General features: G+C 37.6%; 1 protein-coding gene across 2 annotated transcripts; it reads right to left on the reverse strand.

Moving 5' to 3' along the window:
* Positions 1-1,987: 1,987 nt before the first annotated feature.
* Positions 1,988-27,490, reverse strand: sh3bp4 (SH3-domain binding protein 4). 2 transcript variants are annotated; one of them, XM_067409039.1, is made up of 5 exons: positions 27,366-27,490; positions 24,344-24,519; positions 21,910-24,260; positions 13,214-13,402; positions 1,988-5,153 (listed from the first exon to the last, which is right to left on the reverse strand). In XM_067409039.1, the coding sequence occupies exons 2-5, from the start codon at positions 24,462-24,464 to the stop codon at positions 4,929-4,931; spliced, it is 2,886 nt and encodes a 961-aa protein (XP_067265140.1). In that variant the 5' UTR covers positions 24,465-24,519; positions 27,366-27,490; the 3' UTR covers positions 1,988-4,928. The 2 variants fall into 2 exon arrangements, with proteins under 2 accessions (XP_067265140.1, XP_067265141.1); XM_067409040.1 differs by having other exon boundaries at positions 24,344-24,556; positions 27,366-27,476.
* Positions 27,491-60,074: the final 32,584 nt, after the last annotated feature.

Here is a 60,074-nt window from a genome sequence, read left to right on the forward strand (position 1 = left end):
TCAGTGGGCACAGTGAGAAAATGAACTTAGAATGATGTTACACTCCGACTGCAACAACTTTTGTCACACAAAGCCATCATAGGACTTGACAAATACAGAACAGTTTAACATTAAACCATTAACCTTTACAAATGTGCCTATTCAAGCCACAAACAGATTCTCTTTGGAGGACAGAAATGAAAAACATTATTTTCAGCATGTCAGAGAGGTTAATGTATAATAGGCTATAATTTATATCAGTATCCACTCAGAATGTGCACAGTAAATGTGTAACCAAATCTACTGTGACATGTTGTGATCTAGTACAAGGCATAACCAAAATATGCAAACTGGATACAGAGACGCAACAGCTTGCTATGACAACAATCCTAGTCAAATGCGTGGATGCTAACATAGTTTCCACATATAAAGAAATATATAATTTATTACAATTTAATTTTATGCATTTAGACTTTAACCCCTTCAGACCTGGCGTCCATTGGAATGGACATCACATGGATTTTGGTTTAGACCAATAAGATTTTATGTTTTTATAATATAAGTACTGCCTGGTCACTGATTAGTCCCTGATCCACCAATCACAATTAAAGAATGACCCAGAACTTAATCTGATTGGGCTTCAGGTATCACCAAAGACAGGCATTACTAACCAACTAGACAGGAGGAGGAGCAACTCCTTTTTTATCTTTTACATGAAGATCTATGTTCATGGCATCATCAACTTGCACCTATTATAATCTTTATACTATCAAGTGATAATATTCAGTTAATCTGAAAATCTTTCAGAGCTGAAGAACACAGGATTTTTTTGAAGTTTGATGTCCATCACAATGGACATTGGGTCTTAATCAAAAAAATTGTTTTCTTTTTTTTTCTGATTTTGCAAAACCTTTGTCTTCTATGTTGTGATCATAAGCTGTCATTCAGTTTTTTTTTTATTAGTTTTAGTGAAAAACAGCATAGCAAATGTGAAATGTGTGCACACACTGCAACACACACACACAAAAATCACACAAACACACACAAAATCACACACACACGTGCACACATGCGCGCACACACACACACACACACACACACACTGATGCGCTGATGCTATATGCACACAATCATGTGTCAAAAACAGCAAGTACACACAACACACCAACAAACACACACAAACATTATACACACATATTCCAATTCACCCATTGCAAACAACAAAAATAATAAAACAAGTTTTTTGAGAATTCATCTTATCATCTTACATTTTCTCTACATTCGTATTGCATTGCTCTTTGTTACAGTATGTGTTATTTTCAAAATATTCAATGCTATGGTTCACATATTGTGTTTGAACTCTAGCTCATAAGAACTGAATGGTTAAAATATGACAATTTTTTTGTTGCTTGAGCCCTGATGTCCATTGTAGTGGACATGAAAAAAATCTAATAAAAAAATGAGTTTGCACAAATACTTTTTTTTAGACTCATTTATGCATTAAAGATGAGCAAATATCAAGTGGATACAATTTTTTTGCTCAGTGGGACATAATTCAGGTCTGAAGGGGTTAAATGAACAAAGTGCCCCCCCCCCCCTTTTTTTACATTGATAAAATAATTAATAAAACCATGTGCTGTTTGGTATGACAGCACAAACCAAACATTGGTTTATACAGAGGCTGCATGAATAATTAATAATCTGCTACTTTGTATATTTGGCAGTAACTAGCCTATACATTGACATCAATATCAAACAAAAATCACTGATCATTTTGTCAGAGAACTTTTGTAGTGCATTCTCATTAGAGACACCACAAACAATGCGGGACAATTTACTTGTATACATTTCTTTGTTCTGCTGAAGGAAGATATTTGGAAGAATGTTTTTAACCAAGAAGATCTCGCCTCCAATTGACTACCATAGTATTTTTTCCCTACTATGGTAGTCAAGGGGAGGCGAGATCTTCTTGGCTACAAACATTCTTCCAAATATCTTTCTTTGTGTACAGCAGAACAAAGAAATTTATACATGTTTGAAACTACTTAAGGGGGAAAAATGATGACAGAATTTTCATTTTTGGGTGAACCCCTTTAATTCGTACGCACCTTTACGCGGGATACTGTAACGCAAGCACAGGCAAAAAAGTTTCGACTTCCGCTGCACACCAAAGTTTAAACTCTGTGAGCTGTGAATTTAAGCTTGAGCGGAATAAATGAAATTACATTACAATTGGAATACAACGGACAGTCTCCAGAAAGAAACCTTTAAGATTAATTTCGTTGATCAGTTAATTAACAAAAGGAAAACACGCTGAAGTAAAGTAGGCTAACAACAATAAAATGGTCAAAGGTATCGTTCTCACCTCCAGCGCACCAATGGCGAGCAGGCCTTTTTATTTGTCAGTTGATGATCAAAAGCTTTTTTATATATGTGCTGATGTGAGTATTTGAGTTTATATTATATATACTTTCCCTTAAAACATTGGCCTACTTAAAATTAAAGTAGGTCTTCATGAACATTAGACACTTAGAAATAGGCAGTTTAGCAATACAATGTAGCTGACATAACACAACAACACATAAAAACAAAACAGAATAATTGTTAGGGCTGCTCGATTATGGCGAAAATCATAATCATCATTTTTTTGGACAATATCGAAATCATGATTATTTAACATGATTATTGGTGGGTGATATGATCAAAATCTTATTTCACAATATGAGTCATTTTAAATATCAGTGAAGTTTCACAAATTTCGATTCTTAACGAATGTAAGAAAAAGGTCATCAATACAATTACACGAGACAAACAGTCAGCATATTATAAGAACAAAGAACCTAATCACAAACGAAATGGAAATACAACAGAATGAAAATACAACTTAAATAAACAGTGTTTTACATTTTTCAGGAAGATATAGTCTACCAACAGTGGTATTCAGATAAGTAGGCCTGATATCCTACAACAAAAAATTGAATAGTCACATGTAAAATAACACTGCATTTAACACTGCAAAGGCTTACTTTACACATTAAAAATAGATTAATCCTTATTAAAGCTACTTAAGTTATTCAGTCAAGATCAGTGAGTGATTTGCCTTTATCATTTGTTGTTTGATTATCATAAATGACTGCAGCAGGTAACTGTCACTTTAAGAGCTAATGCACGGATCCAATATACTGTTACACACGCGTTTTCTTTCTTAACTGTGCACATTTACTTAAGACATAACCCACTGTGTTTACCTAAATACTCTAAATAGGCATTTTGACATTTTTGTGTGTACGCATTTAGGTGCGTATCCGAAGTCATTTGCTTATCCGCGTTCGGCTTTGACTCGGAGCGCATTCACACAGAAAGCCACCAGGGGGAACAGTGTTTCTTTTGTGTGAAGGAAAGAATGGTGCGCTGGCTGCAATGTGGCAATAATCATTTTACCTTAATTATCTTGTTTTCATAATCATTGGAATCCAAAAATAAAAAAAAATCAATTATGAAAAATCGCACAGCCCTATATTGCAGTATCAGTGAAAAAATGTACAAGTATGTAAACGTGTATCTTTTGTACAAAATTTACATCATGATAATGCGTCATGATAAAAGTATAAAATCACGATGATCTGCAATATGTAATAGAAACAAATCTGAACAATCATATCTTATTTTACATTTGGAGTTTTACATATCCATGAGATGAGGCCTTGAATTTGTATTAAAACATCAGAAATACACATTTGGTCCTTTGTACAATTTACTGTGCAAAACCAAGGCTAACAAAACTATTGTACAAACAAAAGGGTCTTTAAAGGGGACCTATTATGCTTTTTTTCATTTTATCTTTAGTGTGCAATATAAATGTTTGTGCATGTAAACAATGTGCAAAGTTACAAAGTCCATGCCAAAGGGAATTAATTGCTCCCACAGAAAAAACCTACCTGGAATGCCTCATTTGTAGTCCTGCTATTATTTCCGTGCTGTAACTACATCACCATGTAACAGGTTTGCGTAATGCCTAGCTGCTGGCTAATTTGACTCGCCCTTTTATAAGGCCAGGAGGAGTTTATCACTTCTTTTCACTGCGTGAGAGGGGAAAACATCATTACATGGACTTACAGCTTACAGTGTTTATAATGAATTTTTAACGTTACATTTGTCACACATGCTCCAAGCGGTAGACCAATACAGCAGATTGGGGCCGGTTGAACAATCAGAGCAGACTAGGCAGATTTTAAAGAAACTAAAACTAAAACTAAAACAAAGCATTCAGACAGAGTGTGAAAACCATAACTGAATTTTTTTTTGAACATTTAGGCCCCGTTTACACTAGGGTGTTTTCATTTTAAATCACACAAATATTGATATGGTTACCCCAACGTTTTAGACCCTCGAAAAACGGAGACTTTCGAAAACGCCGCAGAGCCCGTTTTAGTTTGAAAACGCCAGGGTTGCGTTTCAGTGTAAACAGACCAAAACGGAGACGATGGCATGGCTGCCCCCGATCGCTCTGCATATCCTTTGACGACTGTGTAAACTATAACATGGAGACAGAATTGCAATCTTTCCAGGCATTGTTGTCATTTTTAGCAGCCATTGTGCAATTTAACTTTTTTAATTTAAATTTTTTTTTAATACTGCTGCTACCTACATGTGCAAGAGACAACTGTTTACACTTGTATGCACATACCCAGTGTGTATGAACCGTCATGTGACATTCGTTTTTGGTCATGTAGTGTAGACGGAGATCGTTTCTGAAACCCTTTGGAAACGCCAGTGTAGATGAGGATAGTTTTTAGTGTAAACGGGGCCTTAATCTTGTAAATTTATTCTATTAGACCCCCTAAACAAAATGATAAACCTGTAAATAAGCATAATAGGGGCACTTTAGGAATATAAATTGAAATCAGTTGTATCTGGGTCTTGTAAAAGTTAGCTGGTGTAGGCAGTCCTTATATGGCACAGTCATCTTGAGGGGAGGTGCTGAAGGCGGAGCTCCGAAGGAGATCCAGACAGTTTACAAGGATGAGGGAGCCAGTGATGTGTCTCCAGCGCTTGGTGATGGGGTTCTTCATTTTGTCCAATCCAGTGTGAAGTTCCTGAATCACATCCCTGTAACTGTCCCCAATCTGGGCTGCCCATGTGACCAGGAAGTCATAGGCAGGTTTCCACATGGCCTTAGTGAGAGGAGAAAAATTATTTGTCATATAAACCTGCATGCACATGACATTCAAGTGCCCTAAATTTAGTTCCCAGAAAAGGCTGTCTACCCGATCTGTCTCCATTAGAGTGAATGTGTGCAAATATTCTGAGCCAGTAAAACAAAGAGCAAGAGGAAGCTCATAATCTCATTAATTGTTGGTAGAACATTTAGGTTCCTCTTCTGAGCTGGATGCAAACACTGTAATCATGACCTGTATGTTTCCTGTAATCAGTGCTTAAAACCCAGTTTTAAACTTTACATATGTCAACTACTCCGTCACACAAATTTTAATTATTTATCCATTTGATATAATTTAGAGGATTCAACATTCTATACTTCAGATATACTTTTTTTTTTTTTTTTTTTACATAACTTTGTGTTTCATAATCTATGTCTTTGTTTTGTTTGCACAGTTGTCAACTTTTTTCAAACCTGATCTCATGAGAAAATTACAAGGTGGTGATTTGGTATGAATTTAGTTTGATTTGTATGAAAACATAAGATTTTTAGGAAAAAAACACAGCAAGCATGAAGGCCCTAAGCACACCCCGTCAGTGGGGTGTAAACACAGACTGTATAAAAAAACATATGAATAAGATCATAGGAATTAGCTATTAATTCTGCAAAATGTAAAACAGTCATGAACTGCCATTAGATTGTGTTGTTTTGTGGGAAATATGTACTCTCTGTACGAGAGTCTATCAGCACCAGCACAGAATAACAGAGCTTCCCCATTCCAAAATCATCATTAATGACTTGTCATTAATCAAATGCTCTTTAGCTGAATGAGGGGTATAGCTTTGTCTTTTAGTTGATAGTCAGCCAGTTTTAAAAGAATATTTCACTCAAAAAATGACTCCATATTGTTAGTGGGTTAAATTACTTTCTTTCTTCTGTGTAGTCTCAGTCATCATACACTTTCAATGCAAGAAAAAAATCCCCAAAACATCTTGTTGGGTACCACTGAAAAAATAAATTCATACAGGTTTGGAACAATGATAGTGAGTAAATAATGACAGAATGCTCAGGGGTCCGTTTCAGAAAGGAGTTTAAGTGAAAACTCTGAGAATGTTAACCCTGAAATGAGGGAAACTGGGTTTTCCGTTTCAGAATGGGAGGTATGTCAAACCCGAGAAAGCAGGGTCAAGCCCGTTTCTAAAAGAGAGGTAACTTATACTTAGAGTCAGTTACCATGGTAACTTACTCTGTGAACCTAACCTGGTCGGGAGCAGGTTTTCTTCGGTAAACACAGCGTTTCCTGCGGTCTCCTCCCCCTTTTTTAAAGTCCAAGTGATGTTTAAATAGTTTATTAGTTCATTCATTCACGCAGTATTTTTTTTCCTATTTCAAGGATAAATATCTAAAAATTCTTAAATCAAGATGGGTTTTCTATATAAGAAAATGATATGATATTTAGTCTTGTTTCCTGGGGGGATCTAAATTAAGTGCATTTTACTTAAGTAAAATGATCAATATCTGCCAGTGTGGTAATAAAAATAATCTTAATGCAAACGGAAAACAAGATTATTCGGAGTGTCTATTACTAAGTGCAAATTTACAGTAGCCCCGCCCACCACTGTCACACAAAACAATAGAAATGATTAATGGCTTCAGTGGTGTAGGCAGTAGCGTGTTGGGCTTGGAGAGCTAACTTGTGATGCGATTGACTGGGTTTGAATCTGACTTCTGCCGAACTCGCTCTTCTCCCTTTTCTCATCACTTATCAAATCAGAAAGGCATTTATTTTTAATAAAAATGAAAAAAATGTTCTAAAAGTGGAAGTAAATTGCCTAACGAGTGTTTAATAATGAATAAATAATAAAATAATAAATAATAAAATCATCTACACTCTGTTATTATTGCATTCTGTTAAAGTACAATAAACATGAGGTGCAAATATAATGTATCTGCCAGTATAAAATATAAATAGCATTTAATTACTATTTACACTTATTGCAAAGAACTGCTACTTTTAGTCTTTATAAATAGAAAATAATTTGTAAAATAAAAAAAAATAAACTTAATTATTATTATTTTCTTTTTTTGCATGTAGGATACCATGAAAATGAATATTAGTTGAATAACTTACCGTTCTGCCACTTTTCACCTTTGATATTTGTGGCGAGGGGGGCGTGGTTTAGCGGGGTCTGCGGCAGGAGGGAGTGTCTGGGGATGTGCGGTGATTGAACGGGTTGAATGTAAATCACGAACACCTGTTTCTCGTTCCAGTAACTGGCGTGGAGACAGGATAAAACGCCAGGAGAAGCAGGAGCGTGGGAGAGAGAGAGGGACTGCTGACAGTCGGACTAAGTGAGCTGAGCTCGTGTCGTGGAGTGAAGCCCATCCTTGGATGTGGAATTATTGAGTGTGCGTTGCACCGTCTTTTTGTTTATGTGTTGGATATTTTTCTCTGGTGAGAATAAAGACTGTCAGCAGCCCTAAAGCCGATTCCTGTCCTCTTCCTTCCCATTACACAAAGAACCTTCGTTACACTGGTGCCGAAACCCGGGAAGGAAGACGGAAGCCGCCGCCATGCAGGCATCCCCTGCCGCTGGAAAGCCGTTTGCGGACATCATTGCATCCCTCGCGGTCCTGCATCAAGAACAACATCGGGCCCTGATGGATCTTCGGAGTGACCAGGAACGCCGCTTCGAGGCGATCATCCAGGGCCAGCACGAGGACCGCGAGAGGTTCCGGAGCTGGATAGACCGGGAGGTTCCCACGGCGACCAGCGCGGCAGCTGCTGGCCCCTTCCAGCTGCCACTGCAGAAGATGGGCCCGCAAGATGACCCGGAGGCCTTCCTGGACCTGTTCGAAAAGGCTGCTGAGGTCTCAGGTTGGCCCCGGGACCAGTGGCCCATGCGGCTCGTCCCGCTGCTCTCGGGCGAGTCGCAGGTGGCAGCACAGCAGCTGCCCGTCCAGAACCTCCTGGTCTTCAACGACCTCAAGAGGGCCATCCTGCAGCGGGGCGGCCGCTCCCCGAGCAGCACCGTCAGCGCTTCCGGTCTCTGGAGCTGGGGGAGGCGGGCCGACCCTTCGTGTTGGCCCAACAGCTCCGGGACTCGTGCCGCAAATGGCTGATGGCCGACGGAGGCGACGCGGAGCAAATGATCGATCGCGTGGTGCTGGAACAGTTCACCACTCGGCTCCCAAAGAAGACCGCCGAGTGGGTCCAGTGCCACCGGCCCACGTCGCTGGATTCGGCCATCCAATTGGCGGAGGACCACTTGGTGGCGTGCCCAGGGGTCGGCGAATCCCTGCCATCTGTCTCTCTCTCTCCCTCTCTTCTTCCCCTCTCTCTCTCTAAACCTGTCCCTCTACCTAGGTCCCGTCCGCCCGGCCCGCCTCGTGTTCCGCCTCGAGGGCGGGGTGGAACGGATTCTCGGCAGTTCGTGGCGCCAAGAGCCCCGCCCAGGGGGGCGGGACTGGCCACCGCCGGGCTGGACCCCGCACCTGCTTCTCCCCTCTCTCCACGCCCATCATTCGGCCCGTTCTCCGCCACTGGAGCGGCGGGCAGGTCTGGGCCGGCCTGTTGGCGTTGCGGGGACCCGGATCACTTCATAGACCGGTGTCCAGTGATGGAGGTGGGGACATTGATCCGGGTCCCGGACGACCTGCAGGTCGCCCCCGGTCAGGCTGGTCAGTACCAGATACCAGTGAGTATCAAGGGGGGTACATATCAGGCTTTGGTGGACTCGGGTTGTAACCAAACCTCCGTGCATCAAAGCCTGATTTCATCCGGGGCATTGGATACAGGCCGCGTGGTTAAGGTACGGTGTGTGCACGGGGATATCGCGAGTTATCCGTTGGTGTCAGTCGGGATTCTATTTAGGGGTCAAAAGCATAGTGTGGAGGTGGCAGTTAATCCGCACCTCCGGCACCCGTTAATTTTGGGGACGAATTGGCCCGCTTTTAATAAATTATTGGGGCATTTATGCTCGGGTGCCTCTTGGAGTAAGTGTACGCGGGGAAGGGAAGTGTGAGTGCAGGCGGGGGAGACTGACCGGGGACCAGTGGTGACTGCCTCAGGGGAACCGAGCGGGATCGGGAGACTGATTCTCTCGGACCGTGATGATTTTCCCCTGGAGCAGTCTCACGATGACACGCTGAAAAATGCGTTTGAGAGGGTCAGTACGATTGACGGTCAGCCTCTCCAGCCTGGACGACCACTAACTTATCCCTATTTTGCGATTATTAAAGATAGGTTGTATCGAGTGACCCAAGACACTCAATCAAAGGAAGATACAACCCAGTTGTTAGTACCAAAGAGCCGCAGGGAAATGCTTTTCCATGCGGCTCACTCCAACCCAATGGCTGGACACTTAGGACAAACAGCGACACTAAATCGCCTCATGACCCGATTCTTTTGGCCGGGCATTCACGAGAACGTGCGCAGGTGGTGCGCGTCTTGTCGTGAATGTCAGCTGGTAAATCCTCCGGCCACTCCAAAAGCGCCTTTGCGCCCCCTTCCATTAATGCAGGTCCCCTTCGAACGAATTGGCATGGACCTCATCGGGCCATTAGAGCGATCAGCGAGAGGGCATCGTTTTGCATTGGTCATTGTGGATTATGCAACACGATATCCAGAAGCAGTGGCTCTCCGCAACATTTCCGCTAAGAGTGTTGCGGACGCCCTCTTCAGTTTAATCTCCCGAGTGGGGATTCCGAAAGAAATCCTCACTGATCAAGGCACGGCGTTTATGTCACGTACGCTACGCGAACTGTACGAATTGTTGGGCATTAAATCGATTCGAACCAGCGTCTTTCACCCACAAACGGACGGGCTGGTCGAACGTTTTAATCGCACGCTTAAATCCATGATTCGTAAGTTCGTTCAAGAAGACGCCAAAAATTGGGATAAATGGTTGGAACCCCTGTTGTTCGCTGTGCGAGAGGTCCCGCAAGCCTCCACGGGGTTTTCCCCCTTCGAGCTTCTCTTTGGGCGCCACCCCCGCGGGTTGTTGGATGTCCTAAGAGAATCTTGGGAGGACGGACCGTCTCAATCAAAAAATGAAATTCAGTATGTGCTGGACTTGAGAACAAAACTCCACACTTTGGGGCGGCTATCTATGGAGAATTTGTTACAAGCCCAGGACAGACAGTGCCGGTTGTATAACAGGGGAACTAATCTGCGTAAATTTGCACCGGGAGAGAAAGTGCTCGTATTACTCCCCACATCAAGCTCAAAATTACTGGCGAAGTGGCAAGGACCATTTGAGGTCACACGGCGAGTTGGTGATCTCGATTATGAAGTAATACGGTCCGATAGGAGAGGGGCACGTCAAATTTATCACCTCAACCTCCTGAAAAAGTGGAGTGAGGCGGAATCAGTGATGCTGGCGACGGTGATTAGCGGGGAGGATGATCTCGGGCCAGAGGCGAATGTAAAAAAACAATCCTTCGCTCTGGCCCCAGGGGGAGATCACCTTTCGCCCTCACAGCTCACTGATGTTTCCAAATTACAGGCTGAATTTGCCGACGTGTTCTCTCCCCTACCGGGCCGTACTGACCTCATTCAGCACCACATCGAGACAGAGCCGGGCGTGGTGATTCGCAGCCGGCCGTATAGGTTACCTGAACACAAAAAAAAAGTGGTTCAGGCAGAATTAGAGGCAATGCTTGAAATGGGGGTAATAGAGGAATCCAGCAGTAACTGGGCGAGCCCGATAGTTTTGGTCCCCAAAACAGACGGCTCAGTACGGTTCTGTGTGGATTATCGCAAGGTGAATGCAGTGTCGAAATTCGACGTGTATCCAATGCCGCGTGTGGACGAATTGCTTGACCGGCTCGGTACAGCTCGCTTTTATTCGACACTGGACTTAACAAAAGGGTATTGGCAGATCCCCTTGTCTCCATTATCCAAAGAAAAGACCGCTTTCACGACGCCGTTTGGATTACACCAATTCGTGACCCTTCCGTTCGGGCTGTTCGGGGCACCGGCTACCTTTCAGCGACTCATGGACAAGATCTTACGGCCCCATGCTGCGTATGCGGCTGCCTATCTGGATGACATTATTATTTTTAGTAATGATTGGCAGCGGCATATGCAGCATTTGAGGGCTGTCCTGAGATCGCTGAGAGGGGCTGGGCTCACGGCCAACCCGAAGAAGTGCGCAATTGGGCGCGTGGAAGTAAGGTATCTGGGCTTCCACTTGGGATATGGACAGGTGCGTCCCCAAATTGATAAGACAGCAGCGGTTGCAACCTGTCCGCGTCCCAAGACCAAAAAGGAGGTAAGACAGTTCCTCGGGCTGGCGGGATATTACAGAAGGTTTGTTCCTAATTATTCGGACCTCACCAGCCCGTTGACTGATCTGACTAAAAAGGATGCACCAGATACGGTCCAGTGGACGGAGCTGTGCCAGCAGGCCTTCACCCAGGTGAAGGCTGCTTTATGTGGCGGGCCGTTACTTCATTCCCCTGATTTCTCTCTCCCCTTTTTGTTGCAGACAGACGCGTCGGACAGAGGGCTGGGTGTGGTCCTGTCCCAGGAGATAGAGGGTGAGGAGCGGCCGGTGCTGTACATTAGCCGCAAGCTCTCTAAGAGAGAGGCTAAGTACAGCACCGTGGAGAAAGAGTGTTTAGCCATCAGGTGGGCCGTCCTCACCCTCCGCTATTATCTCCTGGGGCGGGAATTCACCCTCTGTTCGGACCATGCCCCTCTGCAGTGGCTCCACCGCATGAAGGACACCAACGCGCGGATCACTCGTTGGTATCTTGCTTTACAGCCTTTTAAATTCAAAGTGATCCACAGGCCGGGTGTTCAGATGGCTGTGGCCGACTTCCTCTCCAGAAATGGGGGGGGGGGGGTGGCGAGGGGGGCGTGGTTTAGCGGGGTCTGCGGCAGGAGGGAGTGTCTGGGGATGTGCGGTGATTGAACGGGTTGAATGTAAATCACGAACACCTGTTTCTCGTTCCAGTAACTGGCGTGGAGACAGGATAAAGCAAGAAGCAGGAGCGTGGGAGAGAGAGAGGGACTGCTGACAGTCGGACTAAGTGAGCTGTGCTCGTGTCGTGGAGTGAAGCCCGTCCTTGGATGTGGAATTATTGAGTGTGCGTTGCACCGTCTTTTTGTTTATGTGTTGGATATTTTTCTCTGGTGAGAATAAAGACTGTCAGCAGCCCTAAAGCCGATTCCTGTCCTCTTCCTTCCCATTACACAAAGAACCTTCGTTACAATATTATAACAGTGATAAGAATTAAACTTGCATTGACTCAGAAGAATGCGGATGTCATTTTGTCACGTTCTGTTGCCTTGGTGAATCGTAATATCGGAGCTCCACTGATCATGGCTTTTCATAGTCATGGTGCACGTGCTTAACTCAGAGGGTGCTTCTCAATTCTTATTTGTGCACCCTCGTTTCCTTTCCTCGCGTCTTAGCTCCACCCCTTCAGGATGCGAAGAAGGGAAACAAGGAAAAGAAGTAAGGATGGAGGAATTGAATCAAGTGAAATGATATATCTTCGCTCACTTTAGCGTCACTTCAAAGCGTCATCAGCTGCACTTGAGGGATCTACCCATATGTTGTTAAAGTTTGGTTATTTAAAAAAATATATTATAAATATTAATAAAGCAAGATGCCCCGTTGAAATATTTGAGATGTAAAATTTATTTAAACTTCATACATTAAAGCATACATTTAAATTATTGTGACAGATATAAAGGGGGAGGAGAATTTAAGCGTGCAAAGGATACACCTGTGTATCCTCGCTCATAACTCCTCGGGAAGCCTCCTCACTCCTCGTTCCTCGCGGTGCAGTTAAAGAATTGAGATGTCCTTCAAGATGGCTGAGCTTGATCGGTTTCCAGGTCATAGGATGGAGGAGCGAGGAAACAAGGAGGGATATTGAAAAGCACCCAGAGTCAACCTACTCAGAGTCGATTGAACTAACTCAATTCAGCTGAACTCAAGTTTCCCATTTCAGTGTAAGTCAACTCAGAGTTCAAGTTTTAACTAAGAGTTGGTTGAACCTCCTTATTGAAACGGGCCCCAGGTTTTTGAGCTTTCTGAGTTTGAACTTTTTGAGTTTTACCTCGCTGTCCAGTTGTCCCCTGCTGTCCCTGTGTGGAGATTCATATGCTTCCATCTGCTGCCGGGACACTTTAGCCAGTCTCTCAGCAAGCTCCCTCCAGCGTCCCGCCACCTCCACCGCTGTGGTCAACAGAACAAAGTCCATGACCAGTCGTGCCACCAGGCCCTGACAGTCCATCTTCAGAAGAGCCTGAATGACAGATACAGAAATGTATAAAATTTGATACCAAATTTTTTTTTTTTTTTAATATCTCTATTGGTAGATACTGGCTATATATTGTCTTACAATAAAAGATGCACCGATACTAAATTTCTCTGCCAATACCGATAGCCAGTTATTCAGAATGATGTCGGCTGATAAAGAGCCTGCTTTAACATCACTATTTCTAAACGATTAATGCGTTAAAATTCAACACAAGAGGGATTTCCTTCACACTATAAGTTACAGTCTGAACACATTTTTCCGCACCCTTTTGATTGACAAGATATATTCGGCCCTGATCATCGGCAGTTTTTAAACAATCGGCCAATGGTCAATAGTGATAATAATAGCTTTTATTGGCTGATACCGATTGATCGGTGCATCTCTACTTACAATGGATATTTAATTGTGCATTCTAATTTTTTTTCCCTTTAGGTAACTTTTGCAATTGTCTAACACTTGCTTAAAGTTATAATTTCATAACGGTGTTATAGGGATCACTCAAAAATGAATATTCTGTCACCCTCATGTTGTTTCAAACCTGTATGGTTTCTTTATTATGTAGAAAACAAAATAAGTTATTTTGAAGAACTGTTTTTATTTATACAGTTAAAGTCAGTGGGGTCCCAAACTACAAAATATATCCTTTTTTCATACTGGTTTGGAACAACATATGTGGTTTTTACATTTTAAAAGGAATATCCATACTGTACATTTTAATATTGTAAATTATCTTGTAACATTTAAAATGGTTTATTTTAGTTTTAATTACGAATTTTAACATTAACCATTTATTGGTTATTAGCTGTAACATAAAAATAATTATCGGTATATATCAGTATCGGACTGAATTTTAATACCAGTTACAATGCATTTACCGCATATGCTCAAAATATCATGCTTAAATAAGGTGTGAAGAATCCAAAATCCAAAATGATGACATTGAATCTATATGCAAATCTATATGCAAATATTTGACACAGTAAAAGCTTTTGAATCAAACTAAATTTTGTAGATTGTGTTGTTGTTATCTGCTTTCATAATCTCACACCATGTCTTCTGCTATTTTAAAAAATTGTTTTTTCCCTCTATGTTGTTGCCAAGTAAAGCCTGTTCTAAATAATTGACCTTCACCAAGAGTACACAGCAACACAAACTACAAAACTGAGATAGTGTTAGTGTTTTTCTAAGCACCGCCTCAGAAGATCTGGCCAATCAAGAGCTCAAGTCATCATTCAGGGTGCTTTGATAAATGTAGCGATATGCAGGAAGCGACGTGCAATGTTCCTGTGAGCACAATATAATGAGAGTGACTCCAGGCCCCTTGGACAAGGGAAATGTTAGGGAGGAATATCCGGTCGTTCTGTTGGCAAAGTATTCTTTCTTATTAACGTGACCTTCTCTTCTCCCTGAGAGTTTGTCATGACATTTAAAAAACTGAATAAGGACTTACATTCACCTTGCCTTGTGAATATATGACATTCACTGATCTACAAAATGTCTGAAACCGTTATCTGATGATGATGATGACATGTGACATCTATACTTTGTTAGTGCTTTATTTATACAACAAAGAAAAGAATCAGTCGTTCTACTAGTGTCATCAGTGAATGCAATTCAGCATTCGAATATGAATTTGTCAAAAGTGCAGGTGTTCTTCGTATATTCAAATATGTTCTCATGGACACACACAAAACAGCAGCAAGTGTTTTAAAGTTACACGCCCTGAACCCACTAATCTCTGATTTCAGTTCCATGGCTTGGAATGTTTGGAATGACAGGAAGTCTGCTCAGAGGGGGAGGAACACGGAGCTGATGCCCCAGAAGACATGTTTGGCTCCAAACAGAGCAATGAGATAGCAGGAGTCTTGGATGGTTTCCATCTTATCAAAGATGGTAGTTCTGCAAACAGACAGGAAGGTATGTTTTTTTGACTTTCGGTCAGTGCTAAAAGGGAGATACATTTATGTGATCGGTACAGTCTTCACTCCTCTCCTGTATACAACAAGCAGTGACTGCCACTCCCTGAATGCAAGTGAAATAGAAAGCGTATTGTGTGTGAATGTATCACACTGTGTACACACTGATTGTGTGCATTAGCCAAAGAAAGATAAGGCCTTTCATGTGCACCTGTTTCCTGAGGTGTCTCACCTCTGACCCCTGTCACTGATAGAAACTTATTAAAGTAAACCCTCCAGAGACACAGTATTAACAGAAAGCCAAACAAAATCTGCTGCCCAGGATTTTGACTGTCAGAGAATGTCAAGTGTGGAAAACGTAACTAGAAAAAAGAATGTCCAAATTTGTAATCATTTTAAAATCTATTGAGAAAATGGTCAAGGGTAAATTATTATTATAATGATTCCTAATCATTTCACTATGTTGCACACATATATATCAAAGCAAGTTTTTTTGTTTTGTTGTTTTGCTCTCTTCATTTCTTCCTTTAGACATCGCACTAAATTTCTCTTAATGTGCTGGAGAGTTCACAAAGACCCGCCCCCTTTAGTTACTGTTGCTACGTCCGACAAGCCATGCTGATCTCTTGCCACACATCATGTTCTCACGCAGTGAAAAATACATCACGGAGCAAAGAGGTCACTGACAACGCGTCGAAAACAGAGCAGGTTACTTTTGATATGAAACAAAGTCTCAAATTTCAAAATTTGTCATTTTTAAAGAAATGTAAACAATAAATACCGTTTTGTAGCTCTTTAATGTGTCGTGACAGATTGCTGTAGCGCCTCAGTTCAAGCGGCTCGTGAACCGATCATCTCTTCCTACTAGTTCATTTATAGCATCAAATAAACATGAATGAACATGAGAAGGAATGTTGTTTTAATCACGGAAAGACATCAGTACACCATTTTTCAAGTTAAAGTCCTCCGACATTAATCTGCTAACTCCTTTGTCGGACAGTATGGCGGATTCGGCGTTATGATTGGTTAGATCGCCTGTCAATCAAACTCCTGGCGAAGGGTCAATTCACACATAAAATAATAATAATAAAACAATAAAAAAAACAATTAATGGCAGACAGGAGGCTTATAAATTAAGGTTCATTAATTACTAAACATGTTTGTGACAAAATTAACAAGAGCAAATGTGCAAAAATGAAAAGTAAAAAATGCTTCATTCCTGTTTCCAGACTTTCCTCAGTACTCTGAGCCTTTTGTCTCCATGATTTATTTGTTTATTTTTGTTGTGGAGATTCTTTGTTACTAATAATACATTGATTCAAACTACCCACAACCCAGTGAACCTAGCTAATTTTGGCACTGAACAAGTTTATTTTTATATTAATGTTCTGGCAAATTTAAACAGTTATAAAGATGTATTGTTAATTTTACCTAAAATGTCTGTGGAAATACACACATTGAGAATTGCGTAGCATATTGGAGTGCTACACTTGCAGTAAATTCAAGCCAAAAAACTTGAATCTGTATACGTTCACTCCAATTAACAGGTATTGTTAGCGTCATGATATACCAGTTGACCTACTACAGGAATTTAATTATACTGTATATTACACACAAAGCGTGTCTGAGCAAATCAAGATATTTGATCAGTGCATAAATTCTTTAAATTCATAAAACATGACATGTGAATTAGTTAGCATGCTCGTACGTTTGCTTAGCTTTGATTTAACACTGCACATACACTAGACATCACTGCAGATTAAGACAGATGAGAACAAAATTTCTCTTTTGACTTCCTCTTCTTTAAAATCTGATTTTATGACACTATTCTTACTAAATATTTCCTCTTGCCTGTCTCTTTTGATTTATTTTTATATAAGCTGACCATTCTGTCTTCTTGTTTATGAACTATTGTCAGAAATTTCAGACTGTTTATACAGAACCACTCTTCTGCTCAAACAATAGGCTAAAGGAAATGGGTGGACACTGAGGAATCAAAGACTTAAAAAAAGTTCAGAGACATTTAAATGTTCTTCTGAAGCATGTCTGTAAATTCATCTGGTCACAAATAAAGCCCAGACTGGAGAACATGCAAGGAAATAGCATTACAACTAGAACTTTTACTGATTAAAATGGAATTGCAAAGTTCTGGAGTTGCAAAGCTGTTCAGTCAATTTATAGGCAACCAGAAAGACTAATTCACCACGGCTTCCCTTGGGAATTTTTAATGGGTTTCAAAATTCACATTTGACTGTGTCATTTATTTTGTAGAACAGGAAAGTCTCTTCATAAAATGTTAACCACAGACCTCATTTTATTTATAAATAAAAAAGCCCTAGAAATTCCAGAGGCAAATCCGTTGCTCTAAAATGCAAATTCTTCTCTATGCAGAATAGTAGTTTATTAAAATGTGCAGAGAATTACAGTTGCATGTGTGTTAGCAATCTCCTGGCAATAGATTTGTAGGTGTGGAGGGGTTGTGTAGTGTAGGGCGCCTTTCAGTCCATATTTGATGCTTCTGTGTAGATGTGAACAATAAGAAAGGAAACATCTGCACAACTAAGACTCTTCAACACGTTCACATCTTCCGGCATTTTCACTCACAGGTCTGTTGTCACGTTTTAGATGGTCACAGATGACCCTTCCAAAATGTAGTTTATGAAGAACATTTCTATGTGTCTGACATTCATTTAGGCAGCATCACTTCATATGAAGCTCTCAAATTGATTTTGTCAAAGTGACATGCTATATGACAATGTATGTTGCCAATATTGTAATTTTAATCTGACTACAAATGTGATGTTTTTAGCAGATGTTTCAGCTCATTGTTATTTCAGTTGAGCATAACTTAAGCATGTCATGCGCAGACTTTATATGATTTGTTGATATCAGATACTGAAGATATTCTTTTTAAGTCTTGTGCATTTCACATTTCATTTTCTTTTACAGTTGTTCATAATTTGAGAGTTTAAAACTATTTAAACTTTACTATTTTTTTTCCTGTTTTGCAAAATTATTGTTAGACGAATTGGTGTGTTTCTGACTCTACTTTCAAAATTGGATTGAGTGATTGTTAAATGGAATGTTAAAGGAAAAAGTGTGTAATTTCTGGTAGTGTTTACACTCTTCAGGAAGTCAACCTTTTGTATTTAACACACACAGTAGTAAAGACTTGTCAGAATAAGCATTGTAATCATTGTTGAGGCAAGGACACATATGTGAGAAACACAGCATTAAAGGATTAGTTCACTTTCAAATGAAAAATACCTCAAGCTTTACTCACCCTCAAGCCATCCTAGGTATATGACTTTCTTCTTTCTGATGAACACAATCTGAGATATTTTAATAAATATCCTGATGTATGCGAGCATTATAATGGCAGTGAGCAATACCAATGAGTATGAGCTGAAAAAAGTACTTCTATCCACATCCATCCATCATAAATGTAGTCCACACGGCTCCGGGGGGTTAATAAAGGCCTTCTGAAGCGAAGCGATGCATTTATGTAAAAAAGATATCCATATTTAACAAGTTATGAAGTAAAATATCTAGCTTCCGCCAGACCACCTTCCGTATTCAAGTTACGGAGTAAGTGTAAACTAGCGTTGCGTCAGTTGCACTTTTTCCGTAAGTTGAATAGGGAAGGCTTAGGACGTAGCCAATAAACTTTTTGAACTGCAAGAGTTTTACACTTTCTTCGTATGTTGAATACTGAAGGTGGTCTGGCAGAAGCTACATATTTTACTTCAGAACTGGTTAAACATGGATTTTTTTTACACAAACGCATCACTGCACTTCAGAAGGCCTTTATTAACCCCCCCGTAACCGTGTGGAGTGCGTTTATGATGGATGGATGTGGAATGAGGCACTTTCTTCAGTTCATACTCGTGACCCCTGTTCACTGCCATTATAAAGCTTGAATGTGTCAGGATATTTATTAAAGGTGCCCAAGAATGCTTTTTCACAAGATGTAATATAAGTCTAAGGTGTCCCCTGAATGTGTCTGTGAAGTTTCAGCTCAAAATACCCCATAGATTTTTTTTTATTAATTTTTTTAACTGCCTATTTTGGGGCATCATTAACTATACACTGATTTTGGCAGCGCGCCGCCCCTTTAATTCGCCTGCTCCCTGCCAGACAAGCTCTCGACTATATTACAGTGCATTTACAAAGTTCACACAGCTAATATAAACCTTAAATGGATCTTTACAAGATGTTTGTCATGCATGCTTTATGCATGCTTCGAATTATGTGAGTAAAGTATTTATTTTGATGTTTACGTTTGATTCTGTATGAGTTTGAGGCTATGCTCTGTGGCTAACGGCTAATGCTACACTGTTGGAGAGATTTATAAAGAATGAAGATCGGCTCTTGTCTCCTTGAATACAGTAAGAAACGATGGTAACTTTAACCACATTTAACAGTACATTAGCAACATGCTAACTAAACATTTAGAAAGTCAATTTACAAATATCACTAAAAATATCATGATATCATGGATCATGTCAGTTATTATTGCTCCATCTGCCATTTTTCGCTATTGTTCATGCTTGCTTACCTAGTCTGTTGATTCAGCTGTGCACATCTAGACGTTACTGGCTGCCCTTGTCTAATGCCTTTCATAATGTTGGGAACATGGGCTGGCATATGCAAATATTGGGGCGTACACCCAAACTGTTACAGTTGAGATTTGCCTGTTCTTCGGAGGTCTTTTAAACAAATGATATTTATATAAGAAGGAGGAAACAATGGAGTTTGAGACTCACTGTATGTCATTTCCATGTACTGAACTCTTGTTATTTGACTATGCCAAGATAAATTCAATTTTTCATTCAAGGGCACCTTTAATATATCTCTGATTGTGTTCATCAGTAAAAGAAAGTCACATACACCTATGATGGCTTGAGGGTGAGTAAAGCTTGGGGTAAATTTAATTTGAAAGTGAACTAATCCTTTAATGAGAAGGCCACTGGTGGACTGTTGTAGACAAGGCAAATGTCTTCTTATGCAGTTTTTTTTTATATTAATATAGTCTGTGATCCAAATTATTATGCAGTGAAAAGTGACATATCAGTAGGATTTTAGTACAATAAACATTTAGATTTAAGTTTTACAGAAAAGGTGTTTGTTTTATTTCTCATACACTTTAAAAAAAAATTCCATCAAAATAGGGCAGAATGTACTGTATTTGATGGAATTTTCCTTATTATTATTATTTTTTTTACAGGTATTTTACCTGTATTTTGAATTTTGAACATTGAACATTGTGTTTTAGGTTTAACGGAAATGTCCGTAAAATTATCGTCCTGGTAATTTTCTGCCAGTACATTATCCGGTTTTTTTTTTTTTACAGTGTAGCTTTTTAGATAATTGGTATCAATCTCAGACAGGTTTATAAAGTAGCTTGCCAGGTCTTCCCCATATTGCATGAGAACTGTGCCTTGCTTAATGATGTGGAAGAACATCAAGAAGACCTGGCAAACTACATAAACCTGTCTGAGACTGATTCCAGTTATCTAAAAAGCTACTGGAAATAAAACAAACACTTTCTTTGAAAAACTAAAATCTGAATGTTTGTTGCACTAAAATCCTGCTGATATGTCACTTGCACAACAATTTGGAACACAGTTTACAAAGCAGATTTTTATTTAAAAGTAGCTAAAATGCAACTTGATATTTCCTTAGGAAACATCCTGCTTCATGTTCCTGTTGACACACGTTTTCACATCAGACATGGTTTCACACATATTGACACAGTGGCACGAAGAGGTTGGGACAGGTGATAACCAGAGAAACCTGCATCTTAGCACATTCTCCATCATCGTAATATAGACAAATGAGATATATAATGTAAGGTTTTTCATTCAGTTTATTTAGAAATGGTTGCTAAATTGATCATATGTTGTTGGGTGGGTAACTGGTGGTATTCTGCAAATAAGGTGGTGCTTTAAAATGTTTAACAGCACTTGGTCTCTGCTTCAGAACCCCAAAAAACTCTCAAGTGTTTGTGACAACTGTGAGTAATATTATGAAATATTTATTTGACTGGCTCTGGTAAGAACTACAGAAATTATATATTATTCATAGTTTAATTAATACAAATCTCTTCATTTGCAAAACTGAAAAGTGTAGAATAAATCCTTCAATCACACCATAAAGGTCAATTGCATGCAGCTTCATCAAGTTTTTATAATTTTCAGTAATGGCATTATTCTATTTCAGGTTGTTTCATAGTTGACTTTCAGACTTTCGACTTAACATTCAAAAACCTTACTCTTCTCTTGATTCTCTTTGCAATTGCTAACCTTATAAATAATAAATGAATTAAAGTGTAAAGTAAAATTAAAATTATATTTTTTTATTTATTTTGAAAAAAATATTATAAAATTTTAATATTCACCATTTATCAGTTATTGGCCAGTATATGGGGGAAATTATCAGCTTGTCAGTTTCAAGAAGACCTCAAGTAAATAAAAAAAAAATGTTTTATACAATTAGTTTGTTTAGTTTCTATGAAGGCACTCTCAGTACACACTCAAGTTTAGCTGAAAGATCTATGTCCATGTCAACGCTTACCTTCATGAGTTCCTTCTGGAAAGACTTCCTCTCTTTGCCTTCAGCTGTGTTGCAGTCTTCCTTAAGCTTCTCAAGAACAGAAGCCACTTTTTCAGGCTCACTCTCTGGCTCTGTCCGACAGAAATGCGCCAGAGGCAGATTGACGTAGCCCAAAGCATCAGCAAACGCTCTCCAGCTCGCAACGTTCTCCATCAATGTCGTTCGCACTGATGCGTAGATGTACGTCAGGCACATGCAGGGCTTCAGGATCTGCTCTAAAAGGGCTGTAGTCATAAGATCGGGCCCTTTGAAATTAACAGGTTTCACTTTTCCCATGATTAGAATGTTTTTGGCATGCACCAAGCCAATTCTTCCATGGTAGTATCCAATGTACCACTCTTTAGTCCATAGATGTCCTTTAAATTTTATTTTTTCCTCACTCAAAAGAGCCATTACGTCACCTTTAAGATACTCTAGTAAATACAGGCTTTTGGACTGTCTTATAACAGTTTTCAGCAACTTAGCGAATTTCAGGTTTTTGACTAGTCTGTCTTGAAACACAGGGTACTTTGTGGTCGCAGCAAGAGGAGACAGCACAATTTTGTTCACTTCCTTTTTCTTTAGGAAGCGCCTTTGAACTGAGCTTCTTGTGCTTGTTTTTGGTAGTGGGGTTGGCGTCTGAACACAAAACTGGGCAAGGATACAGTCCTTATCATCCTTGACTTGAATTCGCAAAGTAAAATCTAAAATATCAGTAGAATCCCGTGCTGCAATCATGTAGATGAGACGGGCCACTTTGCCGAGTTTGATCTGAAAACCCCTCACGGTTCTTGCCTGTTCATTGGCTTTTACTTCAAAATTGGACATGTTTGAATACACGCCAACTTGAAGGTCTTGAGGTTTTGTTAGTACAAACTGATGCTTTCCCCAGAGCTGGAGGACGACAGGTGTAGTAGACTGTGAGTGCTTTTTTACGTCACTCACTAGCAACGTCTTCGGGGCGCAGTCGTGGCCAAAGATGGCCACAACTGTCTTGAAGGATGGGTGGATGTGTTTTGGCCCGTATACCCCAAGAGTGACCTTTTTTACGACATGTTCCCACACCGTGTTGTATGGGGCCACAGTTTGTGCTTGGGCAACCACAGAGACATACATGCAAGGTTCTAAATTGTCCAGAGTCACTTGAACTGTGTCTCCATACATGTATACATGTGGAATCGGGACGTATGGTCCTTCTTTCCAATCGCTTCTTACGCACACCACCTCTGCAGTTTTGCGGCTCTCTATCTTCACTACAACGGACACCTTCATCTCTAAAGTGACTGGGGTCTTGGTTTCCATGTTACTGAGTTTTACTTCTACCACTGGACTTACAGTAGTACATCTATCATTGTTGAGCTCCAATGGTGGATCCAGAAGGGCCTTCAGTGAAATCTGTTGAGTCTCACCTGGTGCAACATGGCCCTCAGGGATATGTATGCTGATACTGGTATTTGGTAGCTGCACGGCTCCGCCAGAACTGTCCAGATTGCACACAATGTTGGTCTCTATTGGCTGGGTTTGCCCCCAACCTGGATTTTGTCCAATGGAGTCCAGGTCGTGGCAGGATCGTGTAAATTTGCGGTGATTTAGCCATGCCGTTTTGAAATCATCTCTACTTTGAAAATGCTCAGGTTTAGGTGACTTCATGCCACCAAAAAAACTCAAGGAGCCTTGATTCCCATCAGACAAGGACTGCAGGACAGACAGTTCTGACATGCTGTAGCAGCGCTTGCTCCTAAAAAACGGATCATCTCGGCGAAGATTTCGACTCATTCCTGCGCCGGGACTGAAATTGTATGCGTCAAATAGCCCACTTTCAAAGCCATTAATATTAACAGTGCTGCTGGTGGTTGAGATGGGAAGTGAGGGGTTATCAAAACACAAAGCATTTGCTGAATTATGCTTGTTGTTTTGGTCAGAGGTGTCTTGCACCGTGCCATTTAGGAAAGGGTTAGTTGACATCCGTTTATTAACAAAAGGATTTTCATTTCTAGATTCTGTGCTTTTGGAGGACTCCTTCCACTCCCCTGAGATGTCCATTTCTTTCACTCCCTCAGAAGTGTCACCAAGGCTGTCAATCATACCGCTATCACTGAACGAGGAGTCTCGATAATTGATTGGGTGGACATAGGCTGCTGGGATGTATCCCATTTCTTTACTGTTGTGTGCATACCACCACTCTCCACCCGATGTGTCTATAACATAAAGACAGTCTCCCTTTGAGAACTTCAGAGTGGTAAAGTTGGACGGACAGTAATCCTTAATGGCAATCACTTCCCTAACTGCTCCAAATGAGGTAACATCCAGTCGTAAGGCACTAGGGGTAGGCGCTGTAAAAAAAAAAATGAAATTAATGAAATTAAAAATAAAGTTAACAGTACTTTGATTGTGAGGTGAGAATAAGAAAACAAACCTTTAACATCTGTAAGGGTTGCCTCTGACACTCCTTCACTGAGATCGATAAGTGCGCCCTCAGATCTACAGCGAGGGAGCACAGTGTTGTTGTTCGCTGAACGAATGCGGTGGGCAGCCATGGTGAGTATCGCTACTGAACTCCAACTCTTGTCTCAAGTTTTCCTTCACATGTTTCTGTTTCACATTGAGAGATCAAAATCTTCCATAATATCTGTATCAAAGCAATATAATGGCATTATGAATTTGCTTTTTTATTTCTCGTGAATATTTTCTTTAAGGAAATATAATTTTTTTTGACAGTCCTTTTCTAATTAAGAAATGCAATCAGAACAGATCAGAACAATTGATCTACAAGGAGAATTTAAAAATAAATAAATAAATACACAGTTAACTGTGATAACACATTTTTTTCTCAGTATTAATAATCACAGTAAGATTAGCCATTATAGAGCAAATCCTACAATTATTTTCTTATTAGTCTATCAGGCATGTATATAAGGCAAATTTCAGTTTCATTTCCTTGTTCCATTTATTATCCTAAACCTAAGAGAGCCCACATTTGCCACTACATGTCTTGAAGTGAGGCTAATAAGAGCAGAAATATTTCTTCTTGTCCAGACATGTCTACCTTTTTCGTGACATCCTTTTGAAAACAAACAGAGAATAAAAGGCCCTGGTCTCTATGAATGTTCACACAGTCAATTGCTTCTATAGCCTGAAATCAAAGGCACTACATTTCTTTCCTTTTTTTTTTTTTTACTATTATACTTGAAATGACTTATGTTGTCCAACGTTTGCTTCAAATATTGCGCAAAGTGACTGAATTATTCATAAATAAATAGAAGTTCCATCTGAGCTGCTTTAAGTGCCCAGTATGCAAGCTTAAGGATCAAACAACGCTTGCTTTTAGTAATCAAAACTAACATAGTGTTTGAGTGGAACTCGGCATCCTCTTAAGTCTGATCATGAACTATAAAGGCTCTCCAGCAATACACATCAGTGGTTTCCATGGCTACCACCTTGGGGAAGAAAGCACACACAGTGAAGCGCCTTTAGAGAAAATGCCCAGCTGTAGCCTACTGGGAATGTCTAACATTCATCAGTCTGACATATTATGAAACTACTAACTGTATTGCAGTCCAGCAGATTATCACTCCAACAAAGCGATCGCTATGTGTCTGGACTCAATATTTCAATATGTTTAAAACTAGAAGTTCTCCACAAAGCCTCACCTTTAGTAAAAGCAAATTCACTCAATGAGGGTTACAGTTTTATATACACTAAAACAGCAATGTTATATAGTAAGACAACACATAATATAAGCAGCAAATATAGCCTTAAGTACATTATCAGCAAATGGAGAGCAGTTGTGTTATGTTGCATATTATATGAGATATTACTACACATTTATCTGGTAAATGCTCATTTAGAATTTTTTTTTTTTTTTTGATTTGGGCAAATATTCCTGAAAATGGCATTATTAAATCATTGTTGTCTGACTTAAAATTGACTTCACTTGTCTTGATTAATTTGTGTATGTGTTTCACTGCAGGATCTGCTCTGTGAAACACTGTTTGGTTGTTCCACCTCGTTTCAGAAAAACAGAGGAAATGCCTGTGAAATAATGACGTGCTGCATTTCCCAAAACTTACTTGGTACAACTTTCACATTTTAGTGAAGCAACACCTTCAGGGTATAGGACGTACCAGTCTGGGACATGAACAAAAAAAAATCTCAGCGCTTGTTCAATTAAAGGGATAGTTCACCCAAAAATAAAAATTCTGTCATTAATTACTCAGTCTCATGTGGTTCCAAATCCGTAAGACATTCGTTCATCTTTGGAAAACAAATGAAGATCTTTTTGATGAAATCTTAGATTTTTTCTATTCCTTCATAGACTGCCTTTGCAACTGACACTTCAAAGTTCATAAAGAGATCGGGAAACTAATCCATATGAATCGAGTGGTTTATTCCAAATTGTCTGAAGAGACTTGATTACTTTTTATGATGAACAGATTTAATTTAGGCTTTTAATAACATATAATCCATAATATGGATTATATGTTATTAAAAGCCTAATCAGAGAACATGAACAGAAGCTCAACTGTAATTGAGTAATTGATGACAGAATTTTCATTTTAGGGTGAACCCTTTAATTTTTACTGTAATGGACATTTATATCATTGGCTATTTTCAAAACTGAATTTACAGATTTTTGAGACATGACTGCTCTTTATTGGTGACATTGCAATTTAGCCTACAATATTTAAACTATATGTTTTATCCAGTGCAGATTAAATGAATCAAATGAATCGTTTTTACAAGTATTTGGTACATTCCAGACAGAGCTCAAAAAGAGTTCAAAACAGTATGTTTAATTGTTAACATATATCTCAAAATATGTAAGTTAGATGACTTTTGAGGAGAAATGGGGGGAATAGTAATGTTCAGACTGTTAAATTAAACATTAATGCTGCAGAGTATATATTATTTAAGAGGAGCTCCTTAGTAGTTTGACATGAGTGGATTCCTGGAGGTTTGACTCGAGTTCTGATCCTAATAAAATTTGCATCCGTTAGAGTTGCACTGATCATTCGAAAGATATTTCGCAAAAGAAGATGTTCTGACACTTCTTACGTTATTGCCCAGTTTTTTAGGACTACGTTCAAGTATGAACTCTCAAGCAGGGAGTACAGATTCTTTATGTGAGATAAAAGACGGTTGATGGGTGTAACGTTACCTCAGACAAGTTGAAACGTATTGTGAAATCTTAAGAAACGGATGAGGACATTCAGTAGACCTACACATTCACACAGTGTCTAACGCGACGGGAAAAAATCATAAACTCGATATATGAAGTGTCAGAAACAGCAGTTGTGAGTTCAGCTGTAAGTTCAGAAAGGAAAGTTGTAACTCAGTGGTAGATAGAGACGCAAACGGCAATGAAACACTAATCGATGAAAACTCCGATGAAGAAATAAAGGCCAAATGTATTATATAAATGTATAAATAATACTTACTTTATTGTAGATGAAGTGCAGTCTCTTGTGGACCGTTATGTGCAGCTGCCGTGAGCGCGCGCCTCATCAGTCTCGAGCGCTTCGCTGTACAGTAAGAGAAGCTGCGTGACGTCATTAGCCAGGAGGAGTCCCGGTTTGTGCCTAAATTCGATTCCCTGCCCAAATATTACCCCCCTCGCTGAAGCCGCTACCTGATTGCTTAATCCTAACCCCATCCCCACACATCCCCAATCCTAAACCTACCTATACTGGGGACTTGGAGAGGAATATTCTGGTGGGGGTCAGAAGAATTTGGCACAACACCTGAAAAAAATAAGGTCAAACCCTTCGACTCTTTGGCGCTTTTTAAGTTCTTCTTCTTCTTCTTCTTCTTCTTCTTATTATTATTATTATTACTATGCTAAGGTAGGCTATATACCTCATTATTTTCATAGCTATAGTGTACATTTAAATATTTAATTGTAGCTTTATGTTCGTTTTGGCTATTTCACTCTTGAGGATGACATATTCCATTTGTTGGATTAAATTGCACTGAAAATTCTGCTCGTTGGTTAATAGTTAATCTGATTTTATGTTAAGAAGACCTCATGTAGTGCCCTAGATCCGTGAGCTTTCTAAATTTTCACCGCATTTTGAATCCACTGGCAGTCACTAAAAAAAGTTGCGACATTGAAATTAGAATCAATTCAAGTTCAACCCTTTTGGGGACTGTGTGTAAATACATATGTATATCTGGCGTCACCTGGTGGACATGTAGCATATAGCAATGCGGTTTGTACCTTATCGTCTTATCTCAAATGTAAAGTGTAACCTAAAATTGTTTAAAATGATCACTGGACCACAATCAGAACACTTATAATAAATACTTGAGGAAAATGTTGTAACACTTACAGTTTGAAAAGTCAGAAAAGTGGTGATGTCATTAATACCATACACTCACATTTCCTTTTTGAGCTCACAGGAGAAGTGCATGTGACTGTGAGCAACTACAATGTAGATTTTATGACCAAGAAGACTGATTTTCATGAAGGAAAATAATTTTTTAAATAATTTTTTGCCTAGCAATCATTGTATTGTAAATACAATTATTTTGAAGTGTCAGTTTCTCTAGTTTAATTTGATGCTTTTTAGTCATGCTAACTTCAAACCCACGTACTAAAACAGTTATAATGTAATGGCTATTTGGGGTGGTGATAGTTGTAACTGTTTATTAAAAATGTACAACCAACCCCTAATAATGATTTCAGTGAGTCTAGTTATCAATCCCATCCACTGTTAAAGGGTTAGTTCACCCAAAAATGAAAATAATGTCATTTATTATTCACCCTCATGTCGTTCTACAGCCGTAAGACCTTTGTCCATCTTCAGAACACAAATTAAGATATTGTTGATGAAATCCAATGGCTCAGTGAGGCCTCTATTGAGAGCAAAGCCATTCAAACTCTCAAGGTCCATAAAGGTACTAAAAACATATTTGAAACAGTTCATGTGAGTTCAGTGGGTGAATAGAAAGGGTGAATAAAAAAAATCCCATTGTTTTTGCCAAACATGTCATTTCATGTCATTTTATTTTTCAAACAACTTACTTCTGGTGTCCACTACAGAGGACATAGCATAACATGAATAAATTATAATTTTTAAAAAAATGTTTTCTTATGCTCTTAACAATGTAATGACGTGAAAAAATACTAAATTCAAAAACTCAGGAGGATGGTTACAAATTCACTCCCTAACAAGTATGTCATACTAGTTTGTTATAAAGTAAACTTTCTCAGGTTTCCCCTATTATAAAGTGAAGGCTTCATGTTAACAGCCATCCTTCTGGTCCCTGGTCATTTTTTCTTCATTCCTTGTAGTTTGTAACTTGCCAGTTGAATGCTAAACTCAAGAAATTTGTTGTATCTCTTGATTTTTTAAATTGAGTTAAGCTCCCATTCCAATTCATTGTGATATATATAATATCACGTTCACTTGTCCTCCATGTAACATTAATTTATTAACAACATTTTCTCCCTTCTGTGAACTTATTTGATTCATACCAGTCATGATTTGCAACATGACTTTATATTTTGGTGGTTTTTTTTGCCTGTTAAGTGTATCGATTGCAACAAAGCTGAGATTGTTATTTCTGATTCTCAATTTTCTTCTAAAATGAGCATTTTTATCAAGCTTGTATGTTTAGGTTCAGTAATTTCACTTTAAATGGCAATTAATAGGTCATTTTCATTGGCATTAAAGTGAAATAGCTGAACATAAACATACAAGCTTGATAAAAATGCTCATTTTAGAAGAAAATTTCAGAAAGCACTTAGAGGCTTTTGCATCTGAAGTCTTCATATGTTTATCTCAGTGTATGATGTGTGGTGGGGGCCCTAGAAACCAGAGCACTGTATTCCTGCTTCCAGAGATCCCACCTAAAGGCTGCAGGATGGTGGATCTGTAGTTCTGTACATCTTATAGACCTTATGATTGCACAGATAGGGCATGACCACTAGATGTCATCCAAAACCAGCTGATAGGAAGTTTTTGCTTTTGTTGTTGTTTGCAAACTGTAAAATTAATATAAAATCATAGTTTTACATTATCATTATTAGTAGGCTAATGTAATTAATGATTTTAACATACATGTGTATCAGAGGTTACGTTCACACTGTGAGCCTTAGCGCTCAATTCTGATTTATTGTTGAGATCTAATTTTTTTGTATAGCTCTTCACATTGTTGTTTTAAATGTGGCCTCAGTGTGAACAGATCATTGTCCTGGACTGACTCGCATGTGTAAAAGAACAATCAAAAGACGTCATTTAGCAGCATGCTAAAAGTAAAACCTGCTGGAGAGCAGCTGTCCTGTAGAGTTTAGCTCCAAACACACCTGAACAAGCGAATCAATTTCTTCAGAATTGCTAAGGCTACAGGCAGGTGATATCAGGGTTGGAGCTAAACTCTGCAGGACCTAAGGTGCTTATTTCTGATCTAGAGTGACATAAAAGTCACATGAATTCCAATTTGAATGTTCAGACTGAAATGCCATTGCAAATGTCTGACCTGTATCGGATTTAGGACCACATATAGAAGTGGGCCAAATAGAAATTTGAAAAGATCAGATTCTATGCATTTTGTGCTGTTCGTGCTTTCAGAGTGCTGTAACAACTTGACACTTTTGTTGTTTGAAAGAGAACTAACAGATAATTAGGATTATGACGATAGGCTATTATCAACATCTTCAATTCAAAACCATGTCAACTCCGACTTGTTTAGAACAGACATCAGCCTACAAGGTAAGCTATGGATAGGTTTTTAGTCTGGCCCGCTGTGGCATGGTTATGCAAAATCTGCATATAATTTCTGAAACGACATAAGCCACATATATTGTGTTGCAATGGCGCATACATTGTGATTTTCCTTTGTGATATAGTTGTTATCAGGAGGACTCGGGGTGGAACTGTTTTGTTTTTGATTTCATTTTTTCACGTGGCGGCTGCTTACACTTGATGGCACTGTGCAATTAGAAAGCGTAAGACCTTCGTTCATCTTCGGAACACAAATTAAGATATTTTGATTAAATCCGATGGCTCAGTGAGGCCTCTATAGACAGCAATGCCATTGTAACTCTCAAGATCCATAAAGGTACTAAAAACCCGTTTAAAACATCATTTGAGTTTAGTGGTTCTACCTTAATATTAATAATATTAAGTAATACTTTTTGTGCAAATGAACTGTTTTAAATATGTTTTAGTACCTTTATGGATCTTGAAAGTTACAATGGCATTGCTGTCTATAGAGGCCTCACTGAGCCATCTGATTTAATCAAAATATCTTAATTTGAGTTCCGAAGATGAACGAAGGTCTTACGGGTGTAGAACGACATGAGGGTGAGTCATTAATTACATTATTTTCATTTTTAGGTGAACTAACCCTTTATAGGTGAAGTATGTAGTTTCTGTGACACTTGTGGCACCTAGTGGAACTTCAAAAATCAAGCAAACTTGCAAACAGCCCTCAACTCAAACATCACAAAAACAGCACGTATATGGGGGCTTGAGAAAGCATGTCTCAACAGGTAAAATATTAAAAGACAATAAAAGGTCCAACACATGAGGAATACTTTTAGCTGTGTTGCTATGTGTCATGTGTAAGCAATTCTGTGCTGTCGTCTCCAACAGTTTCAAAACATGTCTCAGTTATATTGTCATTTTTCACATAAACCACGCAAAATCTGATCAGAACAGTCAGACTGTAATGGATTTCAAGAAATTCGATTTAAAAGGACTTCAAACCACATATGAATGTAGCTTGAAACAGATTTGTAGTAATCACATTAATCTGATCTGATTTCAATCAGATAGGCACAAAATTCAGATTTGGACTGAGTCTGAACGTAACCAATCTCAACGAGGCTATAGACACTGGAATGTGTTGGATTACCATAAGATATATGATCTTAAAATTGTAGAGCACAGGTGTCAAACACAAGGACCGCGGGCTGAGTACAGCCCACAAAGGTGTCCATCCGGGGGATGATTTGAACAATAATAAAAATCAGTTATGCATGGTCCACCGGCTATAAATCCGAACAGTTAGTTTTATTTTGGCCAATATCTATTCTGGACTTGCAAACAAACTGCTTTACAATCATTTCCCAATCTGTCGTTTGTGTGGAAATATTACAAAGTCTGAATCCAGGACGTTAACACAGCCACATGCTGAATATGGACACAAAGGGAAGAACACAGACGTGCCAGCAGAGCAAATACTGTACCAGGCCAGGCTCACTGTTTGTGAAACATAGGAAGAAAAATATAAATATTGAATTGGGTTTTATATGAATGTAACTTAGAAGGGAACTGTCTTTAGAAAAGTTTCGATCTCCGTACAAGTAGCCTCCCAGAAAGCAATAGCCGTCATTAACTATAGAGACCCGATATAGTCTGGCAACAAGGCAATTCATAAAACATAAAATGTTTTATGTTATGTTTTACATAAAACATAACAGCAACACAGGTCAATATAAAGACAATATAAGAAGACATTTGAAAACGTTTTAAAAGAGCTAAATAGAAAATAAAAACAAGATTACATTGCAGTGTAATAAATTCATAATTATTCCACTTAATGAAAGGCAGTGGCAAACAGTAAAGTCTTTAGGCTTGATTTAAAAGAATTAACAGTTGCAAGTTGGATGTCAAGTGTGTGGATGTCAAATTGACGTCAAAAAATTGATGTTGACGTCAATTTGTTGGGTTTTTTTTTTCAACATCCATTGGACATCAGTGTGTGGACGTCGAATTGACGTCAATTTGATGTTTTTTTCTGACATCAATTTGACATCAGTGTGTGGACATCAAATTTATGTCAATTTGATGTTTTTTTCTGACATCAAATGAACATCAGTGTGTGGACGTCAAATTGACGTAAAAAAATTGACATCAATTTGATGTTTTTTTCTGACATCAATTGGACATCAGTGTGTGGACATCAAATTGACGTCAAAAATTGTCGTCAATTTGATGTTTTTTTCTGACATCAATTGGACATCAGTGTGTGGACATCAAATTGACATCAAAAATTGTCGTCAATTTGATGTTTTTTTCTGACATCAATTGGACATCAGTGTGTGGACGTCAAATTGACGTCAAAAAATTGACATCAATTTGATGTTTTTTTCTGACATCAATTGGACATCAGTGTGTGGACGTCAAAAAATTGACGTCAATTTGATGTTTTTTTCCGACATCAACTGGACATCAGTGTGTGGACGTCAAATTGACGTCTAAAAAGATTTACGTCAATTTGATGTTTTTTTCTGACATCAATTGGACATCAGTGTGTGGACGTCAAATTGACGTCAAAAAATTGACGCCAATTTGCTGGGGTTTTTTTTCGACATCAGTTGGACATCAGTGTGGACGCCAAATTGATGTAAAACAATTGGTGATACACAAAAAATGGTGATACATAATGTTTATTTATTTATTTATTTTTTTTAAGAACTGCTTGAATAAATTCTTTTAATGTGACATCAGGCTATATTGATATAAATTATATAGTCTCAATTTATATTGCTTTGAAAAATATATCCATATATTACTAAAAACTATATTGCTCAGCCCTAGTGTGCATCCAAACAAAAGAGAATGACTCCCTGATGTCAACAATGCTTTTCTCATGCATTTTTTTTTTCTTATTTGGCAGATGAACTTTCCATGGATGCTATGGAAATAAAGCCAACAATTAATCAGATTGTTTTATAAACCAAAAATCATTGTTAACCTTTTTTATTTAACTTTTTTTTGTAAAGTAGTAAAATGTTACATATATAAAAAAAAAAAAATTGTATCGTATTTGTAAAATTGTATTTATTATTTATTTTTCATTTTGTATTATCTTGAGTTCTTTTTCTAAATAAAACCTTTATATTTAATTTGTTTGAATGGATTGTCATTTATGAGAACCTATTATATTTAAGTGAAAAGAATCCTTTAGACATTATTTTGTTTTCTATAACATGTATAGATGCAGTCATTCATTAGCTGTATATTTGATGATAGTCTATTCTTGGGCTGTGGTTAGATGTCTATTAAATTTTCACTGACAGCCCAAATTCAGCCTAGACCCATATTCACTGTCTATTAGACATAAATATGTAGTCGTTCACTAGTGGTCTAACTGATGACTAGTCTACTCTTGGGTTATAGTTAGACGTCTATTAGATTTTCACTGACAGCCCAAATTTTTGCCTCGTTTTAGCCTAGACGTCAGGGCTGTGTTTTGATGGCTATTAGACATCTTTTAGACATAAAATTGCTTGCTGGGCTATTTTATAAGCGTAGCACTGCTTTCTGTACAGCGGTAACCAAGGAAACGCTGCTGTTCCTCAAGCACCACCTACTGTCAGAGAGTGAATTTGCATTTTCGTTCAGTCCGTCTGCTATTTCTGTTTTGTGCAGGTGTCTTATGTAGCATAATTTCACAAAGCTATAAAGTCAGACCATGCTGTTTTTTTTCTGTACATCTTGAAATTAAACAATCTATATAAAGGTGCCATTGAACGTTTTTTTTACAAGATGTAATATAAGTCTAATGTGTCCCCTGAATGTGTCTGTGAAGTTTCAGTTCAAAATACCCCCTAGATTTTTTTAAATTAATTTTTTTAACTGCCTATTTTGGGGCATTATTAGAAATGCGCCGATTCATGTTGCGGCCCCTTTAATTGCTCATGCTCCCCACCCCCGGAGCTTGCGCTTGCCTTAAACAGCATAAACAAAGTTCACACAGCTAATATAACCCTCAAAATGGATCTTTACAAAAGTGTTTGTCATGCACACTGCATGCATGCGTCAGATTATGTGAGTATAGTATTTATTTGGATGTTTACATTGATTCTGAACGAGTTTGAGGCTGTGATCTGTGGCTAACGGCTAATGCTACACTGTTGGAGAGATTTATAAAGAATGAAGTTGTCTTTATGAATTATACAGACTGCAAGTGTTTAATAATGAAAATAACGACGGCTCTTGTCTCCATGAATACAATAAGAAACAATGGTAACTTTAACAGTAAATTAGCAACATGCTAACGAAACATTTAGAAAGACAATTCACAAATGTCACTAAAAATATCATGATATCATGGATCATGTCAGTTATTATCGCTCCATTTGCCATTTTTCGCTATTGTTATTGCTTGCTTACCTAGTCTGATGATTCAACTGTGCACCTCCAGATGTTAATACTGGCTTGTGTAATGCCTTGAACATGGGCTGGCATATGCAAATATTGGGGTCATACATATTAATGATCACGACTGTTACGTAACAGTCAGTGTTATGTTGACATTGTTCTTCGGAGGTCTTTTAAACAAATGAGATTTATATAAGAACGAGGAAACAATGGAGTTTGAGACTCACTGTATGTCATTTCCATGTACTGAACTCTTGTTATTCAACTATGCCAAGATAAATTCAATTTTTAATTCTAGGACACCTTTAAATCAACAAACACAAGTGCAGTGGTGCCTGTATACCAAATGCCTACACATATTTTTTTGTTTAAGGCCAGTTTGGCCTGTTATAGAACAAATAAACAATAAATAAAATAAATAAAATTTATTTCTTTAAAAAATATTTAAAGAAAAAATTGACAACCGGTATCAAATTTGCTACAAAAAAAAAAAAAAAAAAAAAAAAAATTGAATTGGCCACAAAAAAAAAAAAAAAAAAATCCATAATCAAAAATATTAAATAAAACAGTATTTTAAAAATCTAAACAAGTCGTTTCGCAGTAAAAATCAATGCAGTTTTCAAATGGCAGTGTGTTTTTTTCTTGCAAATTAATGTGTAGTTTGTACGGTTAATATTAATGTAATTGTCACTTAGGTTTTGAAAAAATTTCGGCCCACACATGGTTACTGTTACGGATGCTGGTATATCAAACACACGACGAGGAAGAGTAACGTATAATAAGGCTTTACTAGATAATCCACAGGGAGAAACACAGAATCCAGAGTAGCGCATACACCAAACATATCCAAACACAAATGAGACCCGACAAACAACTGAATACAGACAGGAACTTAAATACACTGACACAAACAAGCTAGACAGGTTAACAAGTGGGCGTGGTCCAATGAGTGTCCATGGTGACGGAATGTGGCGGGAAACAGAACAAAGGAACATGTGACAATGCAAACCAACAAACTAAAAGTCCATGTGACTGTGACAGTTACATTTTTTCCCATCCGGTCCTCAACCTAAAATGAGCTTGACATTGTTTTAGAGCAAATAAGACCGAGGAACTCTCTTTTCCTGTAATGAATGTCTCGTAGGCCACTTTAAGTGAGATCTTGTGGCAACAAGCAAGATGCATGGGAGTTGCTAAGATAAATTCAATATTTGATTTTAATATTTTAAATTTTTGTCTTTTGATATATTGTTGACTCATTTGCTGATATTATTATAATTATTTAAATAGCTCAATTCATGTTAATGAATTTGATTAGTTTCTGCTAGATTTAAATGACAACAGTAAACCAACAATTTAATATTTTTTTTATTTTATTTTTTTAAATTTAATTTAAACAAACAAAAAATAAGCAGTGTGATTATATAGCTACTATAACTTAAGTTTGGGACCTGAAGGTGTCCTGAGCACTGACATCTCTCTTGACAACAGACACACTCTATCTTTTTTTTTTTTTAAGAGATCAATTAATGAGCTCATTTATAATTAAACTGCATTGATTTTGTGCAGCTGCTCTGATAATTTGAAACACTCACTGTGAAGCCTTTATTTCACATGCTTACCTTGTCAAGCACTTGATGTTGCCCTGCAAGACCAAGTATAGAAGAAAACAGATCGATGCTCACTGAATATAAATTATGAAATTTCAAATCCTTGCTATCTTAGTCTTTCAAAAAGGGGTTTGAATAGAAAAGAAATAAAGCTTCACAGATGTGATAAACCACTGGGTCTAGCATGATAACAACCCATATTTCTTTTTCTCTCTCAAGTGGAAATATATTGATCTCAATGAGCGATCGCTGAAGCCATCAAAAGTCAAATGCAGGTTTGGTTCTTATACCCCCTGACGAATGTTATTAGAAGTGCTCTGTGAGAGAAAGCCTTTTGATGAACAACAATGATTGTGTGATTATTTGGAACTCTGAACCAAAATCTTGAAAAGCACATCAACAGTGACAGAAAAAAAGACAAAAAACAAAAAAGCTTGACATTCAGAGGAACAAAAACATAATGATTACTTCAGAGAAATGTGCTCCCTTTCTGATAAAATCTGTTGAAAGGAGAATTTTGTCAAAGTAATGAAAGAAAGACTTTAAATATTTACTGCTTGAAGCCACGAACATTTATCAGCTATTTACAGAGACAGTAATGAAATTACTAATGACATAGTGAGGTGGATTAAATTAATATATTTTACTGTTATCACTGGTTAGGTTTTATTAGTGTATTATCAGAGCATCCGATGTGTTTGTAATTGAACTCGAGCCAAGAAAAGCAGCAGTTGGGTCTGCCCATGGTTTAATAATCATAGAGCTTATTAACTTGATGCATTAATGTATATCTGGTGTCAGTAATACTCGCAGGATTAGATTGCATGCCTTTCCTCTCCTCTCCTATGGGCTTAGAAAGGAAGTGATTTTCCTCACCAGCTGCTAGAAATGAATCTAATCCCACTTGCTCCAGTGTTGTTCATCTCTGGGGTTCTATTGTCCTCAGATGTTTGCTGCAACAATAAACTGCACCATCTGATTCAGCCCACTAGGACCAGTTAATTAGGTAAATCAAGAGTCCTGTTCAATTGGAACAAGCACCTGTGAACAAACGGCTATAGAGAAACGGCGCGGTCAGGAACACACAGAGATTCATTATTACACACTAGGCTTCTGTGAACAGCTGGATGTATAAAGGCAACTTCAAAGCAGAACAGGCTTAGTGGCTGTCCCGTTTCACATATACAGAGGGGAAAATGAAAGAAACCCCTAGAAGAGATGCAAAGACAATGCTTTACAAGTGCACTTCTTCCTCTTTTCACTTGGTGTCACCAGCGGTTTGGCCAGTTCATTGGCAACAGGAAAACTACTGCTTCATTCTTTGCACAAAAAACCTAAATCCTCTCTCAGAACTCTAGTTGTGATAAAATTACTTATGATTTTTGTGGATATGTTCTACAGTGTGAGAAATACTGTAGAGAGTGAGCAAACGTAAATAATTTAGTGATTACAGTTCCAATTCCACTTTTAATGAAGAAATGTGTGAAAAAAGATAAAGATAATTTTGATTATAAAACCAGTAAAGAGCACAAGCCCTTTTCTTCTGAATTAGCAAGGCCATGTCGCTTTTGTACTTGTAAACTGACATCCACCAGTGTTATGATGAGAAAATCACATTCCCACAAGCTGAGGTAAATACTAGGATGTGCACACTGTGTCATGCACACAAATAAAAAACACCATTATGGTAACGCACATCATGCACATTATACTAAAATAATGCCTAAACATTGATTTAACAACATAAAATGTAATATAAAACCCTAATGTACATAACTGATAACAAAAAACTAAGAAGAAACATAATTAATAAAATAATAATAAAAAACATCACGTGAAGTATCACACAGGGACTTCTAGGAATATCAGTTTACAGCTTATCACTGTAAATTATAAGATGATTTGTACTTAAAAATGGTAACAGTAAAAGAAATTAACAGTATTTTACTGTTAAATTACACAAAATGTAAGGTTAGATCTATTACAGTTTTTCTTCATATTCAGGAACTTACTGTTAACCAATTAATAGGTATTTACTGTCGCATTTTTAATTTTATGGTAACATTACAATCTTTTTTTTTTTTTACAGTGAATATTACTGAATGAACCAACATTATGGTAATATATGTCATTTATTTGTTTATTTGTTTTTTATAAAACTCTGCTGACGTCTTTATGTTGTCAAATGAACAATCTCAGGTCAAAAGGTCAAACTGATTAGAGTCATTGGTTCAGGGAATCTTGGCCATGCTATATGTTTTTTATTCATTACAAAGAACTATCTCAGAATGTTAAAGGGTTAGTTCACCCAAAAATGAAAATAATGTCATTTATTACTCACTCTCATGCCGTTCCACACCCGTAAGACCTTCGTTAATCTTCAGAACAGAAATTAAGATATTTTTGTTGAAATCAGATGGCTCCTTGAGGCCTGCATAGGGAGCAGACATTTCCTCTCTCAAGATCCATAAAGGTACTAAAAACATATTTAAATCAGTTCATGTGAGTACAGTGGTTCAATATTAGTATTATAAAGCGACGAGAATATTTTTGGTGTGCCAAAAAAAAAAAAAAGCGACTTATATAGCGATATAGTGATGGCCGATTTCAAAACACTGCTTCAGGAAGCTTCGGAGCATAATGAATCAGCGTATCGGATCAGCGGTTCGGAGCGCCAAAGTCACGTGATTTCAGCAGTTTGGCGGTTTGACATGCAATCTGAATCATGATTCAACACAGAAGAATCATAACACTCCGAAGCTTCATGAAGCATTGTTTTGAAATTGGCCTTCACTAAATAAGTAATTATTTTGTTTTTTTCGTGCACCAAAAATATTCTCATCGCTTTATAATATTAATATTGAACCACTGTTCTCACATGAACTGATTTAAATATGTTTTTAGTGCATTAATGGATCTTGAGAGAGGAAATGTCATTGTTGGCTATGGCCTCACTGAGCCATTGGATTTCAACAAAAATATCTTAATTTGAGTTCCGAAGATTAACAAAGGTCTTACGGGTGTGGAACGTCATGAGGGTGAGTAATAAATTATATTATTTTCATTTTTGGGTGAACTAACCCTTTAAAGGGATGAAAAATGAAAAATGACTTGTATCAAAAATGACATGTATCAAACTGCCATTGAAATTTTGAAATGTTTCGAAGCACTTATGATGTAACAAAGCCTCGTTTACTGAAATCATGTGACTTTGGCAGTTTGATACGTGCTCCGAACCACTGATTCGAAACAAAAGATTCGTAAAGCTTTGAAGCTTCATGTGTTTTGAAATCGCCCATCACTAGATATTGTTGAATAAAGTCTTTATTTAGTTTTTTTTGGCACACAAAAAGTATTCTCGTCGCTTCATAACTTTAAGGTTAAACCAGTGTAGTCACATGAACTGTTTTAAGTATGTCTTTATTAACGTTCTGAGCATTTGAAAGAGTTAATTATCTTGCTATCAATGCAGGCTTCACTGAGCCATCGGATTTTATCAAAAAGATCTTAATTTGTGTTCTGAAGATGAATGAAGGTCTTACGTGTGTGGAACAACATGAGGATGAGTAATAAATGACAGAATTTTTCATTTTTGGGTGAACAAACGCTTTAACTGTTGATTCAGTAGTGGAGCAACTGAATATAAGTTAAGGAAACTTTGAGTTTTTTAGCACAGTATTCGGTCTGCATCAGCTGAAAAATGTAGGCTATATGCGCAAACCATTAACGGAACGAACATCAAACAGTTCTGGGATTTTTTTTTATTATTCATAAGAACTGGTTCTCAGTTCCTAACCCTAGTTTTCATAATTCTAAATAGGCCTACACTTATCCATTACCTGTATAAGTACATAACTTTTATTAGTTCAGGGCATATTGTTGTATGAAATATATACATTATATATATATATGCTATTGTAATTGTTTGCTTATTTGCTTAGTACTGTTGTACACCTCCTAGATTTACATACTGATGCATGTTGAGTGATGCTTATATCAACCACTGCTTAAATCACCTGTTTTTAATGAAACCTTCAGATGTTTAATGGTATTCAAAGCTGACAATGCATCATTTATTGTTTGCCTCACAGCTGCATAAAGCCCTATAATTTCTCTCCATATCCCAGTAATTTCTCCTCGGATCTGAACTCAACTGTAACTCAAGCCTGGCTTATTTTTAGACGTTGACCTCCGCTGTGTGAGGAGTCTGTAGCAAACAGAATGATTCCTGTCCCTGGGGGGGTCTTGGTAAATGTTGCTTCCTCTGAGCTGGAGATCTCAGCTTGATATTTAGCTCTCATCTGCAGCCTTCAGAAGCGGAGTAATAAAGCTCTCCGTCAGACCTGTTTTACACCATAACTCAGGTGCAGGAAGAATGAGGGGGCTGAAATCTTCATAAATTTTGCACAAGACACTGTAAAAGCACTTTCTTTCACAGAAAAATGCATGCAGAAAGTATTAGTAAGATTTGCTCATGTAATGATATAAAGATATCCCTGTGGTTCCATAAGCGAGTTTTATGGCTAAACAGTTAATATGACAGTCATGATTCCTGTTTCAGCTTGGCAATAAATCCTCCCACACAAGCACTGCAATCCACCCCTAATATCTTTTGATGAAAATTAAAATCTCTTTTTTGCACACTCTTTTTGCAGTGTTGATGTATTTGGACAGTTTTGGCTCTGAACTCCAGTAGAGTGGATTTGAAATAAATCAATGCTGCATTAACGTTAAAGTACAGCCTGTCAAATTTACAAGGTATTTTCTGCAACAAACTGTGAATCCTGGAGGACTTGCAGTCAGACACCATGTCCTCGGATGCAGTCAGATTGCGTATGAAGTAGAACTGAGGTGAGCCAGAAGCTGTGCTAAAGGTGTGAAACTGTTCTGTCAGGAGAGACAGACCTAGTGAGATAAGTGGCAACATATTACTTTTTTCAAACAGGCTATTTATTAATTAATTTATCCAACACTAAAATAGTAACAGATTTATGAGACTTCTTCAAGTCTCATATTCATTTGGTCATCCTGGACATAGGTAGAGTTTGGTGCAATTTAATGTTGTGAAGTAGTGGACACAGTTATTCCAATGAAATATGGAGTATTTTACTGTTAAATTACACAAAATGTAAGATTAGATCTTTTAGTTTTTCTCCATATACAGGAACTTACTGTTAACCAATTAATATTTATTTACTGTCGCATTTTTACTTTTATGGTACAATTACAATATATATATATTTTTTTTTGCAGTGAACATTACTGAATAAACCAAGATTATGGTAATGAATGTAATTTATTAGTTTATTAGTTAAACATATCAACAATATCTAGTGATGGGCCGATTTCAAAACACTGCTTCGGAGCTTTACGAAGCAAATAAGTGATTTATAGCACCAAAGTCAAAAGGGTTAGTTCACCCAAAAATGAAATTTCTTTCATTAATTACTCACCCTCATGTCGTTCTACAACTGTAAGACCTTTGTTCATCTTCAGAACACAAATTAAAGGTGCCCTAGAACTTTTTTTAAAAAAGATGTAATATAAGTCTAAGGTGTCCCCTGAATGTGTCTGTGAAGTTTCAGCTCAAAATACCTCATAGATGTTTTTTAATTCATTTTTTTTAACTGCTTATTTTGGGGCATCATTAGAAATAAGCCGATTCAGGGCTACTGGCCCTTTAATTCTCCTGCTCCACGCCCACGGAGCTCGCGCTTGCCTTGAACAGTGCATAAACAAAGTTTACACAGCTAATATAACCCTCAAAACGGATCTTTACAAAGTGTTCGTCATGCATGCGGCATGCATGCGTCGGATTATGTGAGTATTGTATATGTTATATTGTTTACATTTGATTCTGAATAGGTTTGATAGTGCTCCGTGGCTAACGGCTAATGCTACACTGTTGGAGAGATTTATAAAGAATGAAGTTGTGTTTATGCATTATACAGACTGCAAGTGTTTAAAATGAAAATAACGACAGTCTTGTCTCCGTGAATATAGTAAGAAACGATGATAACTTTAACCACATTTAACGGTACATTAGCAACATGCTAACGAAACATTTAGAAAGACAGTTTACAAATATCACTAAAAATATCATGATGTCATGAATCATGTCAGTTATTATTGCTCCATCTGCCATTTTTCGCTGTTGTTCATGCTTGCTTACCTAGTCTGATGATTCAGCTGTGCAGATCCAGACGTTACTGCCTGCCCTTGTCTAATGCCTTTTATAATGTTGGGAACATGGGCTGGCATATGCAAATATTGGGGCGTACACCCCGACTGTTACGTAACAGTCTACAGTGGTTCAACCTTAATGATATGAAGCAACGAGAATACTTTTTGTGCGCAAAAACAAAACAAAAATAACTACTTTAACAATTTGAACCATTGTCATGCGTAGTGAACTCAGTGCAGGCTTCCTTGTTTACGTCCAAAGGCCAACTCAGTATTGGCCGAAGATGAACACATATGACAATGGTTCAGTTTGTTGAATAAAGTAGTTATTTTGTTTTGTTTTTGCCAAAAAACCTTAACATTTAGAGCCTTTATCATGATCAAGGCGAACCAAAGGATTGTGATACCCTACATCACAAGACCTACAGAAGTTGAAAAACTATCCATCCATCTGTACACCCATTCTGCTTGTCCTGTGTAGGCTCATGAGGATGCTAGGACCGATATAAGAAGAATAATTTTCTTACCAAGCTCTCATCACATGATTTGGTCTTTTGTAGCATTTCAGTCAAAGATGAAAATGTATGTTTTTAAGAATGGAGGTTAATGGGGCTTTGTGCTGGAGGATGGCCAGTCTGTAATGCGACACTGATCATGATTCAGGCCAGATGACAATCTGTTCTGTTAAGTATTGTATTGACAAAATGAAACCTATTTGTAGCACAGGGCTCTATTTGCTTTGTGAAGGGAAGTTTTATTTCTTAATGGTCTTCTCATCTAATATGGTGGTAATTCTTTCAAATCCAGCAAGACAGCAAATTAGTAACAGGCTGAATTGTGTGTACAATGCTCTCACCCTGGGACTGTGCCTATTTTTCAGTCACACATTTCCTAACAATTAGTTAAAGCATTCTGACTCTCCAAGGAAGGGAGAATTCATTTAAAGCTCTGGCATGATCTCCTTGATTAATTGTTATGAGAGGCAGCAGATGCATGAAAATCCCATATTCATTCTACTGGGCAAATGGGGGTTATTTTTAGACCAGACAGCTGCTGGGACAAAATCAAACCCACCAAAGTGTCAGTGTTCACTGACACCAAGAAACATCTCCTTCAAAATGATAGTTTATACCAAGAGTGTGCAACTGACACCATGTAGATCCGCACTGTTTTTAATATCTGACAGAATCTGCCCCATCACTCTTCTGGGATCAGATCAATGGCTAAGTAATGTAAGATCTAATGTCTTTTGTGTTTGAATTGTATGGTTGAATAAAACAGGAAGTATTCAGATTAATATAAATAGCAGTTTGAGATTGTATTCTTCATGAGATGACATTTGTATTATTCCTACAATATCATTTTGTAGAAAAATAACTTGGTTTTACAAAAATCGATTGTCTTAATGTGCTAATTGGAGAGGAAGTTTACATACATTACTGCTTAAAAGTTTTGGGTCGGTAAGATTTTTTTAATGTTTTTTAAATAAGTCTCTTATGCTCAACACGGGTGCATTTATTTGATCAAAAATAAAAACTGTAACACTGCAAAAATCTTATTATTACATGTTAAAATAACTGTTTTCTATTTTAATATATTTAAAAACGTAATTCATTCCTGTGATGGCAAAGCTGAATTTTCAGAATTATTACTCCAGTCTTCAGTGATACAGTGCAGGATTCTTTGATAAATAGAAACGTTCAAAAGAACAGTATTTATATGAAACATAAATCTCGTGGTCATCTTTGACGTATTTTTCTCTATAGGTGAAAGATCTGGACTGCAGGCAGGCCAATTCAGCACCCGGACTCTTCTACGATGAAGCCATGCTGTTGTAATAGCTGCATTATGTGCTTTTGCACTGTCCTGTTGAAATACACAAGGCCTTCCCTGAAATAGACATTGTCTGGAAAACTTTATATACCTTTCAGCATTCACAGTGCCTTCCAAAACATGCAAGCTGCCCATACCGTATGCACTTATGCACCCCAATACCATCAGAGATGCTGGCTTTTGAACTGAACGCTGATAACATGCTGGAAGGTCTCCCTCCTCTTTAGCCCGGAGGACACGGCGTCTGTGATTTCCAACAAGAATGTCAAATTTGGACTCGTCTGACCATACTTTGACCAACCGACAGTCCATTTCAAATGAGCCTTGGCTCACAGGACATGACTGCGCTTCTGGACCATGTTTACACATGGGTTTCTTTTTGCATGATAGAGCTTTGGTTGGCATCTGCAGATGGCACGGCGGATTGTGTTTACCGACATTGGTTTCTGGAAGTATTCCTGTGTCCATTTAAAAATGTCATTGACACAATCATACCGATGAGTGATGCAGTGTCGTCTTAGGGCCTGAAGACCACGGGCATCCAATAAAGGTATTCGGCCTTGTCCCTAACGCACAGAGATTTCTCCAGTTTCTCTGAATCTTTTGATGATGTTATGCACTGTAGATGATAAGATTTGCAAAGCCTTGAGGTACATTGTTTTAAAGTATTCAACAATCTTTTATGCATTCTTTCACAGCTCTGCCCATCTTTACTTCTGAGAAACTCTGCCTCTCTAAGACATCCCTTTTATAGCTAATCATGTAACAGACCTGATATCACTTAACTTAATTAGTTGCTAGATGTTCTCCCAGCTGAATCTTTTCAAAATGTCTTGCTTTTTCAGCCATTTTTGCCCCTGTTCCAACTTTTTTGAGACCTGTAGTAGGCATTAAATTTGAAATGAAAATTTCTCAGTTTAAACATTTGTTATTTATGTTCTATTGTGAATAAAATATTGGCTCATGTGATTTGAAAGTCTTTTAGTTTTCATTTTATTCAAATTTAAAAAACATCCCAACATTTCCGGAATTTGGGTTGTAGAAATGATGGCAAACTTTTTACTTTATTATATGAAATCAAAATTGTGAAATTATTGTCTGAAATAAAATCATAATTTGAAGCCAAAGCATCTTCCTTTTACAGAAATCTTATGTGCATGTGTGTCTCACAAGGAGAAATGCAACAGAAAATGCATGAAAGCAGAGACAGATGATAAAATGTGTCTGCGGGGGTTAAGTCAGCTGAAAATGAAGCCAAGGACAGCTATGTCTGACCTGTTGTCACGTATATGGAGAAGACAGTCAAGTCATTTAGTCTATTCCCAGGGAACACATGACAGATTCAGATACCATTTCTAATCCATCCATTTTATCTCCATTGTTTTGGCCCGTGGGGTTAGTCATCACTACTACACACACAAAACATATTTACTGCACCTATATTTTCCTAACCTTTCCCAAAAGGTGCAGAACAGATATAATGGGAAAACAGGGTAAAACTAAGGGAAATGTTATGATAAATGAGAATATATTGTTTTGAAAGGGCAGTTTTCTTTATTTAAATGTCTACTAAACTACTTTAAACTATAGGCCTATTAAATCACAATCAGTGTCATAGCTTTCTTGGAACTTACATAGTCAATTCCAAATTGAATATGCTGACAATTGGCTCCTTATGTATATGCTTTTTTAAAATAAAATGTAGGGCATTTAGTTTTAATGTATTCTCTTTCAAACCATTTACATTTTCGCCATTTTGTTGATATTGAGTCATAATTTGTGCCAAACAAAGCTTGTGAATAATATATTTTGTGTCATATTAGGTTACATTTGGATTTGATTTTTTTTTTTTTTTTTTACAAATGAATTAGTCTTTAAGACGTTCTATTCTATTCTATTCTATTCTATTCTATTCTATTCTATTCTATTCTATTCTATTCTATTCTGTTCTATTCTATTCTATTCTAATCATCATAGCAGTGTCAAAACATTCTTCAAGATGGAAAGCCAATGGTTTAAAGGGATAGTTCACCCAAAAATGAAAATTCTGTCGTCATTTACTCACCCTAAAGTTGTTACAAGCAGATCTCGCCCCCGATTAGCTGTGTTTCCATTACCTTTCAAATTGGGCAAATTGTAATTGTGAATTGAAATTATGCTCAATGGAAACACGTGAATTTCGCAAAAACTCCCAAATATCGCAAAAAGGTTTTTTACGCTGCAATGGAATCAGCGCCTCAGCTTCACCTAGATGCAATGGGAAGATGCAAGAAAAGAAAACGAGGATGGGGTAATCGAAGGAAATCTTATTTGTATATTGGAATATTCTTGATCTCTCAAGCGTCAGTTTAAAGCGTCATCAACTGCGCTCGAGCCTTGAGGGATCTTATGTTATTGAAGTTTGATATCTAAGACTAATAGTATTTATTTATTAACAATTAATATTTAACATAATAGAAACTAATAGTATTAGATGTCTATGCACCTGTGCATCCACGCTCATCACTCCTCAGGAAGCTTCCTCGTACCTCAACTCCTTGTGGTGCATTTAAAGAATTAAAAATCTTTTAGAAAATGACTTATCGTGAGAGCAAAATGACTCATCGCGAGAGTTTTACTTACATAACATCAGTTAATGGAAATGCCGTCATTTCGCAATAGTTTTTTATAGACATTTAGAAAATATAGCTAAAGTTTTGCACAAATATGTAATGGAAACGCGGCTATTGACTACCATAGGATCCCCCCCCCCATTTGTTGTTGGTAGTTAGTGGGGGGCGAGATCTGCTTGGTTACAAACATTCTTCCAAATATCTTCTTTGTGTTCAGCAGAACAAAGAAATTCACAGGTTTGGAACAACTTTAGGGTGAGTAAATGATGACAGAATTTTTGGGTGAACTATCCCTTTAAGGAAAGGAAGAGAGATGGAAGCCTCACACTTAACGCCTCAGCACATCTCAGATGTCTGGTCATATTTTAGATCTAATTATTGTCTTTGGCAGACATATGACTTCATTTGTGCATGAAACAATGTTTGAATTTGTTATTAATAGTTAATGGGGTTATTAACAACTTGGAAAGTAAGGAAAACAAATTCATTCCTGCAAAACAGCGCCATATTCTCTAGTTATCAAACAGCTGAGTATATTGCTTAAAAACAATCGAAAACAATAATAAAGAAATCTTATATAATTATGATATATTTTGATAATAGCATACTGGGTTTATTAAACCAAGGTGTTTAACTCTCAGTCAGTGAGTGAGGTTTAAGGTCAGTGAAATCTGAATCAGCAAAAATAAGTCTGTCCAGAGAACACCACCACCTGGCAAATCTGTCATCCAAGGAAGTGCTGAGATGGAGGATACAGCTAATAACTGAGGGACACTGAGCAGCATACAGAACCACAGCGTTTACACACAGGTTATCTCCAATTTACTCAGACTTCTCAGAATATCTGCTACAGAGCAGCATTAGTGGATTAGTCATGATATTACAGAGCTGGGGCAGATGACCTTTTATAGATCATTGAACTGATATACACATTACTCAAATCAGTTGCGGCTGGTGCTTTTTGAGAGGGGGAAGCACAGATATCATTTTGCAAAATGGATATTTAAATCTTTTCCTCCCCGTTTTTTGGTGATATTTTACATCTTAAAATACTGTAATGTATAATTGAAATAATTTGTGTGTGTCTATACTACCATTCAAATGTTTGGGATTGGTAAGATTTTTAATTTTTTTTTTCTGTTCAACAAGGCTGCATTTATTTGATCAACAGTTAAAACTGCAATATTATGAAATATTGTTAAAATTTTAAATAATGATATTTTCTTATTTCAATATATTTTATTTCACATGATTTCACTCTAATATGCTGATTTAGTGATGAATATATATTTCTTATTAATATCAATGTTGAAAACAGTTAAAAACTGCGTAATATATTTTTTTCTTTCTGGAAACTGATACTTTTTTTCAGGATTCTTTGACGAATAGAAAGTTATATATTAGAAATAGAAATCTTTTGTAACATTATAAATGTTTTGATCTCACTGTTGATCAACTTCTCATCATGCATCTTTATTATTATCATTATTATTTTTTAATCTTACTGACCCCAAATGTTTGTGTAATATTGATGTCTGTTCTAATGTTGATGTTTGTTCAGTTTTAATATGATAGTTTTAAGATAAAGAATATGTAAGCTCTTTGCTTTTATGAAGCATTGTCCATCACCGGTCACCGTGATTTTGACAAGTAAGACATGTTCCTGGATCAACATTCCTGTCTGAAAATTTAGTCTTAACCCTATTCATACCCCTAAACCTAATCCTACCCATAAATTATCCCTAAAATCAGAGGGGAAAGATATGTGAATAACACTGATGTAGAAGCACCTAACCCTGGTTGCAAGCCTAAACTTGACATAAATGGCAAACTGGTCCCTCAAATCTGATTGGTTGATTAGAATGTTGATCCAGGATCAACAAAGATGTTGATCCAGGAACATGTCGTACTTGGTGTAATCACGTTCACTGTCAATCACCTGTGACAGCTGTTCATGAACATGAGACCAACACAACCTGCGAGGCCATAAACTCTTTTTCCATAGTAACTTGTGACAAAAATATAGTATTTCCAGTTTCAGTTGGAGGACCATTAAAGTCATTTGCAGTGGGATTTCAAATAAAGCTCTTATGACCTGGATTTGTATTTAACTCAACTGGATTTAATTCAAACATAGATAATCATCAGTTCCATTCTCACATGGTCCACTGAGCAAATCCAATCATCCTGACACCATTCATTTAGGCTTCCTTTGTGGTCTTTGTCCATCCAGGATGACAGTCTGAGAAAGATGTGAGATTAAGTGCTCTGGAAATAGTGTGTGGAGCTGAAGTAAAGATATTTATGAGCCTTCACATCAGTTCATAGAGGAAGTTCTGTTACATTTGACCTACAGTGAACAATGTATGAAAAAGACATCCATCAAAACATGTAATTTCTAAATAGGCACCTACAACTTAATTATTACTTAATAATTATTATCAACACTTTCAACATATTCTTATCTCTTATCATCGCATCTTTTAAAAATCTCATCAAAGTGATGCCTACGTTCTAGTTTAACACGTTTGTGTTATGTTTGCTATTAATTGTCAAGTGAGTGCCATTTATTCAGCTTTTTATATATATACGTGATAACAAAACTTGACTGTATGTATACATGTGTGTGTATATATGTAACCCCTCACCCAGGTCCTACTCGCCCCGCTCTGTGCGGGCCTCGAACCCAGGTCTCCGGCATGGGAGTCGGACGCTCTAACAAGGAGGCTAAAGGCTGCAACCTCTAACATCAGTCGCTAGAGCATCTCTTGAGATCAGAGGAGTGAGGTTTACTCGCACAGCAACTACTAGCTGGCCTCCGTTACATATATATATATATATATATGTAACGGAGGCCAGCTAGTAGTTGCTGTGCGAGTAAACCTCACTCCTCTGATCTCAAGAGATGCTCTATGTTCACTATTCATTGATTCTCCTAATTAATAAATTCTCACAAGGAATTTGTCATTACTGCTATCTGGGTCTGATTCAGGTTCAATTTGATATGGCAATATAGATGCTATTATTTACATTTCCACCCAAGCACATGTAACAACTAATGGGAAGGGGCGTGGTGTTTCCGGACGCTTCAGCGAATCACAATACACTGGGCCAGCTAACCAGTCTGAGTCCATTACATATTTCGGAGGGAATGGTATCATAGAACCAGGAAGTCTGAAGTCTGAAGTCAGAAGTTTAAATGACAATGGAAACAGCGATGTAGAAAAAAGGTAAAATATATAAAAAATACAGTGTTTTTTTTTTTTAATTAAGCATTTTAAACTAAGCATAAACTGCGGCCCATAAACACAATCCTTAAAAACACTAAACCACCCCTTTAAGAAGGAAATGCTATGAATCTTCATAGAAGAGGACATATGCCACATGCTTGACAAGGATGAGAGTTTGAGTGGCCAAAGACTCTCCAATGATCACAGCTGAATTGCAGAAAATAGTTGAGTCTTGGGGTCATAAAGCCTCAAAAAAAAAAAAAAAACTAAAAACTAAATAAAAATCAAACAGCACATCTCCACAAGTCGATTGGGAGGATTTCAAGAAAAAATCCCCAGCTCTCATCCAAAAACAAACTCCAGCAACTTCAAACGGAAGTTTCTATGGTCAGATGAAACTAAAAAAAACACGAACAAAAAAACAACAACTTTTTGCACACACGCAAGATGGGTTGGGGGGAAAAGGGATAAAAGGGTACCATGTGTACAATTAAATATACTGCTATATCTTTAATATAATATATCTGAGACCAACTCATATCTGCTATAACTCATAGCTATATCTGCTAGATCTTTAATTTTGTGGGCTTATTCTGCTGGATGTCCTGGACATCTTGTTCAGATACATGGCATCATGAATTCTATCAAATACCAACAGAAAAAAAATCAAACCTGACTGACTCTGCTAGAAATCTTACAATGGGCCTTGTTTGGTTCTTCCACCAGGACAATGATCCAAAACAAACATCAAAATTATTATAAAATGGGCCACTGAGCACAAAATGAAGGTTCTGAATGGCCATTCCAGTCCTCTGACCTGAACCCTATAGAAAACTGAAGAGAAGAATGTATCAACCTGGAGCTGGGAATCTGAAGGATCTGGAGAGATTCTGCATGAAGGAATGGTCTCTGATCTCTTGTCAGGTGTTCTCCAAACTCCTTGGGTATTATAGGTGAAGACTCAGAGCTGTTATATTGGCAAAAGGAGATTGCAAAAATTATTGAATAAAAGGTTGCAATTAATTGTGGCCAATTTGTGCAAGAGAAAAACTTTTATTTCATAATGAGATTCCCCCCCAATTTTCAATTGTTTTACTTCAATGAAAGGTTAGATTTTTGTGACTTTTTTGAATAAGAGGTCAAAAGGATTAACAATACAGATTTATTTTCAAAGGCCTCTTTGTTCATATTTACCAAAGGTGCCAATAATTCTCACCTGCCCATCTGCATTATATTGTGATTATTGCATAAAATATTACAGTTATCATTTGATGACAGTGGGGATAATTTTCCGCATATTCTGTGTTAACTGAATGGTGTAAGGTGAACATCAGAGGTATGAAATGCATTCAGAATGGAGCCACTCAAAGGTGTGGATATTACCTGATGTCACAAACAAACAGAACAAATTATTGAATCAATAGAGATGGCATATCAATAGTCAGGGCAGGTTCAGTCTCAACACATCAGCATGTTCCTGCTTTTGAACGCAGTTGTCATAACGTGATGGCCCCATAATGTATTGGGCCACTTGTCTGACAACACTTCACCCAAAATAAACTAAGCCCAAGAGGCACAATCCATCTCACTGAAATGGTGCAATGAACTGTCTGTGTAATTTCACTCCAAACTAGCAGGGTTTCTTCATGCAGCGATGACAGAGAGATGAAGTCATACATCATTTCCATCTGATCAGAATGTGCGTGTGTGTATGTGTTAAGACCAGAGAGAGATGTCCAGGTAAGTGATGAGACGTGTTGCTATAAGAAAAGTATGAAAATAAATGCTTAAATGTATTAATATGTGTAGAAATTAACATGATTAATAGATGCTGTAAAATTATTGTTTATTATTTGCTATTAATTAACAATTTCATAGTGTCCTTTCCTTTCCTTTCCTTTCCTTTCCTTTCCTTTCCTTTCCTTTCCTTTCCTTTCCTTTCTCAGTCTAAATGAGTTTTTTCTTTCTCCTGACCACTTGAGATATCTTTGTTTGTTGTTGCTCTGATTTGTAATTAAAGAACAAATAATGGATGGTTGTCACTTTCCATTCTTGTGTGAGGAGTGTAATTGAACCAGGCAGCCAGAAGACAAACTATCATGGCCAGTGCTCAAATTAATGGATATTCGTCACATACTTTGATGCAGTCATGCCAAGTGACCTTTCAGTTTAATGTTGCTCCTTCCAGTTGTTCTATCACTGATTGGTATGTGTTGTATAGTTTGAAATGACACTACTTTCAGTGATATATTTTGAAGATTTCTTGTCAATATTTGTAGTCTATCTATATGTCTATTGTATTGCATCTTTTGTATTGCATTTATTTTTTATTAAAGGGATAGTTCACCCAAAAATGTCTAATCTAAAGTTAATAAGTTAAAAGTGATTGATTTCATGTTGGAGCTGAATAAATATATTAATCACTGGATGCTCTTTCTGTAGAACTCCACACATGAATCAAAATCCTTTAAAAGAATAATTCTGCATTACTCACTGGCTTTAGGTCCATGAGGGTGATCTCAGTGAGATATACAACATTTATGTACAGTGAAAACAATCCTTTTTTTCATTTAGACTAGTCTTAAACCTTTAGAAAAGTGCCTTGAGTGGTTTGCCTGACTCAAAGTAAAGTAAGATCAAAACTGATTTCACAAACTACAGGGCAACTTCTACAGGCCCTGAAGTCATTCTGTTACTGGGGGAAAGATGACAACAGTTTCTTGGTTCAGGTGCCAATGGGATAAATGATGCATGAGCAGCTGTCCTCTCTGGCACTTGGATCTTTCACAGCTGTGTTTGAACACCATTTATTGTTGCCTTTTTTTCCTTTGCCACACACACAGATTACTGCCGCACAGAACTAAACATGTTGATACGACAATCGGAAAGAACAGCGCATGCTTTGGAAGTGTGTTTACACAGTTTCCGGCTCACCTGATTCAGCGTTTTACACCTTGGCCTCCTATAACTGACAAGGTCAGATAGTAGAGATGCCCTAAATTCACTGTATTCAATAGTCCACTGGGAAATATCGATGATACCACTAATGTAGATAAAGATTGCATGCCTTCACCAGTGGCGTTTGGCATTTTTACTTCCATAGGGTGGACTCGAGGTCCACCAAGCTCATGACTGACTGTTTCTTGGTCGCCTCAGTCTTTCTGACATTTCCACACTTTGAGCATGACACTTGCTCCTTTACATTTGAATGGTTTGTTTTGCTGAAAGTCATGGCGAATGGATGCTAAGTGATTTTTTAACATTTACCTTGAATATTGCCTCTATTTTCATCCATTAGCTGGAGACTCTCAGCCTGCAAAGATCACGGAAGTCATGACCTGCTTTAAAGAGCTTTAAATCCTTGTCGGTTATTCATCTCTTTCCAAGGCTCTAGAATACCATTTACAACTCATTCTACTTACATCCTGTTTATCTGCTACAGCAGTGCAGCATAGCAGAGCAGCGAACTGACATGAATGCAACATTGTAACCAATGCACGATATTGTTGACGGTCAAAATTTTATAGGCATTGTATACACTGTAAAAAAAAAGAATTGTTGGTTTAACTTAAAAAAGCAAATTACCTGGTTGCTTTAAAATTTTGAGTTCACTGAATTTAAAAATTTGAGTTAATACAATGAAGGTGATTGGTTTAATCAACAGAAACTCAAAATATGATCTTATCTGAACCGCATTTATTATTGAAGCTGATTTGACAAAAGATGCAACAGTTGATTGATATAGGAAAATGTATTTAAATTACATTACAAAATAAACTAATAACAGCAAACATTATTATTCTAGTAAAACTGTTTAAAAACAAAACCCCCAATGACTCTTCTCTTTTCAGTTGTTGAAGTTTGTCCTTGTTCTCTGTGCACATGTGGTTGCTGTTGCTTTTAATCATGGGGGAACTAGTCGTCCAGATGCTGTGTGGTGTACAGTGGTGACACGGAGATGTTCTTGGCACAGCTGGAACCGTTCACTTTCTCCTCTATATGGACTCAACCATTGAACTGATTTAAAGATAATTAGTCAAGATAAGAAAAGCAGAAGACCACAAACCTAAGGGCCTGTTCGGAACCAGCATTAGCTGTTTGCTTGGTGCAACCAGGAACATTGTCCTGGGGTTATGGTATGAGCATATGTGTGAGGGGAAGCCACCTATGAAATCTTTCAAGTAACAAATGTGTTCTTTTGAATTAACTGCTGGTTTTTGTTTTGTTATAGTTTTAGTATAGTAGTCCTGTGCAGTGTTGGGGAAAGTTCCTTTTAAAAGTAATGCATTTGCATTATACTATATGCTTTTTATGAAAAGTAACGTGTTACATTACTTTTACGTTACTTTTTCTCACTTGGGCTTGCTTGCTTGGTTTTTTCCCGAATAACAACAAAAAAAGTTATATTTTTGGCAAATTCTATTTTTAAGGCCCTTTCACACCAAAAGTGAAATGAATAAGGCTGAAGAAAATGCATATTTACGCCTGTACAGTAGAGGGCGCTGCTCAAACAAATGTTTCAGCTGTGCTGCCAATCTGGACTAAAGAAGAATAGCCCTGCGTTCCATTCGGAAGGGCTCATCCCTATGCCCTAACCCCTTCAAAGGGTTTACCCTCTGGAGTGAGAGCTGAAAAAAAAATGGGTGAAAAAAAAACGCACTTCTGCGTCATCTTAATGAGACAATCAAAGAGAAGAATATTGTGCAAGCTGCGCTCTTTGTTTAGCGTTAGTTTATTTATTTAGGTTTATCTCACCATATTGTATATGTATTTGTAACATTTGAATGGACTGATAAAGGGAGCTGTAAAGTATTTTTGTTGAAGTACAATGTCATTTTGACCATAATGATGCACCAAATCTAACTCTTATAAATACTGCGGTCGTATAATAAAATATTATGCTTACATTTATAGGTAAAAATCGAACTCCGAACCTCCTGTACCCATTCTGTGATGTCAAAGAACTTCCCTGTGCAAAGGATCATGGGGGCCTGAAGTGTCCATCAGTTGTACCCTTCGAAGATCGCTATAACACACAGGACTAGTGTTAGGGGTTTTACGGTTTAAAGTAACCTGAGTTATGTAATCAGATTACTTTTTCAAGTCACTAGTAAAGTAACGCATCACAAAATATCTAAGTTACTTTTTCAAATGAGTAACGCAAGTTACTTTTTCACATTTATTGACTGACAATAATATCCTGTGCCCATGTTGAGAGAAATAAAGGAGAGGTGTTGTGTTCGCTGTGTGAACGTGATGGTTATTGTAGTTCTAGACTAAATGTAAGCATACATTTACTCATCTCACTTGCACGAAAACATTCAGTGCCCTTCGGAGGGAGATATATCCCATTTGGAACACACAGTAGGATCCAGGAGATGGAAGTTCAACACTCTTATTTCTAAATCTAATCTAAAGTAATTTTTGCTTATTAGTATGGTTGATTTGAATGTCAGCAGCAAAGACATTGGACTAAATAAGATTAAATTCATAAAGTATTTTTGTGTAATTTAATAGCTATAGTTAAATATTTACAAGTTTGCGTTCAATTCTGAGTTCGCATTTCACTGTTTTTATTCATTTTGAGGAACACTGAATGTTTTCGTGCAAGTGAGATGAGTAAATGTATGCTTACATTTAGTCTAGAACTACAATAACCATCACGTTCACACAGCGAACACAACACCTCTCCTTTTTTTCTCTCAACATGGGCACAGGATATTATTGTCAGTCAATAAATGTGAAAAAGTAACTTGCGTTACTCATTTGAAAAAGTAACTTAGATATTTTGTGATGCGTTACTTTACTAGTGACTTGAAAAAGTAATCTGATTACATAACTCAGGTTACTTTAAACCGTAAAACCCCTAACACTAGTCCTGTGTGTTATAGCGATCATTCTTATCTGTTGGTCAAAATATTGAATAATGAATTGTATATTGATATATGAGACCTGTTACTTTGTGAGAAAGTTTTTAGTTTTTCAGATGTGTTTGCTTTCATTGTTAATGGCAGGGCTAGCAGTGCAGAAATTACACATACAGATAAATAAAGTGTGTTATTTCTATAAGGACAGTACTTCTTGAATTTAAAGCCATTAAATTAGGTAATGTGGCAATGCCCACAGGCCAGTTTATAGGTTAAAAGCCTAGTTAATTATTAAGCATTTTCTGTACTTTTTATGAGACTGCATCAGATGCTTTTTTGTAGCTCAGTAGTTGAAAAGAAATGATGATAAACAAATTAGCATAATGGAAAGAATTTTGCAGGGGGGAAAAAATCATTTGTGACAAACAAACCATTTCAGTCTGCTAATATCAAACACAAATGAGACATCCGGATGCAACACCCCACTGACCTCTCTGTGTGGTCTGCATTATGAAGAATTAATTACTTTATATTCCCCTATTTTGGGTAAACATTTCTCACATCATAGCAGACATCACAAATGCTCCTGCATTTCTATGTGAATGTGCATAGCAACAGCTAAACAAACTGATTGATTCATCTCCTAAAGGTCATTTTCCTCCATTTCCTCTTACGCAGAACTAAATATGGTAATTAACCATAACATTAGCGCTGTCTTTCTGATGGCACGCTTTCAAATGTTACATCTCATTATCCTGTGGATCTGAACAGACATTTGAGGTATTACTGTGCTGAGCAAATGAGCAGTAATAACACCGGAGACCCTCTCATCTGCTAATGGACTATCTCGTGTATCCTAATGCTGCTATTATCAGAGTGTTGTATGTGTACTCATGCTCATATGTGTACTGATGCTGTTGTTGAATTAGTCTGATTTGTGTGATGGCTTCCTTTGAAGTGTCATGATGTTCAAAGATGGTTTCCTGCTAGAGGAAATCTTTACTGCTATTGAAGCATTGACATTAGCAAGAATATCACTGAAACTTTTCGTTCGTGTGAACTTGATAAATTGAGTTAATGTTTAGTGTCTTGGCATGTTCTCCTGTTTGTGGCAATTCATAGCAACACACTTTTTTTTCACTGTCACAGATGTTTGGTGACCAACAACATCTGTATGTTACACCAGCATGAGAAATTAGCAAGAAAAAAAATGAAAACAAAACCACTGAACATGCTGTGAACTCACAAGAGACAACTCAGCCTTTGTTTTGCCCAAACTTTTCCCTGTGTTCCCTGTCATCAAAGCAGCAGGCAGATGTGTGCTGCAGCTGGGAGATGGTCCGGGGAGCCCCACCACGTTTAGTGTTTCCATGGGCCATCCTTAATCACAGCTGTTTCCATCCATTCAGAGCAGAGAACACAGCAGTACTCTCACCTTACAATGCTTAAATGGACACAAGAGAACAACCATTAGCAGTCTGCTGCATACAAATATCCCGGCTTAGGGCCGGTTCACACAGAACGTGTTTTTGCTATTAAAACGCAAGACGCTGGTCAGTGGAACGGAAAAAGTGCAAGGTCTAGAGAAAAGTTTAACTTATGGTGCTGTTCACACAGAACACATTTTACATTCAACTCCTCTACTTTACCATTGTTTTTGTATGTAAACGTGATAGATGGATGTGTTTGACCGTTGCGCTCATGTCTCATGTCTTTTGCAGCGTCTCACATGTGACATGCGCTGCATCCAAAATATAATATGTGAAAAGTCCCCTGATGACTTATTACTTCCGGTGAGATTCTGAAGTGCATATTTGATGGACACTTTACTATCCCATGAGGCCATGGGAGAGAATTTATGAATGGCAGTGAAGTAACGCAACTGACACTGCTAGGTCACATGACCATAACAACATGGCAGAGGTCGTCCGAATTTCTTTATATTTACACTATATAGGACATACTTTTTAAAGAGTCGCGACGTAAATTCAAATGTAGTTCCTACTCAGATGGTATGCGATTTCGGATGTAGCGATGGCTTTCTAAAAACGCGGTGCTCAAGTTAAAAGAAATGGCAAACAGAGATGGCGACAAAGAGGCAAAACTTACGGACTGCAGCTTTAACTCAGAAGGACTGGAGGATGCAGAATGCATCTATTTGAGTTTCGAGATCTCTTGTGATTTTCTTGGTGTGCAATTGACCCTCCCATTACTGTAGCGCAACTGAACTTCGCACACATTGGCTGTGTCAAGTTAAAAAACTTTTTTTTTTAAAATGTGCATCTGGAGACCCAGCATTCTTTTCCATTTTATGCTTCGTCTAGAGATTTAAAAAAAAAACAAAAATAACTCTAAAAGTAAAGAGTTCTGTCTTGTGTTTGCATCTTTTTAAACTTACTTGCAATAATTGTAGACTACAACAGTGGGTGAATATAACTGGACAAGGATCCAACAGAGTATATTAGATTTCAAGTTAAATAGTAAATGCATATCATAAACATTACTGTTGAATCTGGTTTATTTTTAAATAAATAAATAAATAAATAAATAAATGTAAAAACAAGATTATGGCAGTGACAGAGAGACATCTGGTGATTTTACCCCTTCCTGGATAACCTTTGCTTATTCACAAATTTCTCCCAGGGTGACTTGAAGCCTCAGGGCAGAAAAAAAGCATTTATATTCCATACACAAGCGCAGAGCAGCTTAACGGGTTGTTGTTTTGCCCAGGGGGGTGCATATGCCAAGACAAGACACTTCGAGCCCTAACAGTATGTGTTGTACACACATTGCTAAATTAATGGTGAAATTCGTGGACTGCATTGTACAGTCACTCTGAGTGGGGTGACCTCACAAAGCAAGACAAAGTTAATTACAGGAGCTCAGAGTTCAACCACCTCTACATTGATGCAGGGGCACCTTTGAGTTTTAGTGCTTTCGTTGCTTTTCTGAAGTGCTCAAGGTCAAGTAATGCTCATTAAAATCCTTTTATTAAACTTCTGGATCTGGTAAAAATAAAAGAACAAAAGTTCAATTCTGTGCAAAATCTTTTCAACAGATAAATGACAATAAATGCATGATTAAGGTTTAATCACAGGTTTTATTTGTCTTTCTCCCGGTTTCACAGACAAGGTTTAAGCTAGTCCTAGACTAAAATGCCTGTTTGAGCTGTTTTAACTGAAAGTAACTTGCACTGACATATCTTAAAAATGTCAGAGCTGTTGTTTTGTCTCAAGATGCACACCAGTAATGTTTTTTCTAGGGTATGTTATATAAAAGCTACTTAAATACCTTAATTGAAACAAAGCCAAATCCTGGCTTAGCCTAAGCCCTGTCTGTGAAACCGGTTAATTGTGTATTAAAGGCACAGTATGTTTTTTTCGCTGCTAGGGGTCCCTAAACTCTTCAAAACAATAACAAAGGCGTAGATTGATGACGCAGTGAATGAGCGTGGGCTCATAGAACTTGTCGTCATTCCGTTGGATCTAATAATGTTTATGGATGAGTGAATAGATTCATGTTTTTAACATGACTGCAGTGGCGTGTTTAGGTTATTGGGGGCCCTAAGCAAATCTCCAGGAGTGGGCCCCGTGATCGCATTCTCGAGGGTTTATCAGCTGGCAATTTTCAATGTGCATTTAAGAGTGCAGGTTGCAACTATTAACAATAATGGAAAGATTAGGCTTATCAGTATGTC

The sequence above is a fragment of the Chanodichthys erythropterus genome, chromosome 14 (genome assembly GCF_024489055.1).
Source record: "Chanodichthys erythropterus isolate Z2021 chromosome 14, ASM2448905v1, whole genome shotgun sequence".
NCBI lineage: Eukaryota > Metazoa > Chordata > Actinopteri > Cypriniformes > Xenocyprididae > Chanodichthys > Chanodichthys erythropterus.

What these genes read in the sequence shown, in the direction of transcription:
- sh3bp4 (XM_067409039.1), bottom strand. Translation starts at nt 24,464, where the DNA reads ATGGCTGCCCACCGCATTCGTTCAGCGAACAACAACACTGTGCTCCCT. An exon ending in AACCCTTACAGATGTTAAAG is followed by an intron (nt 24,261 to 24,343) that starts GTTTGTTTTCTT and finishes TTTTTTTTACAG; the next exon opens with CGCCTACCCCTAGTGCCTTA. An exon ending in TCCAGAAGGAACTCATGAAG is followed by an intron (nt 13,403 to 21,909) that starts GTAAGCGTTGAC and finishes TCTGTCATTCAG; the next exon opens with GCTCTTCTGAAGATGGACTG.